Source organism: Nelumbo lutea, chromosome 1 (genome assembly GCF_056320005.1).
Source record: "Nelumbo lutea isolate HS-2025 chromosome 1, American lotus-T2T, whole genome shotgun sequence".
NCBI lineage: Eukaryota > Viridiplantae > Streptophyta > Magnoliopsida > Proteales > Nelumbonaceae > Nelumbo > Nelumbo lutea.
In genome coordinates, this window is record NC_142684.1 from 35,005,462 (window position 1) to 35,077,550 (window position 72,089).

Below are 72,089 nucleotides of genomic sequence, written 5' to 3' on the forward strand. Positions count from 1 at the left end.
CTCTTCTTAGAGGATTCTAACAAAGGGGGTTTAATTGCAATTGTGTAATAAAGTTTAGGGGAGGCGGTTGTAATTACCAAGCTTTAGGGGAGATTTTAGCAACGATCCAAAACTTCAATGGAGGTTTTAGTAATTTACCCAAAACCTTTTTTAAAACCCAATTAAGAATGGCAATGGGGCAGGGATTACATTCCCCATCTTTGACCCTAACCCCCAACTCACCCCTGTCCCTGATCCCTAGCGGGGAAAGGAGTCCCCCCTCCATCTCTGACCCTAATGGGGATGAATTCCCCGTTGGAGACCCGAATCCCCGACGAGATATGTATCCACACATCTTGGATCATATGTGAAAGATTGAGAGATTGAGACTAAGAGAGAGAAAGAGAGAGAGAGAAAAAAGAGAGAGAGAGAGAGGACCGTTGCGAGAGTTGAGGTCAGAGACGAGAGAGAGAGTCCAACGGGCGAAAGCGACGACGGTCGATGACACAGTGATGATAGACGAAGGTTGAAGCGATGACGGTCAACGAGTGGCAATAGCCACTCTTCTTTGAGTAGCTCTTCTCTATCGCTCGAGTATCTCTGTCCTTTGTTTGATGGGCGAGTGGCAACAACAATGACGGTCGATGAATCAGCGGCCGGCGATGAAGATGAAGGAAGAGTGGAAGACGAAGGCATGAAGCTAGGGACCTAGGGTTTAGAGATAGTTCTTCTCTTTGTCAAAGTGTTTTGTGTTTTACTGTCGAGGGTTTTAGTATTTTATTGTTTTTTAAGTTTTAATCTTTTAAAAAAATGAATAATAATTATTATAATTATATATATATATATATATATATATATATATATATATATATATATTAATCAAGGATGGGTTGGGGTGGGGATTGCATTCCCTGTCCCCATCCCCAACCCCATCGAGTCGGGGAGCCCGAGTACCCATTGGGGACAGGGAAAATTGCCATCCCTAAACCCAATAGTACCTTTTTGTGATTGATTTTTATATCCACTATTCTTCAAATTTTCAAAATACAATTCATATGTCAAGAAAACCACTTTCTTCTTCCTCCTCACAATGTGGTCCCTCTCTCTCTCTCTCTCTCTCCATTAAAATAGTGAGACTACAACAGATCTAATGGAGAGAACCCCATTTTTGTCTCTTAAAAATTACACAACTTAGACCTCTAAAAGCTTCTAGAGTGCCTAATGAGGACGTTGAATAGCAATCCTACCGCCTTGCACTTGAAATTCAACCAAATGGGATGAGCAAAGTGTCAGCCCACAAATCAATTATCATGTATTTTCAAGGCTTTATTGGATTTTGAACTCATTCCTGACCAATCACCCATTCAAAACTTGAATTTCAAATCTTCTCTTGGTGGATATTACTTGGCTCTCTAATTCTAGTAATCATATTAGGCTGTTGTAGGAACATAGATTAAGGGATTCAATAAATGAAAGGGTTAGAAACTTGCAGGAACTTATACCTAATTGACCAATTCTAACGATGTCAATAAACTAACTAGGAAATAATATTTTCATAATTAGTTGTTTATTATTATCTTATATTGTTTGATTTTAGTCAAGATAAATATGCCTAATGGCTACTATAATCACTTTGGATGCACAGACATTGAAATTTTAAAGCATAGGAAACACAAGAATAATGGGGAGAGTTTGGGAAGGTGCAATACATTTCACTTCTTTTTTTTAGGATAAATAAAGAAAAAAATTATTAAGAAAGGAGAAATAAAGAAATAGAAAGGGTGATAGCAAGGCATTTCACTTCTATAATGTGAGAATAGTGGGAAGCCTTTAAGAGAACCCTTTCCCCACTCCATCCTCTCCTACAATTCGTTAGGGGTGTCCACGTTTTGGTTAACCGAACTATGGACAATTTTTCAAACCGAACCAATCTTATCGATTTTTCGATTTCTCTAAACCAAATTCCAAACCAGTACCACCGGTAAACTTGTCCATTGGTTTCAGTTTTTGGCCAATTTGGTTCTTTGCTTTTTCGGTTTTTTATGTTTACTAGTAAAAGTGTACGTGTGTTGCACATGGCAATATCAAATGATGATGATAATAGTAAGCAAATAAATGACCTTACTGGTCGAACCATTAACCTATTTAACCAGGAAAATGGACTATGATTAAGACATTAATTCATTTTTTTTTGTATTTTAGCTATTTTTATTTTTACTAACAATAATTCTTATTTTTCAGTCATATTTCTGTTTAATATGAAGAATATATAATATTAATGAATGTTCAAATTTTTTATAAAATTTATAAAAAATTCTATATTTTTTATTTTTTATTATTTAATTTATGAGATAATAAAATTACTTATTTACCAAGAGAAAATACAATTCCAATATATTGTTTGAATATTGGTTTTTAATATTATGGTCAAATCAATTATTTATATGTGTCATTTATATACAATATATATGTTATTTATTATTTATTTATAATATGTTATTTATATTGCATTTTTGTAAACTTTGTACATGATGAAAATAGTTGAAAAAATACTTATACTTTTTGTTTTTCTTTATTTCAACTATTATATTTCATTTTCCTTTTAATAATTTATTATTTTTTAAAATTAAATCAGACCATATTAGATTCGGTTATCCAACATTTTGATTGGATTAAGATTCGAATTAATATTTATTGGATCCGATCAGATCTTTGCATCAAATCGAATTTGAATATACCTTGATTCAAATCTGATTCAATTTGTTTTCATCCCTACCAAACCACTTGTCTACAATTACCTAGCTAATTAAATCACTGAACCATTTGACATGGTTAGTGGAGTCATGTATTAGAAATTAATGCTCTTTATTTTTTATCCTAATTTTTATCCCATTTCTATCATTAATGAAAATAATTCTCATTAATCACACTTTTTTTATGTGATGAATATATAATATTATAGAATGTACCCAAAATTATCGACAAATTTCTACATTTTCTAGAATTTTATTTTTTAATAATAACATCCATTTGACATGGATAGTTTAACTAGTAATCCACCACTTGGATGGAAAAACCATTTTGCTTTTTCGATTGATTTTAAATCATGTATTCCATTTTCATCATCGATAAAACCAACTCTTATTTTCACATTTATTTTTGTTTAATGATGAATATATAAAAATAGAATTGTATCAAAATGCTTTATACAAAGCTTATATTTTTCATTGAGTTTATGTATGTATGTATTATGTATGCACATATGTATATATGTATTTAATGTTTGTTACTTAGTTATGACATCATAGATTGATCCATTTGACCCAAAATGTTAGATCATTGACCTACCTACCATATAGATATGGAAATGGTTTCATTTTCAAATTGATTTTAAATATTGCATTTCATTTATATCATTGATAAAATAATTATTATTTATCATACTTATTTTTGTTTATAATATTATAGATGTGCCTAAAATTGTTTCACATTTTTTATACTATTCTATTTTAAAAAATTTATTTTTAATTATACATCATTAGTTAACCTATTTGACCTGAAAGGTTGAACCACTAACCCACCCCCTAGATAGGAAGATGTTTAATTTCCAATTGATTTTAAGTTGTATATTTGATGTCCATCATTAATAAAATTATGTCTATTTTATCATAGTTATTTTTTAATATGAAAAATATATAATAATAGAAATGAATCCAATTTTTTTCAAAGTTTCTTTTTTTTTCTATATTTTTTGTATTTCTAAATTTTTATTATTTATTTATGACATCATGAAATTATGCATTTGACCCAAATGGTTGAAATACATACCCACAACCTAGATGGAAAATATGATTCATTTCTAGGTTTATTTTTAAAAATATAAAATTTCATTCTATTAATAATTATTGTGTATGAATTTATTAGTGGAACTTAATGATGATAAACAAAAGTATTTTTTACATTTCTAAATATGTATTATTTATTTATGACATCATGAATTATCCATTTAACCCAAATGGTTTAACTATTTATCCACCACCTAGATGAAAAATATGATTTCATTTCTATGTTTATTTTAAAAATATAAAATTTCATTCTATCAATAATTATTGTGTATGGGTTTATTAGTGTAATGATGATAAACAAAAGTATAAATGTTGGATTCAATGAGAGAGAATGTGATTTATTTAATGACTTAAATGTGAGATTTAATGAGAGGTAATTGAATGTACTTAATGGTATTCTTTTAATTACATTTTTTGCCCTTTCAAGGGAGATGAACTAAATTCAAGAGGAGGGTATTTTAGTAAAGAAAAATTTTAGAAGCCAATACCTCCTCATTTGCACTTTTATTGTCCTTCATTAATAAAATCATGTATATTTTATCATAGTTATTTTTTAATATGGCAAATATATAATAATAAAAATGTGTCCAATTTTTTTGTTCAAAATTTCTTTTCTTTTTCTATATTTTTTGTATTTTTTATATTTGTAAATTTGTATGTTTATTTATGGCATCATGAAATTATCCATTTGACCCAAATGGTTGAAATACTTACCTATGATCTAGATGGAAAATATGATTTCACTTCTAGGTTTAATTTTAAAAATATAAAATTTCATTCTATTAATAATTATTGTGTATGGATTTATTAGTGGAATTTAGTGATGATAAACAAAAGTATTTTTTATATTTCTAAATTAGTATTATTTATTTATGACATTATGAAATTATCCATTTGACCAAAATGGTTGAACTACTTACCCACCACCTAGATGAAAAATATGATTTCATTTCAATGTTTATTTTAAAAATATAAAATTTCGTTCAATTAATAATTATTACACATGGATTTATTAGTGTAATGATGATAAACAAAAGTATAAATGTTTGATTTAATGAGAGAGAATGCGATTTATTTAATGACTTAAATGTGAGAATTAACGAGAGGTAGTTGAATGTACTTAATGGTATTCTTTTAATTACATTTTCTACAATTTCAATGGAGATGAACTAAATTTAAGAGGAGGGGTATTTCAGTAAAAAAAATTCTATAAGGCATATAAATATATATACCGGTTGATTTGGTTAACCGTCGATTTTTTTCTAGGTTAACCGAAAATCAAATCGATCCTTTGGCTTTGCAAAAATACCAAATCGAAACCAAACTGATTAGTTCGATTAATCGCATTTTCTGGTTCGGTTCAATTTTTTGGTTTTTTATGGACACCCCTCTCATTCATGTCTCTTCAAAGTCTCGTAGCTCCCCCCCCCACACACACACACACAACACCATTTAAGTTTGCTAAATCTTTGCATAACAACAACAACAACAAAAGTCATCCAAGTAAAATCTTGATAGGAAATTGGAGTTTGAACTTGAAGAAGAAAACCCATAATGCTAAATAAAAAAGTTAGTGGACTATAAACATGGCCGGTTTAACCCAATGCGTGTGGGGTGCCTAACACCTTCCCACACCATACCTTGGCCCTCGGATCCATCCAATCTTTCTTCCCATTGGGCAACGAGACATCAAGAAAACAAATTATTTTTCTTGTAAAATTCTTTGGTTTTCCTAAATTCCCAATTCCAAAAATTTAGGTGGCGTCTCCATCCATATTCCATAATTGTCCTTCCTCCAAGTGAGGTAGCCACAATCCCTATTTAATTGTGAGGTTTAAATTATAAATTGAATGCTTTTCACCTCATTCAATTCCTTCTATTTAAATCTAACATTTTTTTTTATAAATGAACAATAAGAAAAAATATACACCAAAAAGATAAAATATTACAACAAGAAGAATCTAGCCAATTAGATAGGCTTGTTAATGATACTTGAAACTTCACAACTTGATTTGATTATCACATATTTGGATGATGTGTTTATGTAATCTGCATCTAATTAATAATTTAAAACAAAAAATAAAAAATACATAAAGTTTATAGAAATTTCTGGATACATTATTACTAGTTAGAGTATGAGAATTGATGTGATGAGAATAAGGAACTATAAGGGTATTTATAAGAATTGGGAAATATTTAATTGACCTAAATACCCTTATAAATTAGCTATTTTATAATTTTTGGAAGGGGTATTTTGGTGTTTCACTAAGTTAGTTATTACTTTACCAAGATACTCCAAACTAGTTGTTATATAAGTAGCTATTATGAGGGGTGGGGGTGGGGAGTGAGGGGGCATTTAAGTCATTTTTTGCCCCAGGCAATAGTACACAAATACCCACAAACTAGGTGTGTTAAGGGGTATTTCTATAACCCCCTACCAAAATGGTGAAAATAGTGATAGGGGACTCACCAAGATTATATTAATTGGGCAGGTTAGTGCATGCCATGTTGGGCCGTGGGCTGAGCCAGCATAGACCAATTTTCTATGCCAACCCATGGGCCTTAAAACCCCTAGCTCAACATGGCCCACCTCCTACAATAACTAGGCCATGTTAGACATGGTCTGAGTCATGTTAGGTCATGCCAGCTTGTGGGCATTCCAACCCATATCACAACTTTATTAGTAATATATAATAAATATCTATCTATCTATCTATCCTTGCTCTAAATCCCCTTCCTAATTTCTTGTTTTTTTGAATTTTTTTAATTCCAGATAATTATCCATTAAACCAATAAGGAAATAACATAGGTTTAACTATTAGTAATATATACGTTCCGGTATCTAGTCTAGATAGTAAAATAGATAGGACTGGACTTATGCAATGACTTATGCCTAAAAAGGCAAATCAAAAGAGAGAAGACTAACTCCAAAAAGAGTTAGGAGATTTCTGCTACCATTCTGGGGTAGATCTTGAACCCACCAATGCTAAACCAACACATAAAAGGAGAAAATCCAAACTTCACAAAAGAAAACCTGAGAGAAAAGAAAGAAAATTGAAATCCTCTAACAATAAAAAAGATTATAAGACTGCCACTTGCTTTAAGTGTGGAAAAAGGAGTCGCTTTGCTAACAAATGCTTTAAAAACCTAAAAAAGGTTAATGAATTAGGTGAATCTGTAAAAGAGGTCGCCTCTGAAGAAGAAAGAGAAAGAGAAACCTCTACCTCTACCTTGTCAGAAGAGTGTTGTGACAACCAAGGTCTCAGTACATGCAAATATGAAACTAGTACAGAAGATGATTCAAATAGTATTAATATGGCCTCTCTAGAAGAAGAACATTTATTAGAAATACTAGAGGATATTCCTGATGAGGAAACCAAGAAGAAGCATCTACTTATGGCAATACAAAGTAGTAGAGAAAAGAATAAAAGACAAAAATCTAAAAAAGATTTGTTTAAAAAAGAAAATATAATATCATACAATGAAATTATCAAAAAGGCTTAAGGAACCTCCTCTCGGCCCCCCTACCTTGATAGACCTAAAGCAAGAGGTTAGCAATCTCAAAACCGAAATTAAATCCCTGAGAGGAAGAATTAAGATATTAGAATCTTATAAATATTCCATACACCAAGAATGATATAGTAGATCTTTAGAAATAGGAAGTGTAGAACCAGCTAAATTTGTGGGAGAGGATGAAGAATTTGTATATTCAATTGAAGATGTAAAATACCAAAAATGGTACTCAAAAATAACCATTAAGATTAAAGATTTTAGTTTCTCAGTTATATCCTTAATTGATTCAGGTGCAGATATAAACTGTATTAGGGAAGGAATTGTGCCTTCCAAATACTTTGAAAAAACTTTCCAACAAGTAAATGCCGTTGATGGAAGGAAGTTGGGAATTAAATACAAAATCCCTATTGCCCATATCTGTAACCAAGGAACTTGATTAAAAACCACATTTCTTATGGTCAAAAACCTTAGGAATTACTACCACTATAGGTGAAATAGCCATCACCTATAAAATTTTTCAAAAGCCAAAAGCAACAACTATAAATACTTTAAGGGAAGATTTGAAAAATAAAGTCAAATTTATTTCTAAATTGCAGATACAAATAAAATAAAAACAACTGGTTAAATCTTTGGAAGATCCAAAAACCCAATTGGAAATAGCAAAGTTCTAAACAAAATTGGAAAAAGAAATATGTGCTGAAATTCCTAGTGCATTCTAGCATAGGAAAAGGCATGTGGTAAGCCTTCCTTATGAGGAAGAGTTTAGTGAAACAAAAATTCCCACTAAAACTAGACCAATTCAGATGAATAGTAGATTATTAGACATTTGCAAAAAAAAAAAAAAAAAATCAAGAATTATAAGTGAAAGGTCTAATTAGACCAAGTAAGTCTCCTTGGAGCTGCCCAACGTTCTATGTGGAAAACACAATAGAGATAGAAAGAGGGGTACCAAGGCTAGTGATTAATTATAAACCACTCAACAAATCCCTGAGATGGATTAGATATCTCATCCCTAATAAGTAAGACCTAATAAACAGGTTATACGATGCAAAGATATTTTCTAAATTCGACCTAAAATTAGGTTATTGGCAAATACAAATAAATGAAAAAGATAGATATAAAATAGCTTTTATAGTTCTTTTTGGGAACTATGAATGGAATGTTATGCCCTTCGGATTAAAAAATGTTCCCTTTGGATTGCAAAGAATTATGAATGAGATTTTTATTCCCCATACTCAATTCATTATAGTCTATATAACAATGTATTGGTATACTCTCCATCTTTGAAATCCCATTGGAAACACTTGAATATATTTAGAGAAAATGGCTTAGCTAGGGATGGCAATTTTCCCCTTGACAGGACTCAACTTCCTCAACTCGATGGGGCCAGGGATGGGGATTGTTTTGGCGGGGTAGGGGCGGGGATGGGGATTAATAGGAATCCCTAGTTGGGGTTGGGATCGAGGATGGGGATTGAGGTCCCCGCCCCACCCCAACCCTGATTATATATATATTAAATATTATTTATATTAAATATACTATTATATTATATTATATATCAAAACATATTTAAAATATTATTTATAATTAAGTTTTTTATCTATTTTAAGTAAATTTAGTTTAAAAAATATTGTTATTTGAAAACATTTTGGGGATTTGGGTCCCCACAGGGAACCCATCCCCATTGGGGATGAGGAATATGATCCTCACCCTAAACCCGCCCCGCTGCCATTCCTAGGCTTAGCTGCATCAGCTAAGAAGATGAAATTGTTTTAAACAGAAGTAAGATTTTTGGGATATCAAATATCCAAAGGGAAAATAAACCCTACTCAAAGAGTGGTCGAATTTGCAAACAAATTTCCTGATGAAATTAAGAATAAAACCCAACTCCAAAGATTTCTAGATAGTCTTAACTATGTAGCAGACTACTACAAAGACCTGGCTAGGGACTGACAACTACTTCAAAAGAGAATAAAGAAAAGTCCTCCGGAGTGGAGTGATAAGTTCATTCAAATAGTAAGAAGAATAAAGCAAAGGGTAAAAACCCTTCCATATCTCAATATTCCTCATTTAGAGAACCCCAAGATCGTAGAAACTGATGCTAGTGAAAATGGATATGGAGGAACCCTAAAGCAACATAGGAATGGAAGAGATGAAATCATCTAGTTTACCTTTGGTACGTAGAACGAAACCTAGAAAAAAAATTCTATTGTCAAAAAGGAAACGCCAAGCATTGTTTTATGCATCTCAAAATTTTAAGGAGATTTGATGAATCAACATTTTACTTTGCAAATTGATTGTAAATTTGCAAAAGAGATTTTGGAAAAAGATGTCAAAAATTTGGTTTCAAAACAAATAAGCTATTCTATCTATATTTGATTTCAAAATTAAATATATTAAAGGATCTGATAATGCTTTACCACATTTTTTGACCAGAGAATTCCTTCAAAGTCATCTAATTAAAGATGGCCAATAGGAGACAAGATCTTCCTCCAAGTCCTAATCACAAGCATCGAAGAAGGGCTAATTAGTTCGGCATTTGAACTTATTAGTTCAGGTCAATCTCTACTAGGACTAATCAGTCCTCCAAGGCTTATCCCTTGATTAGGGAACCCTCTCTAGCAATTGATGAAGCTAATTCCAACTAGTACATAACCAACTCTTCAAACTTTATGGTAACAATATCTCGTGAAGAAACAGTTGCGTATCCTCTCATGTAAATCCAAAGGGTGTTCTTCAACATCTCGCCTTAGAATTCCTTGATAGTAATCATTTCATAGTATGTGGTCTAAATAAAGACCAAAAATACTATGAAGAATTTCTCCTTCATACAGGTTCTGCTAGAATTCAACACTACTATAGGGACCCTAATAAATCAGAACTAACTTATTCAAGCTGGTAAAAGTTAAATTCATGACGAAGGCATCATGGGGTGACTTCAAAAAACTGAGATTCATCACCAAGTCAATAGATAGGACACCCAGAATGTTCAATTACTAGGATTATTAGGATGCTTGGTATAAGGCATTTTTGGTTCAGAGTCCTATCTTCAAGCATTCGTGGTTCATCCGGTTCTCTAAAGAGTTTCAAGGTCCATATACAGATTGGGTCTATGTTTGGTGGACTACATGGGGAATGGGGGAAGGCTTGAAATAAATTGTTCTTTCCAATAGGGCTCTCTTGAATTAGTTAGCCTATGTACTTTGGATAGAAATACATTCTTATACCATCTAAAATCAGATACTGTTTTATACTTAAGATTTATAAGTTGTTCACATATTCTTTTTGACATATCATCAACATTCCCTATAAAATGATTTAGTATATTTAATACTAAAGTGGTGACTGTATCTTGATTTGGTTGGCCTTGATTTAAGATCATTTCTCCATCTTCATCTCTTTTTATCGAATTTATGATATAATCTCTTTCTGCTTGGGAAATGTAATTGTTCCACCATCCTCTAAGTTAGCCTGTAAAGCATTTGGTCATTACTGTGGCGATTATCTTTTTTTTGATTCCCAACCAGTTTACTGGCGCTAGCATATAACGTCATATGATGTATCATTTCATGAATTTGGTACTCAGTTTTCCCATCTAAACTCCATTCATAAAATGTATTTCCATCGTAACTTATCCGAGGTCTTGCAGGTTCCTCAAAAAGTAAGTCTACTGGGGTATGCTTGGGGTAATAAGGTTTTAGTGGTGCTCATAAAAAACTAAAAAACCAAACCAAACTGAAAACTGAATCGACAAGTGTGTATATATATATTATCCATATATTAAATATAAATATATGCATTATGCATATATATTTATAATCATCTATTTACAATATATAATATATTATATTTTATTTATATAAAACCAAAAATCAAAGAATCAAAGGTCAAAAACCAAAACTGGTAAACCGGTTAACCGATTGTACCGGTTTAGTTTTCATAATCGAATTGTGAGCGCCCTTAGAGGCTAGCAGTCCCAAGATGGAGGAAATCTCTTGAAGAATGGTAATGACCTTAGTCTGTACACATGTGGAAGGTGCCTAAGGGTTTGGTCACTATGACTTGTAACCAGTCCAACAAAAGGGGAAGATGGGAACAAAGTAAACTTCAATCAGAAATATTCTTCTTCAAGATCAACCGTTTATTACAAACTCGACCTGCCCTTAGATATAGGTATAGCCAAGAGAGAAAAGAAATTACAATTTTGGTGCATAAACGAGAAGCATTGAAATAAATAAACAAAGGAGTGGTTGAAACAATTAAACACCCAAATGCTCAAAAGGGAAATTGGTGGTTGATAGAGTCAGACATGCGATTTCCTGGCCAGGATTCGGTGGTTGCTTAGTGTGATCTCCACTAGTGGGTCGGTTCCGCAGTGTCTAGGGGCTAGGAGTCAAACTTCAGTACTTCGACAAATACTAGAACCACGCTCATGGGGAAGGGATTGATCTGTGAGCAAGGTGACATCGTGAGGTTTAGAGTGATCTCATGGTGGCTATTCTAGTGAGGCAACCTCGCAAGGCTGTGTATTGCGAATAGGGCTGCAAGTCAGGCCGAGTTAGGTTGGGTTGAGGCCAACTCTGGCCCAACCTTAAGTTTTAAACTCCCAACCCTAACTCTAACTTGACCTTTCCAACCCTAACCCTAACTAAATTCCTTCAACCCTAATCCAACCCAAAGTCAACATCTTAGATATTAATTCAACTTTCATTAATATATTAATCCTATTTTTTATTAGTATTTGTTTGTTGATGTTTTTATTGGTTCTTTAAGTACAAAATTCAGAAAAAAAATTGAAATGACTATAGTTTGTTATGATGACCTATAATAGATCTTCTATGGGCAGCAAACTATGGGTGGCAAACAACACAGAGGAGATAAAGAATGAAATATTCAAAAAACATAAAATATGTTATCAAGGTTTTAGTAATTTCAATCAAATAAATGATACATGCATCTAAACAAATCAATGTATGATCATATATATAACATATATTTATATATGGTATGTACTATAGAGTCAGGTTCGGGTTGGGTCAGGTTGCCTAAGGTGTCAACCCTAACCCAACCCAAGATTTCAACCCTAACCCTAACCCAAGCATCAACCCGAGACCCAATCCAACCCAACTTTATCTGGTTGGGTTAGGGTTGGGTTTAGGCCATCCCGACCCAAGTTGCAGCCTTAATTGCGAAGCAGGTGCAGCCCAGGGCATTGTTGCGTTTGTGACCTTTCTCCCATCTCGGCCTTAGCCTGAACCTCACAATCAGCGATCTCGTGGGCTGCATCAATTACTTATGGGATCTATGTGTTAGATTGCATCAATTACTTGTGGGATCTATGTGTAAGATTGTAAAAAGAGTTTTATTATGGCAACAGGTGGTATGGGAAGTATGTTGAAGGGTTTGGTGGGGGCTGAATTGAGAGCAATTAAGAAGGTTATTTTTGCAAGGATAACCAAGAAAAATCCGTTCCAATTAATCTTATCTGATGCAAAGAATGTTTTGGATTCTCTTAGTTTTTAGACTTATGCGTGGCCTGGAAGTATAACTTTTGGTGGGGCAGTCCTTCAGTTTGTATTGAACAGTTTGCTAATTCCTTTTGCTATTGAAGTGTTATTTTGTCTATCAAAAAAGTAAATAATAATAAACTCTTGGATGTGCTCTGGGGCGCCCTAACTCCAGATAAAATCCTAACCAAGTAGCAAAGGTCTCATCACCCTTCAACATCCTTAGGACCTTAGTTGGATAGCATTCTATAATCTGGGCTAAATTTTAGAAATGAAAATGGAAATCAGAAATCTGGATTCCAGAATCTCAACTCCAAATCGCTTAAAGTTTGGAATGCAAATTCCCAAACCATTTTGCAGTGACTTCAAAAATTCTAACAAGCGTTATGTTTTAAGTTTTTAACCAACAAGAAGGCAATCATCATTTATTACACTCTCTAGTTCGCCCATTGCTATATTGAAGATTATATATATACCCTTGTTGGTCATTAAATTTTATGGAAAGGTATCGATTATCAATCTGTACTTGAAAAGGTTTGGAAATTCTGCAAAGGTGAAGTAAAAATGCTAATGAAATGACAAATTGCTATACAGCTGATTGCCGATTCCTTTGTCCAGTGGGAAATGAATTTGTTAATATAAATGCAACAGTTCTATTATTGATGAGACTGTACTTCACAAAGAAGAAATTGTGCAATTTTGGTCCCAGCTTTCCATTTCACTGGGGCTTTTCACTTGTAACTATATATAATGTACAGAGATACAGGCCATATAGTGATGGAAAGCTCTTGGACAAAATAATAACTTAGCTTCGTTTCCTACTGATATAGGACTTTATGCATCCCTGAAGAGATTGGTTTGGCGGCCAACCCGTAATGGCAGCCCAAAATTTTGATAAATTCTAATTTCGCCTCCTACGCCTGCTGTCACCAGAACTAGACCCCATGCTGTTGCTTGAATGGTAGTATTCTCATTGTTGCTACCTCCATCAAACCATGGCCAAGAAAAAGAGGGAGAAGTTCCTTGAGCAGAAATAGATGAAGGGTCAGCATTCTTAACAGAATTAGCAGATGAAGAGAATGAGTCAGAGACACTAATCCCTGAGTCTGAACGAGCAACTTCCTCTTCTGGGCAGGTTGTCCTCTCCGAGAAGCTACCCTTCTTGGAAAGGGGTGGAACATTTCTCTTACTCATTGACTCTGAACGAAGTGATGCTGATTTTCCAACTTCCTCTTCTGGGCAGGTTGCCCTCTCTGAGAAGCTACTCTTCTTTGCAAGTGGTGGGGCATTTCTCTTGCTACCGCCGCTCACAGAGCTATCTTCAATGTTTGAAGGACCTGGAGAAGAGGGAAGTGGTGGCAGATTGGAGCGTTTTGATTGTTTTTTTGGGGGGTTTAAATTTACAGTTGGTGGTTCAAACTTGATACTTCCAGGCCATGGTATTGCAACTGATACATCTCTACACGGGAAATGTTCATGAGATCGATTAGTAATCAAACCTCTGCTTTTTCCACCACCTACATTACGGGTTTCACCATGCCTCCATACATAAACATGAGAATCTTCACTTGCACATACTACATAGTTCCCATCTGCAGTGAAAGATGCTGCTATTTGGCTGCTTATATTTCGAAAACCTGCTAACCATCAGTTTACTGAATGAGAAAACATGATATATGTGTGCATACATAATGTATGTATGGATGTGTATTATCACCATAGGATGTATGTATATGCATCTATATAGGTACACATTCCGAAGATTTAATCAATGTAACAACTATATAATTTTTATAACAATCAAAAGTTTCTGGTAAATTCATTGATCAATTTAGACCCAGAATAGATCCAATCCTATTATATATCTTTAGGATCTGAAATTCTTATAATTGTAGACTTGCTAGTGCAGATACAATTCCGTTAGATTATTTATAAGATTTGGAAATGATCAATACCAATCTATGTCAGATCCAAATCTGATGGCTGGGATCAAATGCTTCCATATATCCTTTGTGAAAACGTCACATACATGATAAACTTCAGTCTTTGTAGCATCTCAACTGAAGGGCCTAACGTGTTTTCTCCCACTATTAATATGTTTTTGACAATAAGTTTTAGCTCTATCAAATTGAGACCTACAATCATTTTGATTTGGATCATAACCAATAGAATGATTGATCAGTAATAGAATGTATGCTTTTGTAGAAAAAAAATATACCCGCTGCCACTTATATTACAATATTTGTTGCTCATATTTTTCATTCAATGGTAGTAACTGTTTTGAATACTGTTGCTTTCACTTCCTTTTCTTGGTTATAAAATAAGCAAAAATATAGCTGAAATATTTACAACTGAAAACTTTTCTCATGGTTTTCAAAACCAGACCGGGCTGGACGGTCAGCCCGGAAAAACTGGGAACCAGTCACCTGGCCGGTTCCGTTTTTCCTCAAAACCGTTGATTTTAGTTAGCAAACTGCTGAACCGGCTTGTTAACCGTCCGAACCATTCGAACGGTTTTGACCGTTTTTCAAATTTTTTAAATTTTTAATTTTTTTGTCAGAACAGGCCGGCCATTTGGGTCGAACAGTCGGACCATTTGGACCAGTAACCAGACCCCTGACCGGTTCGGTTTTAAAAACCATGACTTTTCTATCCATTTTACATTAAAACAAATGGATCCTAAATCATTTTTTCCACCAGATGGAAGGTCATGTATATTGCATTTGTACGTACATATTTTTTTTCATATTCAGTGGTATGCACCACTAATAATCTCCCCTTACCCCTTTTCTCCCCAACGCGGTGGTTGTGGGATTTGATTCCGCATCAGTATTGGAACAAACCAGCTAATACACCAACGAGCCACCTCTCGGTTGGTTGCATTTGTATTGCATTTGATAAATATACCATTTTCCAGCCAGCAGTATTAACCATCTACTAACAAGTATAATAGCTTTGTAGTTTAAAATACATATTTTTGATAGTACCTCTGTATTTATGAGTAATAACTAAACCATCACAAATCCAGATCTTTGAATCAGCAGCAGTAATCAACACCTCAGAAGGATTCCCTGGACAAAACTGTTCCAAGGACAAATTAGTCAGCCTGCATATATAATTCCATTATATAGAAAAAAACACCAAATGAAAAACTTGGCAAACGAATAACAAATTAAAATGATTAATTGTAAAATTGGTAGAACTAAATGTATCTAAGGCTCAGTTTGGAAGGAGTATAAATGCAAATATGTAGAGTGCAAAACTTTGTATTTTGTATGTATTTGTATATTTGTACTCTTTTGAAACTGAGACTAAATAATTTAATTGAGACCTTCGGTCTTGGAAATGAATTGTGGATTACCTGGAAGCCAGTAATTTTTTTCCCCTGAGACTTCTTTTTGTTCTGGAGGTCTATCTCACCTTTTGGAAGCAGTTTACATTCTGAATCACCAACAAAGGGGCATAAGCATAGGTCTTTCAAATGAACTAAAAGGAAAGGAATATCCATAATGAGAAAGTAAGTCCAGCCATCATTTAGACTCTATGTTAACAAATTTTCTTGTACATTTGTTATGTCTTCCTAGCATTTGAACCAAAGTTGATGGGTTACATTGAAAGATATCATTGGAAAACAACAAACCCAATTGATGGGCTTGACATATCAAAGATACAATTGATTTCCCATGATAAATTATATACGTTTCCCAACTATTCAAAAGAATGTGACAGGTTAAGGTTATGGTTATGGAACTGAACATGTCACCAGTGCTACAAAGACATGTCAACCCAGTTGGTCAGATTTGTTGATATACTTATTATAATATGTACAGAGACATTGCTGTCCCTAGATAAGTGTTGGGATAGTAACTTAAACCGGAACAGATCTATAAACTAGTAGCTAATATAAAACAAAGTGAATACAACATATTGCCCTTGATAAATTGACTACTCCTAATATTCCCACTTAAGATAGAGAGTATATATCATATAATCCCAGCTTATTACATATGTAATATACTCTTCCCTAACTCAAACTTTTTGTAAATAAATCTACCCATTAGTTTTACTGAATTCACATGAAAGGTGTTGATCACTCCACTGACAACATTCTCTCTTACAAAATGGCAATCAACCTCTATAGGTTTGGTTTTCTCATAGAAGAAAAGATCAAAAGAGATATGGATTTCTGATTGATTGTCATAGTATAGTTTCATAGGACTGGCCACTACGAATCCAACTTCTCTAAATAGATGCTTTAGTCACACCAATTCACACATGGTATGTGCCATGGCTCTATATTTATCTATGGCAATACTCCTTGCTTGGATCATCAAGAAATTCACTTACATCAACATAAAGCAGCTTCACATTCGACTCCATAGGTGATTTAAACAATTTATCTCTTAGTAGACATGTTTCCTTTAATAAATCAAGTACATGCTTCCTTTGCCATAAGTTGATGTCATGTCTTGACCTTGCAACTTAAACACCCCAAAATAACTTCAGTTTACTAAGATCCTTTGTTTGAAAATTTTCTTCTAAGAACCCTTTTAACTCTTCAATGCCCTAAACATCACTTCTAGTGGTTACAATATTGCCAACATATACCACCAAAAGGATTTTACCTACTATAGGATCATAGTAAAACATAGAACTATTGTGATGCATGTGTAAGTGTATGTGTCTCACATTGGAAAGGGATAAAAGACAAGAAACTTATATACAAGGATTGACCCATAACCTAATAGCTTAAGCTTTTGGGTTAAAGGTGGTGTCCAACACTTGATAACTCCCATGGGTCCTCCAAGAAGAGGTATTAGAGCTAATGGTTCGATTAGGTGCAAGTTTGATGGATGCATGCAGTGACTCCCATGGCTTTGCACGTTTTCCATGGTCAAGTAGTTTGCAAGAGTAATTGGTGACTACCATGACTCCACCTATGTGAGCAACTGATGATTCCCATGGCCTAACACACCCAAGGTTGAATGTTGATGACTCTTTATTGGTAGTTGGCATTTGAATGTGGGTTCCCTACGGTCGTGAGGAAAGGGCTCTTGGTTGGTGCATGTTAAACTTAGTGATGTGATAACAACTTTTGTTTGAGGGGGCGAGGGGGGGGGGTGCTCAATTGATGTGGATGATGAGAGAATGACACATGGAGAAGGGGGAGGGGGAGATTGTTGGGATGTACGTATGAGTGGGTATGTCTTATATTGGAAAGGGATAAGAGAAGTAAGGGACTTATATACAAGGATTGACCCACAATCTAATAGCATAAGCTTTTGAGTGTCCAACTCTTGTGTGTAAGTGTTGCCTATGTGTACAAAAGGATCTCCTTGATTTTGGCGGTGTGTATGGAGGGTTAAGTGGCTGATCGCTTTCTATTATTTTTGTTCAATTAGGAGAAAGTCTAGGAGTTTATATATTGCTATCTTACTCCTAGGGGTGCTCACAGTTCGGTTAACCGAACCATGGGTCTTTTTTTGTAACCGAACCAGTACTACCGGTTTTTGGAAAACTAGTAATTGAAATTGAACCGAAACCAATTGGTAAATCGTTAGTTCGGTTTGTCGGGTTTTCAGTTTTTTTTTAATTTTACAATATATATTATATAAATATATAATAAAAAATTATAAATATATAAAATATTATATTTTAAATAATAAATAATATATCATATACTATAAATATATATTTATATAATGCATATTTATTAATTTATAATATATAAAAATTATTAAATATATATAATATATATAATATACATAAATATATATAAAATATATAGAAACATATGTATACCGGTCGGTTTGGTTAACCACTGGTTTTTTATTTTGGTTAACCGAAACCGAACTGACACCTTTGGTTTTTTTAAAACACCGTACCGACTAGTTCAGTTAACTGATTTTTTGGTTCAGTTTCAATTGATTTTTTCGGTCGGTTCAGTTTTTCGATTTTTTTGCTCACCCCTACTTATAAGAGGTGTTTGAGGTTGGATCTTGGGGATCTATTGAAGTATTTTTGACCCCTTTTGATGTTGACCATGGAAGGAGTTTGAGTTGGGATCACTAGTAAGAGCAACTACAACTTCTCTAGTTTCTGCAAAAGAAATCCTAGAGAGTTTTGCCCTACATCTAAACTAATCCAAGAAAAGAAGGCCCATTTTTCTTTTGTTTACAACATATAGGAGATGTTTGAGGTTGGTGCTTGGGGATCTATTGAAGTACTTTTAACCCCTTTTAAGATTGATCATGGAAGGAGTTAGTGTTGGGATTATTAGTTGGAGAAGCTACAGCTTCTCCAGTTTCTCTAAGGATCTAGGGTTTGTATAATCCTAGTTGTTAAAGGAAAACTAATTGCATATAAGTTATTTTGAGGTTATTATGCCTCTTTCATAGTGATATTTTTAGTGGGTTTTTGAATTAATGAAGCAGTCTAGACTTGATTTAAAGTAGTATATGGAATCCAAAGTTGGTCCAATTGGGTCTATAGACCATTTTTTTTTAGTACTGTGACTACAATAAATTAGATGAGACCGATTACATAGAGTCTATGCCTATTCATATCTATGTTTGTAGCAAGGGAAACTTAAGCTATCTTACAGGCAACATAAGAGGCTAGAGAAGACAAACCCTACTTATAAGAAGTGAATGCAAGAAAATTATATGGTCATTTGGTGGCTTGTGAGTTTGATGCAATGAAATATTAGAATGCATTATGTATAGATGGGTTCAACCATGAAAGTATGGAATAACGTGGCTAAAACATATTCTTAGAAGATGAGTGTGACTAGAGCTTACAGATTGAAGAATCATGTGAATAATCTAAGATAGGGGAGAAGTCACTAGCACTATATTATTCTATGCTGAACTCTGTGGTAGGAGAGAGATTTTCTTAAGACTTTTGTGTGGTAAAGTAGTAAGGATGTAGAAACATACAAGAAATTGGTGGAAAAGAACACCATATTTAAGTTTCTGACTAGATTCAACCTTGAAAAAAAGGATGAGATTACACTATCTTGGGTTTAGTTGGTGGAGGTGTTTTTGAAAGGTAAATGTAAATTGAAGTATTTTAAGGATGATAAACCTTCTGCTAGACTAGTTGGGTATAATGAGTGGGAGTAGGATAATACCTAAATCATGACATGGTTGTAGAACAATATGGATCCTAAGATAAGCATTAATCTTATGTTCTTACACTCTACAAAAGAGATTTGGGAAGATGTCAAGAAGCTACATTTGGGTCAAGATAAAACACAAGAATTTACTAGCTTTTTGAAGACTATTTTAACATACAACAAGGGAATCAAAATCAAGAAGAATACTATGCTAGCATGAGAAACCTTTGGAATAAGATTAATATGTATCTACCCTTGATCTCTAACATCAAGATTCAAAAAAAAAAAAATAGTGGGAGCTTATTGACATGATTTCTATTGGTTTTGAGACAAGAGTATAAACCCATTTGTACACAACTTGGGAAGTTCTATCCTCCCCTCTCTCGAAGAGGTATTTACTGTATTGTTCTAAGACATGGACTGGACTGGATATCGAACCATTCAATTCTTGTTTTTATTTCTTCTTGTTGTTATCTTGGACTACTGTAGTTGTGAGGCTGTCTGTCTCTAGAAAACTAGAAAAAGAGCCTTCCATTTTTTTTTTGGGTTTGGACTTGCCATCTATTGTGTTTTAACCATGTTCTCAAAGAGTTATGCTACTTTAAACTCTTTTGGAGGACTGGTAAGCTTTGGTAGTGGGATGGATGGTGCTGGATTTCCTATATCTAATATTCTTCTTAATGGCCTGATTTACTTGGAATGGTCCAAAAGTGTGAAGATGTTTGTGTTAGATAGTGTATGCCCTTAGCTCCAATAAGTTTGATGTTCATAAACATTTATATGTAAATGAATAAAGTACATTGTTGTTTCATGCTGATATTGGTATGTTTCTGTGTCTTACCCCTTAAACTGGAACTTAAGAGACTTGTGTTAGCTTAAAATGTTCTAGGGCATTGGATAGACTTGGGGAGCTTGTCTTGACAAGGCTGACACTAGTGTGTTGATAAGGAGTTGGAAAATCTTGTCTCAGTTGCTAGGTTAGACCCTAAGCATAGCCAATGTTTACTAGAAGCACTGAACCCTAACCAACTTCCAATTATGACATGGACCTTGGAGATAAATGGGCAAAACTGGAAAGTTATGCATAACCATAGACTTAATTATGGTACTGCACTAGGTGTTGGATTGGACTATCTTTGGTATACCAACTAGTGAGATCCATCAATGGTAAAATACTTGGGTATGTTGGGACATTCCAAGAATTCACTTGAGTGGGTGATCATAGTGATAAGATCGACTCCTTTCTCAAACCAAGAGGATATTAGGGTTTACACTCTCTTTGATGGAAACCTAAACTGTCGATAGTGGATTTCACTTGTTTTTGAAATCTGGTTTTGCAACTAATAGATCAACCCCTTAATCTTAGGATCAATTCGAGCAGAGAATGTGACATTGTACTTTGCAACTAAGGGAGAGATCTTTCCCTATCGGTTAGTGTTTTGATCATTATGGGCCAAGAGGTTAAGTTACCAGATGAAATTTTTCTTACACGAGTCCATTATCCTTGGGTCTTCATAGGGTGGCTGAATCCAATGATCATTTAGGTGTAAATGTTGGGCCCAAACAGGACCAATGCTGATTGGGTCAGGGGTTCATTATCCTAAGCAGTGAATTTGGCCTAGCCTCTTTTAGAGGTTGGATCGAACCTATATGGGTTTATGTGAGATCATTTTGGGGTCCCATGCCATATAATATCAGACCTAAAGTGGCCATGCAACACTTTGGGTTGTGAGTCTTTGAAATAGATGGGCCTAAGGCCCATAATTAATAAGATTAAGTTAGTTGGCACATGACAACTTAAATTTGAGTTTGGTAGTGGGTATGGAGCACCTATCCTCTTAAGAGGATAAGACTTATCTCTCAATAGAGTTTAGATCCAAATCAAATTTGGATAATCTCCTAATTTGATTAGGAGAGTACTCTATAACGAAATAAAAGAAGGAGAGGGTGAACCAGACTAGAACACCTTGCTTTCTTGTCCTCTGCTCTTCTCTTTGTCTTCCAAGAAACCCTATCACGACCTAGGCTTTCAAGAACTGCTTTTGGTCAGTTTTTCTTCTAGTTTTTACAAGAAAAACATTGAAGAAAATTAGGCTCACTTAGCTCATTCGATTCAAGCAAGTTGGATCATAGTTTTGCTGAAAACAGTGTTGCTAAACCAGCTTCACCTACAGACTATGCAATCTTTAGTGGAGGTTGGTTTTAGGACTGATTTGGGCATGAACTTTCACCTTGGGATCTGCACTTGGGGTATCCATATTGGGTATAATTTCCCCTTTTGTTTTGGTTTCAAATCTGGTCCGATTTAGTGTAAGATCGGTATAAAAAATTCAATTTTTAAATTCACAAGAAAATTGGTTCCCGCAACAGTTAGAAAATTTTTGAAGAATTTCCCAACCATCTAGCATGGTTCGGCCATCTAGATGATGGATTCTAAACCCTTCCAATAATTTGTTAGAGCTAAGGGAAATTAGGGTATCTCACTGGAAAGACTAAGTAGCCTACTAGTGTAGGGGTTAAGTATGAGAAGTGGGAGAAAGAAAACTATCTTTTGGGATTTGATTGGTAAACTTAAGAACTCTCAGGGGAATAATTACAAAGGACATAATGTTTCCAATATTACTTCTTCCACTATTAGACAATATTAGTCATTGATTTTCAATAATTCTATTCCAACTTAGCCTCTAGTTTCTGCTCCTAAGGATGGTCTCCTAGGTACAATGCATGATTAGTTTGAATAGTTTGAGTGTCCTCGGATAGTTGGAGGAGACTTTGATGACACCCCCACCTCATATGTAACATGTACAAGTAATCAAGTTATTGCCTTCTATGTTTCTTTAGCTCCCTCTTAGTCTTCCTACATCATGAAACCATATTATTGGTAAGTCTTCCCTTTTCTCTTTTATCATATTTTGTTTGGAAAGGATAAAGCTAAACTTGCTAATGGCTCTTGTTCTTCCATTGTTGGATAGGGAGTTATCTCTCTTCTAGTTGACCTAAGCTTGTTTGTTGTTTACCATCTTCCAAATATACCAACTAATCTCCTATCTATTCGTTGCATTACTAAGGGTATGTTTGGTTTGAGAGAATAGAACCCTAGAATCAGAATCAGAATGAGTCATTTCGTTTCCGGATATTTGGTAGATCAGAATGGGAATGAGTAGGCAGAATGCCATTTCACCATATGGGGGAATGGCCATTCCCGATCCCCTCCCCCGGAATGGGATTCACATTCTGCAATTGACGAACACTCAACCCTATTTTTGGGATAATCAATTAATCATAGATTACATAGTAGAGACTATTGCTTATGTCATCAATGCCATCGTCGCCAAAACTATTGCCTATGTCAACGTAGTTTTTTTTTTGTTTTTTGTTTTTTTTTTCGGGGGGTCCCAAAAAAGTCACTAAGTCAAAATATATTTGAAAAAACATTTAATGTGTTTGTTCACCACCTAGAGGTGTAAATCGTGTCGGGCTGCAACCCGGCATGCCAGTTTACAGGCCGTGCTAGGCCTAGGGTTTTAGGTCCACAGACTGGAACGGCACGGCATGACCAAGCGGGCCATGTTGCTCACAGCCCAACACGGCCTGGGCACGGTCCGACACGTCCCATATATATTATTTATATTATATATATTTACATAATATTATATAAATTATAATCATATAATATATAGTATATAGTATATTAATAAAATAAATAATTATTTTAATTTTATTATGCTAATTTATTTAATTATTGTATATATAAGAAATTGTATACACAAAATTCATATAAAATTAAAATTTTAAGTTTTTTGTCTATTTTTTTAGATGAATAGATTTGGTCCGATGCACAACCCGACTTGGCCCAATGCTTGCCAACCCCCAAATTTTTCATCGTAGAGGGTGGCAGCACGACCTACTTTACACCTCTATCATCACCTAATGTAAACACATTGTATTTGACACATAAATCAATTCTAGTCTCTTAATGAACCAAACAACATCAATCGGAATTTGTTTCCAATTCTTGTCTGAACCAAATAGGTAGGGGGAATAGACCATTCCGGTTCCAATTCCAAGGGATTCCCATTCCGATTCCGATTCTGATTCTGATCACAAACCAAATAGACCCTAAGTCTTTAAACTATTTTATGACCTTTTTTTGACTCTTGTGTGTTTCAGGATTTGACATTGGGGAGAATTATTGGTAGGGATTGCATGATAAATTGACTCTACATTTTGGATTTAGTGGCTTTTGATTCTTCTTAGTGCTCCAGTTTGTTGAGTCAATATAGTTTGCATAAGAACCAATGTAATAAAGACCATATTTACCTCTGACATTGTCATTTGGGTCATTTGTCCTTTGCATCTTTGAAGTTGTTATTTCCAAACTTGTCTTTTGTATAATGCCCTATGTGTCAATTAAGTAAACATTGTGGAAACTCATACCCTCCTATTATTAAAAGTGCTGAATTTCCTGTCCATATTATGCATTCTGATGTATGGGGCCCTTGCTCGATTGTGGCTAACAGTGGCTATTGGTATTTTATTAGTTTTGTTGATGATTTCTCATGCTACACATGGATATATCTACTATGATCTCGTGATGAAGTTCTTAAAAATGCAAAAACTTTCATCGTGTGGTGTACACTCAATTCCAAGTTGATATGCAAATTATCCACTCAGATAATGCCAAAGAGTATTTTACAAGAGACCTTATTGCCTATCTTCAAGGTAATGGTGCATTACATTGGAGCTCTTGCCCTAAAACTCTACAACAAAATGGTGTTGATGAGAGAAATAACTAACATTTATTAGAAGTGGCTCTTGGTTTGCTTCTCTTAATGAATGTTCCAAAGCATTTTTGGGGTGACGCAGTTCTCACGGTAACCTATTTGGCTAATTGCATATCCTCGAGATTGTTACACTTTCAAGCCTCGCATCAATTGCTTTTCCTTTCATCTCCTTTTTTTTTTTTCCATTCTTCTTTGGGTGATTGGTTGTCAATGTTTTGCCCAAAACCTATCATTTGTTAGGTAAGTTGGACTCTTGTGCCACTCCTTGTGTGTTTCGTGGTTACCTTTCTATCCACAAGGGATATCATGTGTTTCACAAAGTTTACATCTCCATGGATGTTTCTTTTTTTGAGTCGCGTCCTTTCTTTACTATCTCATCTTAGCGGGATAGTAGTGGTGATGTGAGACACATTATTTCATTTTCTTCTCCTATCACTACTTCTTCTTAGCCCTAATCTCAACCATCTTGATAGTAGTCTTCTCTGCCTTCGCCTCCACCTTGTTCGCCTCTTTGTTGTACTTTTTCCCATTATACTTGGAAACACTATAGAGTTCATCGTTAGATTATCCACTGAATATAAATGCGGATCTAGTTGAAGTGCAATAATTGCCATCAGACTCTCATGAGGCAAATCCTCATGCCCTTCACCTTTTAGGCACCTTTGAACCATCCTCTTGTGATATTGATCTTTCCATTGCTCTTCGTAAGGGTGTACAAGCATGTACCAAGAACCCTATTGCTCATTTTTCTTCCATTGCTCACTTGCCTCCAAATTATCATGCCTTTAATCCTGTTATTTGTAGTGTGTCTATTGCTAAATGTGTTATAGAGGCTTTGGAATTACCTAAATGTTAAAATGTTATGTGCGAAGAAATTTTTGCCCATCATAAAAGTTACATAAGGGAGCTTGTTGATCTTTCAAAAGGAAAGATGCTTGTTGGTTGTAAATGGTTGTTTATAAGTAAAGGATCATGTTGATGGATCTATTGAGAGGTATAAGGTGAGGCTAGTTGCTAAGGGATTCTCTTAGATGCATGATGTGGTTTATAATGGAATTTTTGCCTCTGTTGAGAAGATGAACTTCATTTGGATAGTCTTATCTCTTGTTGTAAATTTCTCTTGGCCTCTTCATCAACTAGATGTGAAAAATGATTTTTTGAATGGTGGCCTCAAGGAGAAAGTATATATGATTCAACCTCTTGAGTTTCAATTACAAGGCAATGAGGACAAGGTCTTCGATTAAAAAAATCCTTATATGGTTTGAAACAATCTCTTTGGACTTGGTTTGAGAGATTTAATAGTGTTGTCCATTGGGTTAGCTTTGTGTAGTGCCATGCTGATTATACGTTTTATTTATTTTTTTGTGAAAAGAAAAGGTCAATAGGTTGTTATTCTGATTATGTATGTGGATGATATTGTAATCACAGGAAACTAAGAGGAAGAAATTCAAGAACTGAAGAAATTCCTAACTTCATAGTTTGAAGTTAAAGATCTCAATCCTTTGAAATATTTTCTTGGCATTGAAGTTGCTCGATCTAATAAACATATCTTCATCTCCCAACGGAAGTATATCCTTGATCTATTGAAGGATAGACTAGTTGACTCTCCCATGGATCCAAGTCATAAACTTGGAATTTGTGAGGAAATAGTTTTAGATGTTCATCAATATGAAAGACACATTGGATGGCTATTATATCTTAACATGAGAAGACCAGATATTACCTTTGCTGCAAGTGTTCTAAGTTTTATATGCAGATGACATTCTAGTCATTGGGAATGATGCAAGAATATTAACCATAGTGAATGTATGATTTTCAAAATAATTCTCCTTAAAATATCTTGGATAAGTTTCTTACATCTTGAGACTTTGACTCTATAGAGATAGATTGAAGAGGTTAATTGGATTGTCTTAAGCTACTTACATTGAGAAGATCGTCAAGAGATTCAACATGCAGGATTCCGAGAAGGGATTTGTTTCTTTCAGACATGGAATCACTCTCTTTAACGGAATGTCACATAAGACCTCCAAGGAGATAAAGGACACGGGGAAGGTTCCCTATGCCTCAGCCATAGGGAGCATCGTGTATGCTATGTTGTGCACTTCTCTAGACATTGCTCAGGCTATAGGTGTTGTGTGTAGATGTCAAACCAACTTAGGACAAGAGCACTGGACTACCATAAAGAACATACTAAAACACCTATGAAGAACCAAAGACTATTGTCTTGTCTCCGGTGGTAGTTCACTATAAATGGTCGGGTATACAGATACTAATTTATAGTTTGATCTAGATGATAGAAAGTCTACATCTAGATACATTTGAGATCCTATGTAGTGAGCTAAAAGTAGTCTACAATCGAGGTCAAGTACATTGCTGCAAGTGAGGCTGCCAAATAAGTATTATAGATGAAGAAATTTGTCTAGGAATTTGGAGTTGTACCACATCACCCATTCCACTGTTGTGTGACAAAATTAGTTCTATGGGAAATTGTTGGTAGATGAGACATCTAGATTTAGAAAGTAGCATCAATGGAAAATGTGGCAAACCCATTAACATAAAAAGTGTTTTGAGAAACACATAGATAGTATGAGACTAAGGCTTGTACCCAATTAGACTTAAGTGCAAGTGGGAGTTGTTAGGCAGTATATGCCCTTAGCCCCAATCAGAATGATGTACATAAACATTTATTTGTAAATGAATAAAGTACATTGTTGTTTCATGTTAATATTGGTATGTTTCTATGCATTACCCCTTAAACTAGACACTTAAGAGACTCGTGGTAGTTTAGAATGTTCTCAGCAATTTGATAGATTTAAGGAGTTTATCCTGACAAGGCTAACACTAGTGTGCTGCCAAGGAATCGGAGCAGCTTGTCTTGACTACTAGGGTTAGACCTAGACACAGCTAGTGGATGTTTATTATAAGCACTGAACCTAATTGTGCTCTAGACCTTGGAGATATATGGACAAAACTGGAAAGTTACACATAATCCCTAACTTGCTTATGGTGCTACACTAAGTGTTGGATTAGGTTGTCTTTGATATGCCATCAGTCAGATCTATTAAGGGTTAAATACTTGAGTATGTTGGGACAATTTAAGGATTCACCTGAGTGGGTGATCATAGTGATAGGATTGGCCCCTTTGTCAGACAAAGTGAATGTTAGGGTTTACACTCTCTCTGATGGAAACTTAAACTGTTGGTAATGGATTTTTACTTGTGTTTGAAATATGGTTTTGCAAAATGTATTTATATGTTATATATTTTTATTTAATGAAAAATATTTGTAAAAGGTTTTAATCCCATGATCCATCTTAGGAGAGAGTGTAGCACTACACCTTGCAACTAGGGGAGAAGTTTTTCCTTATCGGGCAGTGTTTTGATCATTATTGGCCAAGAGGTTGAGTGTAAGAGATCATTACAGGGCTGATTACATGATGGGCTTTGTCTTACATGTGTCCATTATCTTCGGGTCTTCATAGGGTGACTGAATCCAATGATCATTTAGGTGTAAATATTGGGCCCAAACTGGACCAAAGCAACCTACTTAATCTTATTAATTATGGGCCTTAGGTCTATCTACTTCAAAGGCTCACGACCCAAGGTGTTTTAGGCTTGATATTGTACGGTATGGGACTCCACAATTATCTCATATAAGTGTACATAGGTTAGGTGTAATATTCACTGCTCAGGGTAGTAGCCCCTTACACTCTTAAGAGGGTAAAACTTATATGTTAATAGAGTCCAGATCCAAATCATATTTGGATAATCTCTTAATTTGATTAGGAGAGTGATCCATAGGAGATAAAAGAAGAGGATGAACCAGACTAGAACACCTCTCTCTCTTGTTCTCTCATCTTCTGTTTGTTTCCCAAGAAACCCTATCATGACCTAGGCTTTTAAGAACTGATTTTTGATAAGTTTTTCTTCTAGTTTTTACAAAAAAATGTTAAAGAAAATCAGGTTCACTTAGCTCATTCGATTCAAGCAAGTTGGATCACAATTTTGCTAAAAACAATGTTGCTAAACCGGATTCACCTACAGGCTGTGCCATGTTCAATGGAGGCTGGTTTTAGGACTGATTTGGTCTTGAACTTTTACCTTAAGATTTGTTCTTGTGGTATTCTTTTCATGTATAATTTTCCCTTTTGATTTGGTTTCAAATGTGGTTTAGTTCAATGCAAGATTGATATGAAAAATTTAGTTTTCAAATTCACTAGGAAATCGGTTCCCACAAGGGTTAGAACAATTTTTGAAATTTCCCTAGCCATCTAGAATGGTTCGTCCATCCATATGATGGATTCTAAACCCTTCCAACACATTGTTTATGGGCTGAATTGTAAATTAAAAGAATTAAAGTTTTCTATTGATGAATGTTTCTATGTTACGTAAGGGGGGTAGTTGAGGCTATCTAAATGGTGTAACTTTTTCACTTAATAATTTTTTTGTTGTTGATAAAAAAAGAGTAGTGCATCCTTGCTAAACTAGGTAATGCCCCCCTTGGTGAACCTAATTGTGATCTTGATCTCCCTTTTGCTATTCAAAACTGTATCTATTACATGCACTACTAAGCACCTAATTAGTCATTTCACCACTAGTATCAAATTTTCTCCTTTTTGTTCTTTCCTTTCTGTTATTTTTAATGTTTCTGTTTCTAAGTCTGTTACACAGGCCCAAAATTATCCTAAGTGAAAAAATGCTATGCTTGACAAAATCGGTGCTCTTTATAAGAATTGCACATGGGATTTGGTTAACCATTTTAAGGGAAAGAAGACCTATATGATGCAAGTGGGTGTTTATTGTCAAGCATTGTGCTGATGGTTTAGTGGAAAGGTATAAGGTGAGGTTGGTGGCCAAGGGCTTCTCTCAAACATGTGGAGTTGATTGAATGTAGACATTTGCTCCAGTTGCCAAAATGAATTCTATTCATGTCCTCTCCCTTGTTACAATATTTGATTGGTTTTACATTAGTTAGATGTCTTTGAAGAGGAAGTGTATATGGTTTAGCCTCTAGGCTATTCTTCAGAGGAAATAGAAGGCAAGATTTTTCACCTCAATTAATAGTAACCATAAGTTTATGGAAGAAGGTGGTGAGCCCCTCTTTGATGTGAGATAGTTTCAGAGACTTGTTGGGAGATTGTTGTACTTATCTATGACTAGGCCTAACATTGCCTATGTTATTGGGGTGTTAAGCCCGTATATGCATACCCCTAGGACCACTCATCTTGCCGCAGTAGAGCATGTTCTAAAGTACTTAAAGAAATATCCATTAGAAGTATTTTGTTTCAAAGCATGATCACTTGGGGTGTTAAGGCATTCATAGATGCTGATTTGGCAGGCTTAATTGATGATAGGAAACCCACTTACCTTTTTTTGGGGGGAATTTGGTAACCTGGAGAAGTACAAAAAAAAAAAAAAAAAAAAAAAGAACAAACAGTGATTGCTAGGTCAAGCATAAAAGCTAAGTATAGGGCCATGGCTCCTAGAGCTGTAGAAATGTTGTAGTTGAAGAATATGTTAAAGGAGTTGGGAGTTGAAGTTCACAACCCAATGTGACAATAAGGCAACAATTAATATGGCCCACAATAGTATGATGCATGAGAGAAGAAAACATATTTAAGTTGACAAACATTTCCTTCATGGAAAACTTAAAGCCGACGAAGTTTGTATTCCTCATGTAAATTCTATGGATCAATTAGATGAAATTTTCACCAAGGGTGTTTCAAGTACCTAACATGTTGACATATGTGCCAACTTGATGGGTAGTGTTGGTAGCATTGTTAGTGGAATGGTTTTGCTATCTTTTCTCTATTGTAATTAGGGATAACCTTGTAATTTTCCTCTTATCTTAAACACCCTAATGTATGGACCTATTCATGGGCTAGGTAGCCCAATGGCCCGGCCCAGCCCGGCTCGCACCCTGGTTGGGCTTGGTCATGTTGACCTCAGGCCTAACACAGTAAGCCCGACTGTGTTTTAGGCCGGGCTCGGGATTTGTCAAAAAAGCCCAGCACAAGCCCGACCCGGCCCGATTTAACATTATATATTTTATAATATACATAATATGTATTTTATATATTATATAAAATATATAAATAATATAATATTTATTGAAATATATATATTTATAATTTAATATATATATTTTTTATTTTTTTCGTTATAATTTCTCTCTCTCTCTCTCTATATATATATTCAGCTGCTTCAGTAGTAGTAACAGCATGGGCTAAATTTTGGGCTTGGGCCCAAGTTGTAGGCTCAATGGTCGGGCTGGGCTCGGGTTCGGGCTCATGAACATGCCTACTAATATATACGTTACTAATGGTGTCGTCCCTAACATCTTTTGGCAAATATTCTTCTCTTTTCTTCTATTGTATCTCTCTTCTCTTCTTTCTCTTCCATTCTAAAGGCTTGATTCAAAATAGTATATTATTAGACAATGTATGCCCTCAACTTCAATAGGAGTGATGTAAACTAACATTCGTTATTAAATAAATTTAATTCATTATTATTTCATGTGTTATGGTACGTTTCTATGATTTATCCCCTAGTTATGCATTTATGAGACTTATGTTAGCTTAAATGTTCTTAGCCAATTGATAAACTTTGGGAGTTTATAGTGCCAAGGTTGATACTTATGTACTGTTGAATTGGTGGACAATCTGTCTCAACTGCTCGGGTTAGACCTAATGTACGATAAGTGGGTGTTTGAGAAATGTTGAATGGGCCCATTTCCAGTTAGACCCTAGGCCTTAGAGTTAGAAGGGTAAATATGAAAAGTTGCATTCTATCCCTTGACTTGATAATGATGCCACACTAGGTATTGGATTGACCTACTTTTGATATTCTAACTAGTGAGATCCATTTAGGGTTAAATAATTGGGTATGTTAGAGTAGACTAGAAGAATAATTAAGTAGGTGATCATTGTGAAATCGGTTTTGAACTTGTTCTGAAATCGGTTTTGCAAAATACATTTATATTTATAAATAGTTTATTTTAGTGAAAAAGGTTTGTAAATTGGTTTTAATCCCGTGATCCATCTAAGTGGAGGGTGTGACATTGTATTTTGTACTTAGGGAAGAGGTCCTTCCCTATCAATAGTGTTTTTGATATTATTGGCTAAGAGGTTACTGCAAATGTCTAGTTGGGCTAAAACTTGAGAGGCATTTTCCCAATTTAAACCATTGGACTTGAGCTTCATAGAATGGCTGAAACCCAAGTCTTATTTGTAACAAAATGTTGGACCTAATTTAGGCCCAATATGCATTGGACTATTCACTAGGCCCATATACTTTGTTATATGTAGGGGTGTCAATGGACCGGTTTTGGGTTGGACTCCGTCCAAATAAAAATACATTTGGACGGATTGGACGGACCAATAAGACATTGAATTTGGACAGACTGGACAGATCAATATGACATATTGGATTGGACCTAGTCCATCCATAATGAATTTATATTGGATTGAGCCAATAGCTGGTCCATTGATAGAAGATAAGAACATAGGTGTCAATGGACCAGATTTGAGTTGAAACCAATCTAAATTAATTGGAATTTGAACAGATTGGACAGTCTTTGAACTGGTCCAAAATGGTCCAAAATATTCATTGGACTGGATTGGACCAGGTAATGGGCTCACATTGGACTGGACCGGATTGGACCAAATCCAGTCCAATTGACACCCCTAGTTACATGGGATGGACCTATTTAGTTGTAAGTTGGGAGCTATGTGGATCCCATGCCATAAAAGAATGAGGTTCATTATTAGTGGTCAAAGTGTAAGAGAGTTAGGACAGTCAAGAGCTTAGTTAAATTCTTACTCCTAGTTTGACTAGATAGTTAGTTTGTTGGAAACTTGTACTTGAATTGGGAAACTACCTAGGTCTCCCTTATCCTAAGTCAGGATTATTTCATAATTAGTAGCTTTCCTAATCCGTTAGGCGAGTGGTTAGGAAGGTACTAATTGAATTAGAACATCTAAATCTATAAAAGATAGATAAAGAGAGATTCTAGGAAGTCTCTTGCTAGACAGGATTGCCTACATACTTTAGACCAATAGGCAAAAAACCTCCATTGTTTCTTCTCCTAACCTGTCTTTTTTAGAAATGGCTCAAGCTTTTTGAGGACATTAGAGTGCACACCATTGTTGAGATTACTATGCTCTCCATGAAGCTTGCACCATCTTCATCTTGGGGATTCTTGAATTTGCATTCTTGGGTGTGTTAACCACTAGGAAGCTGCAATTGTGAATTCCGTTATCAGGTGACATTCTTTCCTTCTCCAGATTTACTTTGGCATGCTAATTGTAGTTTGGTCCTATGAGAATATTGATTATCATAAGAGATTTGATCTCTCCTATTGGGATGAATTGATTTTTTCTTTTTGAAATTCTACTCTTTTTTCTATCAAAAGTTTGACCTTTTTTGCACTGTTGAAAGTTAAAGACCTTGTGCAACAATAACTTGGTGAGGAAGATTGCAAGGTTATCATAATGTTTTTGAAATAGAAACAAATAGGGGTGAGCAATAAAAACCGAAAAGCTGAATCGAATCCAAAAATCAATCAAAACCAAACTGAAAATCCGATTAACCTAACCAATCGGTTCGGTTTCGTTAATAAATATGAAAAACTGACAATTAACTGAATTGACCAATATACATATGTTTCTATATATTTTACGTATGCTTACGTATATTATATATATATATTATAAATTAATAAATCTGTATTATATATAAATATATATTATTTATTATTGAAAATATAATCATATATATATATATTTCTGTTTTTTATAATATATATTATAAATAAAATCTAAAAACCAACAAACCGAACCAATGGTTAACCAAACCGGTTAATCGATTAATTGATTGGCTTCGATTTGATTTTGGCTACTGATTTTCTATTTAAAAAACTGTGAGCACTCCTATAAGCAAAAATGAAAAAGTGAGAATATGTTTGACTGATGGTGTACACACGATCGTATCGGATTTCTCAAAAAGTGCTTAATTAGACGGTTTGTGAACTTAGATCCAGACGTTGAAGAGGTGAGACTTTCACATGGAAGAACCTGGCAGCTGCACGTATCCTAGTTGAGGTGGAAGAGGTTCACTTGGTGTCTACATCCTTGGTGCTTAATTTTGGTAGAAAACTGCATGACTTGAGAATTAGTAGTCAAAGGAACTTATCCGGTTAGGTGGCTGGAAAAGTTTGGTTTCATGGGAGGAAAGCAGCAGTTGTTGTCGTTCGCCTGGTTTGAACCACTGGAAGTTGAATGGTCTCTTTGTCAAGAGAGGGGGAGAGGTTGAAGATATGGGCTTTTTTGGAAATAAAAAGTTTAATCTTGATAGTCGTGCAATTCGAAGGCTTTGGCCATCTTTGATTCAGTGGGCATTTATTGGAAAAATGTTGTCACATCAGCGTCACAGCGGCATTGACAGTTATTGTGCATAAAACCACTGTTTGATTTTACCGTTTATCAAATAAAATCTGAAAAATGGAAATGCTTCGATTTATAAGCACAAGGAATTGGAGAATAATCCAACCAAATCTTGAAAATCTTTGGCTATGAAAATCTTGAGAAGATTTGATTAGACTTGAATACTTTGTCTATCATATTGGGTCATAGTGAGTTGGCAACCAACACATTGGGGTTACTAGAATGGCCTTTAATATTATTGGGCCTTTGGACAAACTCACAAGTTAATGGATGTGGGCTTGCTGAATACATGATCTTTATAATAAACAGTTTATCGACTCACAAATTATAATAGCACTTGGATTTCCTACTCACTTTTCCTATCCACTACCCGCCGTGAATTGAGAGATGTGTGACTCCAATTCACTGCGGGTAGGAAATCTGGGCTCTTATAATAGCCACTAAAAAGCCAATATAGATTTTGAGGGAAAGAGTATGACTTCCCTTTCATTAACCTCTGATTCTGCATCACCTCAGGATTTAAAACTAACATTAATATACATAGGATGACCATCTAAAACACATAACAAGAATACAGTTGAGCTGCAATAGAATTAAACCATAACCACTAAAACTTGAGAACATAAAAATGATTATAAGAGAATAGATCATACCAGAAGTGTCATATAAACGGCAGCTTCCTGTATGTGAACCAACTAATGCACCCTTCAATAACAAAAATAATCCACCAATAAGTGAATAAACTCATTTTAGTATGTTCCTTTCAAGTTTAATAAAGTGCTCATAAAGCTGATCAATCAAGAAGTTAGTCATATAAGGAATAACAAAATTCTTCTCAACCATGAGAATATTCAATTAAGTAGTTGAAAGCATGGACATCTAATCTAAAATTCAATCATGTCTTTGAAATGTTGAGAAGTCAAAACTGCATGAGCAAATATACCATTCAAAGAAAATAAGGGAAACTAACAATACTTAGAATAGAAAATATTACTGAATTTAATCAAATACTTCAACAAGCCTTGTCTCCAAATCCAGCAAGATTGAAGCCCAGTTTGCAGTATTGGCTGACCTTTTAAAGAACTTTAGCCGAAGTTTGAACCTTTGATGATTTAATAGAGGTAACAAAATAGCATAAAGCAATTTATCTTCACCTGTCCATCAGGAGTGTAGCAAGCAGCAGTAACCATTTCATGAAGATCAGTCCAGTCAACAACTTGACGAGCCGGTATATTCCATATCCGAACCTTTGCATCAAGTGAACCACTGATGAAATATTTATCATCTACTGGGTTGAACTGTATACAAGTTACTGTCCAACCATACCGGAGAAAGGCCCCATAAGGAAGAAAGATAAATAGTCGTGTTTAATGGAAACTCAAGTACAATAAACACTAAATTGGACTATAAAGCATCTCACCATAATCATTATGTGCAAACAACTTCAAACACGTCTTGCTTTCAATGTCCCAAAGCCTTACAGTTTTGTCCATTGAAGAGGAAAGTAGTTGCTGAAAATACATAGGAATTTATAACATGAATATGCCTGAAAATTTTCTTGATTTTATGTCAAAGCTATAAGTAATGAGGTAGATATGTTCACACAGGATTTCACAGAAAATAAGATTCTACTTTCTTCTGCTTTGGCAATATTAGTCTATTAGAAGCTATTGTTAGTGTTTCAACATATTAGTAAACATCCAAGTTGGAAGAGAAGATGCACATATGCCAATTAATGCATTGAGTTTGCTAAAAACCTACAACCAGTCAATTTCATTCACACTACAGCTATGTTTGGTTTGATAGGAAATGAGAGAGTAAGAGAGAAAGTTGAGGAAATCTCAAGAACTTTCACAAAGATTTATTGAAGACAATAAGGATCAGAGGAGATGAGATCACGAAGGTTTCATTTAACCATAAAAAAATGAAGTAGTTAAACGGGAATCATCATTTATGTTGTTTGGAAGGAAGCTGACCTGTGATTTAGACCAGGAGAGATCCAAGACATCGTCCAGGTGACCTTGGAATGAACATACTGGTTTCTCTGAGAGTAAGAAACTGGTCTCTGGCATGAGCACATAATCAGGTTCTGCGGATCCTCCCTTTTTATTAGCTGGCGTCTTTCCCTTCTTCTTCTTCTCCGATGGTGTTGGCTGATTCTCTGCAACAGGAGGTCGATCAGGGGAACTGTTTGCCATGGGACGAAGTGGAGTGGAGCTTCCTTCTTCCTGGGGTTTTAATGATAAGACATCACATTCCATCACTTCCCAGACATGAATTACTCGGTCTTCTCCTGCACTGGCCAAGTAACGAGTATCAAAGCTAAATCTCAAAGTCCAAATTGAACCTTGATGAGCCTGAATTTCTTGGCACATGTATAAACCAGTTAGCTCCTTGAATGATTTCCCATTCTGACGCACTTTGGTCCATCCAGAGGAACTCTTTGGGGATCGCGGCTCCATTAATGAATCCTTGTCCTTTTCGCCAATCAATCCAGTCATCGAATTTGCAACACCCTTTATGTTCTTCAACAGAGCTGCTCCCTTTTTCTTGCTTGATCTGAAGCTCTTACTCAGAATTGCATTGGGGCTCATCTTTTTCTCAATGGCACTAATACTGCTACCGATAATCTTTGACACGTTTTCTCGCCGCATCAGCTCCTTAACAATTGGGGAAAACCCAACACTCTTCTCAAATTCATCCCTGGTTAGCTGCTTCCCGGTCTCACGTTCACTGACCGTGTTCACCACCCCCTCAGGGTCGACCTCATTGACAACAAATTCCTTTCCTGTGTCTAGATTCTTTATCACAACGTCAGAATCATCGCTTCTTTTTATCGACAACGATGACGTTAGACCATTACAGTTTTCTGATACACCAATCCCTTCTTTCTCCGTAGACAACGTCGTGGATCCCGCATCCAACTGCGAATTTTCGTTGCACAACGAAGATAACTCTGAAGGAGATCGAAGCAGTTGCTTCATCAATGCACCACTGACAAATTCTTCCCTTCTACTGTTCGCGATTGATAAAGCTGATGTTATGCTTCCATATGATCTAGATCGAGCAACCACAGGTGGACGCGATGCTGAAGCAGGAGCTTCTTGCTTTACTTCTTCTTTCTCAGGGGCCGAGGCAGATTCCGCCGATTGCGCCGGTTGAGTCTGTCCACCTTCAATTGAAGGATCATTCTTGACTTCGATAGTGGTGACTCTGAGTAGCTCCTTGTCTCCCGACAAGCCCATTCCTTCAAGAAGACGCTTGCGCCGGTCCTTAATGGAGCCCGGCTCTGCCATCCAGAAATCATAGTCTTGTGTCATGGGGGCGGGAGGCGGCCGTGCAGCCGCTGCGACGAAGCAGCGAAACTCCTCCGGAGGAGTTGGAGCGGCAGAAGCGAAGGACATTCGGCTGTCGTCGTAGTTTTCATCATCATCGGATCCGGAAGAAGCCAGGTCATGGGGGGCGAAAGAGGAGATCCGGTCACAGGACTCAAAGAAGCAGTCATCGTCGTCCTCCCCCAACCGATCCCATCTCAGGGTCATCGTCCTCCTTTCTGTCATCTTTGCACATTGAGTGCGGAAAAGTCAGACAGGGAAACAGAGAGTGAAATGGAGAGAGCATTTTTTCTGAGTCTTGTATAAATCAGAGGAAGAAACGGCGGGAAAAGGATCCATGGAGAGAAAAAGGAAAAAACGGTTGTTGTTCGTTGGTCGCTATTTTTGTGGTGATAAAAACAAAGGCAGAATCAGCCTTGATTTCAGGAGTCAAATTGTCAAATTGCTCAGACTCTCTTTGAAACGGTCCAAGGGTATGAACTATGAAGTTCCTCTTCTTTCTCAAAATTTTCTTTTGCCTTCTACGATTTGCCACTTGGCAATGGGACCCAAAGAAAAGACCAAGAACCCCCGGATGCCGTCTCTTTCTGTCTCCATGATGTCCAACCAAATCAAATGCTGTCTTTTAGTTGGTTGGACCGTTGGATTGGATGTACGTACAGTTGATAGGATTGAATCGTGACCTTCAATTTCTATCTTGAATCGACCAATGAAGTAACGCTTAGGCTCGGTTTGGCATGCGGGAAGATTCAACTGGGATGGGATTGAATGAGGTGTTAGGAGAAAGTGAAATTTTCTTTCTTTCTTTCTGTTTTTTTGGTAGATTTTTTAAACTATTCTTATGGTTTAAATGGACTGTGTATCCTTGTTGAAAATTGATTAATACGATTAAAAAGACTATTTTATCCTTTATTATTTTTCAAAATTTCAAAATAAAACTGAAAAAAGGAAAAGAAACACTAAACGCAATGTCTCTTAGGCGATCTTAGCACTTGTATCCATATCATTTTTGCACCTAAAAACCCCTTTGATAACATCCGGAACAATGAGCACGATCAAGTTGATGGCGGAGAAAGCAAAGGGATGAAACGACAACAATGAAAAGCCCTTGGTCTGTATGGATTTTATGACGGATAAAGCAAAGGAGAGGCCTTGCGAGAACTGAACACTGTGAACCACAGGTGTGGATCTGATGAACGCCAAGCTACTAACGAGACTAAACTTACCTTATGTAGCCCGAGACGGAGAATTAATGCCAACACGGGAACAGAAGATGATAGAGGAGCAGGGGAGAGATTTCGGTCTACAGTTTGCCACCGCTGTGACGTCTAGCTCGAGTTCGGGAGTTTGAAACGACCGGAAAGATGAGGGAGAGAGGGGAAGAAAGAGAGAGAGAGAGCGAGAAGGCAATATGCCATGTTCAGATGAACCCTCTTCAAACAAAAACAGAGGAGCGCTGTTGTAATGAGTTACAGTACCTTTCATCGTTGACCTCTGCTCGAACTAGAAACGACGATGGCAATTTTCTCTCTGATCTCTCTTCTTCTCTCATACTTTCTCTTCTTTTTTTTCTTCTCCTTCTTCTCTGGTTGGTTGAACCAGCACAGTCAAAACAAATTGGTAGGCAATCATTGGCAAAGGTAAAGAGGTGGAATGAGATGAAGCAGAGACGGTGCTACTACAACTTTCGGCTGAAACCGGTTTCATGCCCTTGTTGTATAACTGACCTACAACTTCCTCCGCCACCATATACCTAATCGGGAATTTTGTCGTTCAACTTGCAACTTCCGGTTTCTTGATCTGTGGATTTGAGAGAGAGAAGAGATCGGAGACTCTTTGTTATCCAATGCTCGGAAATGTACTGCAGCTGCTCAAATCTTTGTTAAAGAAGAAAAAGAAGTGGAAGGAGAGAGAGAGGAAGAGAGAAGAGATCAGAGAGAGAACTTGCAATCCCTGCCCTGAATAATGCGGAATTGTACTGTAGCTGCTCAACAGTCACCACCCTATCTTTGGTCTTCGTGTCGGACTAAAAACCGCCCTTCTCATTTTCATGCACATGCTAGTCAACTCGGTCGCTTGTCTCCAAGAAGAGGAGAGAGACCGGAGGGAGATGTTTGAGAATGGAGAGACTAGGGGCTCAAGGGATGAGGGTAATATTGGGTTTTGAAAAAATTTTATAGGTCACGTGGGGTCACATGTGCATAGATCGTAACAGAGAATAGGGGTGTTCACGGGTCGGGTTGGGTCGGTTTATTGGGGTTTTCCCAACCGACCCAACCTAGTCGGGTTACCTGAGGTGGAAACCAAAACCGACCCACTGGTAGGCCAAACCGACCTGGTTGGTTTGAGTCGGGTTGGGTCGGTTTCGGTTTTTCTCCTATACAAAAGGACACCTAGTTGAATTCTAATTGTAATTGCCTAATGGGTTACTTATTTGGTGTAAAAGATTATAAAAAGTTAGAAACTAGGATAAATTGCCTATTCTAATTGTAATTGCCTAATGGGCCTTCTAGTTCTAGTAGAAGACTAGTTATAGTTAAGTAGGAAACTACTCAAACTAGGAACTACCGAACTAGTAGAAGACTAGTTCGGTTCGGGTCGGGTTGGTTTCGGTTTTCACACAAGAAAACTGAATTCGACCTGATATATCGGTTTATATATTTTCTCAACCCAAAACCGATCGGTACTGATGAAAACCCGACCGACTCAGGTTGGGTCGGTCCGGGTTGGTTGGTTTGGTCGGGTTGGGCATTCTTATGAACAACCCTAACAGATGCTAATTGTCAAAAACAATGGGGGTAGTATTAGTCAATTTTCAAACAGTAAGAGTACATTTAGTCAATTAGCTAAACCATAAGGGTCATTTAAGAAATTTACCTTTTTTTTTACATTTGATTAAAAAAATAGTGAGAATATTCTTTTAGTTTGTGAGAAAATAGTGGGAATGACAATGGGTGGGTTTTGTAAATTCTAGACCGTACTTGCCTCTCTAGACCTCTCCTAACCCTTACCCCCCCAAAACCTATAGTAGGTTGGATTTTCAAAACCCAAATCCTCCCAACCATACCCTCCTGCAGTTGAGGGTGGGCAGGTCAAAGTTGATGGATTGAATCTAGAACCTATATCTAATTTCTTATTATTTCTTGTTATTTATAAGCAATAAACAAGTAAAATGACAAGAACAAGCATAAAATTTCTAATTATTTGCTTAGAACATGTAGAAAGCACATAAATTATCAATTATCCTTCACATAAGTTAAAATATTATTAAATTCAACACCTAGTTAATACATAAGTTCACATATCTTCTAACAATATGTGGGTGAAGAAGGGTTGAGTTTAGCCTAATAGCATACCTTATCCATACCAATATGGGTTGTAAAAGTCCCAAAACCTATACTTATTCCAAAATCTGTTTTCCAAGCAAAAAAAAATCCCATTGAGATGTAACTAACTAGGGTAGAAATTTCCATTCCAGCTATGTTTGTTTTAGGTGTAAATTCAATTTTACACCAATAGAAAATATGAACCAGTTCAGTGATGGATGGAAATTGGAATTGGTTATTTTTGAAATTTGGTTGTGAAGGTATAAATTTTGATGATTTTTTTTGTCGGAATTTGGAATAGATGTTGAAGTAAATTTCCAACCATACACGAATATGCACTTCGCAACAGTCTTATATGATGAAAAAATCCTGATCCAACGGTTCCCAAGTTATTTGAATTTGGACTACGGCCTTGAGCGTCTTGAGCTACTTGATAATGCGTTTGTCCAAATATAAGTCGAATAGGCTTTAGCCTATAACCTCTAGTTTGTAGTTTTAGCCTACTACAACCTGTAGCTTGTAGTATACGCATCATTGCTCACAAAATGAGATGGGAGGACGTGAAGGCTGCTGGGGCGTAGGCATCTAAGAGGTTGTTTGGGCAGCAAGCAGGAGGCGTGGCTCATGGTGCACTTTGCCCTTCTCTCCGACGACCATGGCTTCCAGGGGATTTATTTTAGTGGCTAACATCACTTCACCTTGTATGCTAAAAGGAAGCTTGAAGCTTTCGCTGTTGATGTGACCAAGGTAAACTCTAGAAAGGCCGACCTTGCCACCATCAAGTGAGAGAGATCTGAGAGCGGTGCCGACGAGAGAGAAACCATGAGCAAGGTGGAGGTTGAGATGGAGCAAGGGAGAAATGGAGAAAAGAGATGTTAGAGTGAGAGGAATTTTATTTAGATGGTAGAAATAGGTAAATATTACATCGATAATATCGATGTATTTTTTACATCAATTATCAGTGTAAAAAATTTCAAAATGGAGTTTTACACCGATTTAAAGTTTACCCCAGTTCGATTTTATACCTCAAACAAATGCGGCCTCCTAGAAAATAATTTAGAGAAATATGCTAAAATAGGGTACATAAAACAAAGTTTAAAATGAACCTATATATATTTAGCTCAAAAATTCAATCATACTCAACTAGCTATTTTTTTAGCATTTAAAGTAAAAGATTGCATTTTTCTTTTTATTCTTTAAAATGTGCACCAGAAATCAATTATGTATAATCACTTCTGCATTACATTCATTTCATAGTTCCATTTGCAATATAACATCTTCCTATAATTGCCAAAACCTATGGACCACAAAAAAATCTCAAAAAAGTGTATAAGAAATATAATTTGTTAAACTATGTTATTAAACCAAAACTTGAGCACCACAAAAAATGAGGTGCACACAGCCCATTTCTTGATAAATATTAATAATCAAGACCTAAATCTCAAAAAAAAAGTAACTATCCATGTACCATCAAAAGTCTCCAAAGCTATTATACAGATAGACTCTCTTCAATGTCCAAAGTAATATAAATCCACTCCATCCTAATCCTTTTGGTATTCTATAAAACGTCATGGCTTGTTTTTCATCTTTGGAGAGGATATAATATGCCTTTAGTATTATATTATTTGGCATTCCATTAAGGCATGAGATAACATCCTTAAATAAATTTTCTCTACCAAAGGCACCAAATCCATTCTCAATAACCTTTGCCAATTTCCCAAGATTCATAACTTTATCAATTTTATCTACAACCATTTCTAAAGCCTTCTCTTCCTAGCTAGTGCTCTTTGGTACATTGCATGCTTTTGCTTGCAAAGTAGGGTGCCCTGTATTGCTGATATCATCTGTGTCATGCAAGGTGTTGTCCATTATCTCAATTGGGGTATGAGGAGTTAGATTTGATTCTTGTCCGAGAAAATTTCTTGTTGTTGTTGCATTATTTCCTATCACTTGGTCATTTCCTTAAACTAATGCCAATTAATCATAATTTGCTATCACCTTCCTTTGGTGTTTCCTAGACGTTGGGTGAGCCTAATATATAAATCACATTAAAGTTCAAGCCCTACATTCTAAATTATATACAACAAAAAATATATTTTACCTCTACACAAGCAGTCCATACTTATGGCTCTACATCTATTGTCTTTCTCATGTCATCCCTTGCAAAATCACTTTGGTTTAAAAATCTTTAAACACCACAAAGTTTTTGTTCATAGATTTTAAGGTCCCATTTGATTCACAGGAATAGGGTTCTGGGATTGGAATCCGAAAAGACTATTCCAATTCTAACTGTTTTGTTGAGCGGAATCAGAATCCCATTCCCATTCCTATTCCTTCTTGAATGGTATTGTCCCATTTGAGGGAATGGTCATTCCCTGTCTCTCCCTTGGAAATGAAACTTTGATTCCAATTTTTATTCCCATTCCTGTCTGAACCAAACAGACTATAGGAATATATCATTCCAATTCTGATTCCAAAGGATTTCAATGCCAACTGCAAATCAAACAGGCCCTAAGTTATTTTTAAAGTTGTCCTTATACACTCTATACCGAACTTGGTGGTGATAGCTTTGCATGTAGTTGTATATGTCGGGGCTTTATAGCTTTTAATGACTTTATTCCCCAAGTTAACTTTCTCCACTAGAAAGAGATGCAAAAACTCATAATGCATCTCTTTTTCTAATTCCCCTTGAGTTCCAACCAACTCAAATGATCTCGTTTGGTTTGTTAGGTTTTTGGAGAATTGATCAATCTAAACAGGTTCTCTACTTGACAAAAGAACAAACAGTTGAAAGGATTGAATCGAATCCTTCAGTTTCCGTGCTGAATTGATGGGTTCTAGGCAGAGAGCTGAAGATTTTAGGGAGGGCTTTCTCTTCCCATAACCATGGATTATGGATCTTACACAAAAGAAGATTTAATTAGCATCACATATCCTATCGGGGACATAGCTCAAATGGTAGAATGCTCACTTTCCATGCTAGAGGTACAGAGTTTGATGATCCCTTGCATCCATTAATTTTTAAGATTTTTACTACTAAAGTAGGTGGGTACTTTATACTCAAAGCATCATACTTTTAAGACAAACATCAGAATTTTCTCTATCATCTAAATCAAGTTTATAAATGATTTTTTTCCATTAATAATTTGTTTGCATTTCAAGTTACTGAAATTCCAATCTGAAAATTTTGTTCATTGATTTTCATTGGAAAAGATCATATCTCTAAAGTCGAAAGTCATTACTACATATGGCCAATCCTTTTCTATGTCTTTTGCCCTAGTCCTTTAGTTTTTTACGTTTAGGCTATGTTTGCTTGGTAGAGAATAAAAGAGAAATAGAATCCGCAGACTGCAGATTCTAAATAAGGTTTTTAAAACTGAACCAGATAACGAATCGATCAGGGGTCCGGTTCCTAGGTCGAACAGTCTGACTGTTCGAATCGAACGGACGACCTGTTTTGATAAAAAAATAAAAACCGGCCAAATCATTAAATAATTTGAACAGTTCGATCGTCCGGATCAGCAGTTTGCTAACCAAATCAAATATTTTGGAGGAAATAATAATTTTGGGGTGAAACGAAACTAATTACCTGACAGGTTCCCGGTTTTTCCAGTCCAACTGTCCGGTCTAATCCGGTTTTGAAAACCATGATTCTAAAGGAGAATGTTAAAATTCCTGTGGGCCTCTATACATCCATTTGAGTGATGTGTAGATGTTACTGTAAGCTTGTCAACAAAGGGCCTAATCAGGTAATTAATGTTCAAGGGCTTAGTGAACATGTCAGTCAGTTGGCGCTTAGAGTAAATGAAGTGGATTTCAACAGGTTGGTTGAAAGAGACCTTAAAACTAGGATCTCCTTTGGATATTTGGTCTTGAAAGAGAGGAGTTCGACTTCTGTCAGGGCAAGTCGATGCTCACACCCTTTGAGCAGCTCCTTGCAACCTTGCATCAGGAATATCTCCCATAAAATAAATCACATAACTATGAAATATTCCCAATACAAGGTTATAAAGGCTGTTGGAATGAGCTTTGCCCTGACTGAAGCTAGACTCTTGAGAGAGAGGGATGAATCAGATCCATCTTCATTGCATTTTCTTTGTTGGGTTCGACCACACTAATATTGTGACTAAGCTGGCACCTGCTGCCCGAGGTTGAGGTTATTCTTGGTCCTCTTGGGTCATTGAAGAGGCTCCATCTTCTATGTCTTAAGGGCAATGGTTGGTTGTAGACATTGATGCCAAAGTTGAGGAAGGTGTCCAGTAATGTGGTTGTCTTTAGGGTATCTACCATTCTTGGCCTGGCTAAATGGTTAGGTATAATCAGATCGGGGTTAGCTATGGTTGTTTCAAACCAATTCAGACATGAACTGACACAAAGATACTCCTAGTCTAATACTTATTTTTCTCATAATATACATATATTATCATAGTATGATGTCCAAATGTATCAGTTTAACAAATAAATAGATTTATTGTCTTTTTGAAAAAAAAAGATTTATCGTCAATTATAATCGGGTCTCATTGGGTGAAACCATACTCCTGAATATAGACCATGTATTAGGGGTGAGCAAAAAAAATGAAAAACCAAATTGATCGAAACCGAACTGAAAAATCGGTTAACCGAATTGGTTGGTTCAGTATTTTTAAAAAACTGAAGATACCGATTCAGTTTCAATTAACCAATATAGAAACCAACGGTTAACCAAACCGATCGGTATACATATATTTTATATATATTTATGTATATTATACATTATATATTTTTTATATATTATAAATTAATAATTATGCATTATATATAAATATATACTTATAATATAATATTTATTATTTATTATTTAAAATATAATATTATATATATTTATATATATTGTAAAAAAACCCGACAAACTAAACCGATGGTTAATCAAACCGGTCAACCAGTTAATTGAGTGCTTTGACTCGATTCCAGTTACCGATTTTCCAAAAACCGGTAGTACCGGTTATGTTCTAAAATATACCCCACAGTTCCAAACTGTAAGCACCCCTACCATGTATAATCTGGTTTAGAATTGGTTTGACACATTTACTTATTGGGTTAGGTCTGAGTCTATCCTGACTTGGGCCGAACCCGACCTATTGACAGCACCTATTGCAGGTTGGGCATTGGGTATGGGGAGGACTCTATGACAAGGTTCAAAGTATCGCACAAGCATGTGTATCGGGTGTTTTGGTAATATAAAAAACCATTTTTTTTTCTTTCAAACTTTGACAAGAGATCGATTTAAATGTTAGGGTAAAATACAAAACCTCCACTCAACTTTTTGACAATCTTATAAATCTCACCTGTGTTTTGATATGAACGGAATCAACCCTTATAGTTTTGAAAAATGATGCATATACCTCCCTCTTATTAGTTTTTCTGGCCGAAAATCCTAACGTAATACATTAATTTTCTTAAAATACCACATTTACCCTTAAAGTGGTAACCAAAGCAAACCAATCTCCAACCCCTGTTTTTTCCACTTCTCTGTCTCAATTGAGCTAACCAATCGTCACTCGTAATTTATCCTTTTGTTCTATTTCATTTATTTTTCACATTTTTCTTAATTTTCCATCTCTTTTCTTCTTCTTCTCTCTCTTTCTTCTTCATTCTATTTCTTTCCTATTTTTTTCTTTTCATTTTCTGTTTTTTTTTTTTTTTTTTTTTTTTTTTTCAGGTGATAGGCAAATAGGAACCACAGTCTAGAGACTTCGTGGAGGTGCCCGTTAAATGGTTCTAAGCGATTCCTTTTACTATTTAAGTAATTTAACAACCATTTTTCATAACTATTTAAACTACCCAAAAGGCTTCAACTGTACTGAACTCATCTTTGTAATGCGTTCATATGATGTGTGTGACAGTACTCCAAGTGTTCAAAGAAATTCCTAACATGACTTCAAATCATAAAACAGAAAAAAAAAAAAATTCAAAGTTCTATTAAATATTAAGCACCAACCTATTTCTCTCAATCTTACCCTTGTTGAACTTGATGTAGAAGTATACATCTCATAAAGAGGAGGATGATAATTGGTAGTATTTAAGGGTATTTAATAAATTCTTCTTCTAAGTTAACGAAACTTTAATGGAAGGGAGGTATTTATAGCTTTTTCCAAAACTGTAGGGGAAGATTCTGTTAAAATCAAAAGATAGTGTAAGATTGTCAAAAAAACTCAAGGGAGGTTTTTATATTTTATCCAATATAAAAAATTCGCCTGAGTTTTCTGACAATCATAGGAACCTCCCCTGTGTTTTGTATTTAACAAAAACCTCCCTTCATGTTTTGAAAATAGCTGCACCTACATACCTCCCTCCATTGGTTTTCTAGTAAAGAGATTAAAATTACCAAAATAACCCCCTCTTTCTTCTTCTTTCCTTTTGTCGTTCTTCGTTTTTTTCTTCGCTCTTCATTCTGCACTTCCTTTCAAGTGACAGAACCAGGGAGCTTAATTACTGTTTCTTTTTATTCTTCTTGGTAACCATGATACCCCCACAAATTGTTCCCACAAAGCACTCTAAATCTGCTACCCACTAATTGTTTCCACATTGTTACCCATATAACATCAAATTGTTCCCACAAAGCACTCTAGATCTGCTACCTACTAATTGTTTCCACATTGTTACTCATATAACATGTGTATTAGGAACTTCTCTTCATGAATGACAAGGGAAATATTTCCAATGCACAGTTATAATGTCCCATGGTAGATAGCATATTCGGGCTCAAAAATAAAATAAAAATAAGAGAAATTGTCCAAAACCCTCCATCACTTTTTATGAATTCTCTTAAACTCACTATAACTTTTCAAAACATCCAAAACTCACCATGTAACGTTAAATTGGTTAACGGGCATTGTTAATTTACTAGTTTACCCTTCTTTTGCTGCTGAAATCTTTCTTTTCTATATTCCTAGTTTAACCCCAGCGTTATTTCCCTTTCTTTCTCTCACTCCGCCCTCTCTCTCTCTCTCTCTCTCTCTTTCCATGTGCAGCCTTACAAGTTTTGAAACCATGGTGATATCTTCAAACAGGTCTCCTTCTCCCATTTCAAATTGAACCAACCCTAACCCTAACAGGTGTCCTTCTCCCATTTCAGGAGGAGTTTCGGTGGAAATTCTTTCACAAGACCCTCAATCGTTCCTCATCAAAGAAGCTTCAATCCAGTCACTCCGGTTAACACCACTACCACCACCACCACCATTCATATCTCCAAACAAGGGAATTCTCTTTTTCCCTTTTCTAGTGATGTGGGGACTCTACTAAAAGTCATCTACTCTCATTATCAGTCTTCGACACACAGATAGAGTTCATCTTCTTTTCCCAAGGGAGAGGAAAGAGGAAAGAACCTTGGAGGAAACACCCGAAGCTGGAAAGAGGATGGTTAAAGATAAGATTGAGAGAGAAAGAGAGAGAGAGCATAGCTTCGTCTAGCAACTGCACAGAAACTCTTCTGACGACTAAAAACTAACAGTCCATGGCAGCTAGCCAAGGCATACACAAATAAAATGTTTAAACAAAGTGTAGGTTTTCAACCATGTGGTTTCAACCACTCAAACCCCGGCCAAGACGGAGATGGGAATTTCATGGAGTAGGCACAGCAAGTGCACAGCGAGTTCTTCGTTTGAACCTTGAGCCCTGCCACCACAGTAACGATGGGCGAGGACGATCTTCATTTGAAGTTTGTAAAATGAAAAGAAACTTACAGGAAAATAGGCGGAAATCTTCCTTACGCGGTAGATGATGATGAGCTATAAAAATCCGATACCAGTAGACCCATAAACACCGATCATTTCATTCCCATCTTTTCTTCTAAATTCTTTTCTCCATCAATTTCCGTTATGGGGTTTCTTTCTTCTTAATTCCTCCGGTTACCCATTTCATTTTATTACTGTGTTCTCTGGGAAAAGAAAAAAAAACGTTTCCAGAGCTCACTCAGTTGTGCTCTCTACTTCCACCCATCCATCCGATCATATTTCAGAGAGAGATAGAGATGAACGACAACCAACCAGAAGCAACAACAAATAAGTTAAGAGATAGATCCAGTACCGTTACAGTGGACCGAGAAATCGATTCTTCATCCAAGGTTGTTCCTTATTTTCTTGAAATTAAGCGAATTCTTATCATTATTGTTGATAGTAAGTGCCCTGAAGTGATGATCTATTCTACATGATAGGATTAGTTAGTTCGGGGGGGGGGGGGGGGTATGTTTATGACATTTTAATTTTAACGGATGATCTTGGGATGAAGCTCACTCATGCAGCGATCATCGCTAATGTGCATGACCGACTGACCGCATTCTCGACCGGAGCATTTTCACTTGCCAACCTTGTTGATGGTGTTGATGTTAACAGGATGACTCACCATTCAGGGGCAGTTTAGTCATGAAATATGCATTTAGGTTGACATAGACAATTTGGGTCATTGAATTTTAATGGTGTTCTAAGGGATGGTGAGCTTTAAAAACTAAAATTTCAGTGACATGGTGAGTTTTGGACATTTTGAAAAGTTATGGTGAATTTAAGAGAATTCATAAAAAGTGAGGTGGATTTTGGACAATTTCCCTAAAAATAAATATATAAATAACACAAAGCAACAAGTAGGGATAGGTGCCCCAATTAGTGCTCACTTATTCTCTTTTCCACCCTTCAAATCCATATCTATATATTAAAATGGAATGTACCAAGCTTGCTTTTTGGTATCTTTTCAAAGACACTTGTCATTTTTTGGTATTTTTGAATTTTTCTAATTTTAAAATTGAACAAAATAACTCAAGTGGCCAATCACTTTAAGACTTTTAACTCTCCTCATTACCTCACTATTAACTCTTTTAATTATCTATCATCAATAATTATTTTATTAACTCTCTCCTTCAATAACTCATGCCACTAATTCTCTCTTCTCTCTACCACTTCATTAAATTGTTTGAAATTCATTAACTTTATCTATGTCTATATCCATTTCAATTTAACTATAATTTTATATACATTAGAATTTAGATGTATTTACATTAAATTGTAGTTATTAATAAAGATTAACTTTATTGAAATGGAAATATTCAATGATATATTGTTGTGCTAAACATCTACTTCCATTTAAAAAAAGGTTAATTTTTAAGTTAATTAATCAAGTAACTTGCATTTCGAAATAAATTTTGTTTACTTCACCCAACAAATAAAACCAATGTTTAAAAATTGACTTGGAGCTTGAATAGTTTTTACCTCAGGTCTTAAGGTCAATGGTTCAACTATTCAAGTTGGACGAGTCAAATCATGACACATCATCTATTTATATATGTAGAATATATGCTTTTTTTTATAAATATAAGAGCTGAAAATTGAAATTTAAGGCCAACAATTCAGGTTTTTTTGTATAGTGGGGTTGCAAAGGTTGTGCAGAGTTATCCAAGATAAAAAAAGATCATTGCCAATCAGACAACTGAAAGTTAAATCCTCTAGAATTTTTCAATACATTGTTTACTATAACCTGTAATCCAAAGACCTGGTCAAAAGGGTCAATGGTTCAACCACACATGTCGAATAGGGTAGTTTTTAGGAAACCCGTAATTACAATAGGGTTGAGTGATGATTTGAATGGTTTAACTATCTAAGTCGACTAGTTGAAAACATTAAATAAAACATCATAAAAGTTATAATCCATTTATGTTCCATTTAAAAACAATAAAAGTTAATGAACCATAGTAAAAATAATTTAGTAAGTTACTTAAATAAAATAAAAATAATTATTAATTATTTTTATTGATAAAAATATTTTTATTAATATAATAAAAAATAATTTAATTAATAAAAAGGAATGAGATGGATTGAAAAATAATAACAATTTAAAATTAACATAGTTAATTAAATTTTATAAGGATAAATAAAAACAAAAATTCATAAAAATAGTTAACTTTAAATATAATTTAATTAATTTAAAATAAATTTAAAGTCTATTTAAAAATAGGGAAAATTATAAAAACCTCATTGACTTTTGATACTGAAAAAGCCAATGAAAGGAGGTATTTGCACTTTTTTTCTAAAATCTATAGGGGAGGCCTTTGTTAGGATCAAAACATAAAGGTGGTTTATAGATATAAGAGAAGTTTTTTATAATTTTAATTAAAAATAATATGAAAAAACATAGCAAACCAATAAAAATTAATAAAAAATCAACATTAAGATACAAAAACAATGCAAACTTATCTAAAGCATAGGAAAGTGGCCACTCTTACTAAAACATAACTTAGATTGTAACCGGATAAACTAGACATAATCCAAAAGATAATACTTGAGTTGGACTCAGATGGGCACCGCTTATTTAAAAATGTAATAGAGAACACCCTCCTCAATTTTACTTATAATTAAAGTCCGTGCACTGCACGGGTCTGACTAGTATATACTAAATATAATTACCCATACTTGTGATCATGCTTTAAAGCTGTCTTTTTGTTTTATTTTATTTTTCCTTTTTCATATTTTATGCCTACTTTATGCCCCGGCCAACATTGTTTATTTGAGTGAATCTAATAGTTGAACCAGGCAGTATAACCGTTCAACCTATAACCCAGTCACCAAAACGGTTCTATATACCAGGTTCGACTCTGACAACATTGGGTTGAAGTTAGGAATGTCAAAGGTACCCTACCTGGCCCAAAGTCACACCGTGGACCAAACTCAATTAAATGAAATGGGAGACCAAACCCAATCTGACACCTGTACTCAACCAAGGTCGTCTATCGTTATATATAAACATGATCAAAATGTTACAACGTTAATACTTAATAGGTCGGGTTTGCCACAGGTTGCCTCAACGGAGCCTGACCCAAAACCCGATTCAGACAGACCCAACACTAACCCAATAGAGTCGGGTCAATGCAGATTCACCGGTTAACCGGACCCACTGTCACAAGGACAGTACAAACCTCTTATTGCCCCTCACCACTCCGATGGCAGAACTCTGGAAAAACAGAAACCAAATAATTCCATGTTCTCATTACATCGGACCTAAGGGTGTCAATGGACCCTTCAGTACAAAATCAATTTAGATGGATTGGACAGACCAATAAGACATATTGGATTGGATCAATTTAGTTCAAAATATTTATTAGATTGGACTGAAGCTGATTCACTCATAATAAATTTATATTAAATTCCACTGGATTATGTTAATATCCGAGATCCATTGATATAAGATAAGAATATAGGTGTCAATGGAGGGTTTGGATTGAAACCAATCTAAATTAAAATAAATTTGAACAAATTAAACGGTATAGACATTGAACTGGATAGGCTCGAAATGATCCAAATTATTCGTAGGATTGGATTGGATCTGATCGATTTGTAACGGACTCACATTAGATAGGATCGGATTGTACCAAATCCATTCCAATTGGCACCCATAACCGGACCCACTTAGGTGAGTGGGTCTTGTTATAACAACTCCAACCATTGATGTCATGGCCTTTCTTCACCTTCAAACAAGAGTTTCTACCTTCTTATCTCTCTCCCGCACTCCAAATCCTGTGGCTGTGAAGTGCAAGCAAAGAAAACCAGAGACAACCATCAGCAAATTAATATTCCCTGCTCTTCTCCTTCTGTTCTCATTTGCACTCTCCTTGTACCCACATTCAAGCCAGTGATGGAAACCCATCTCCCTCTCTGTGATGAGCAGAAATTCACCAACAATCACTACAGCGTCGATACTTCTCGCCCTTTCCGTTCAGTCAAGGAGGCCATCTCAATCTTCGGCGAGAGGCTTTTAGGCAGTGACATCTACTCTCAAAAGCCTTGCACCAGTCCCAAACGACAAGCAATAATACAAACCTCATTTCAGCAGATGTCCCCAACTACTCCACAGCCATTCTCCAACCACAAGCTTATTGCTAAAACTGATGAGCTTTCTTTGGGAGACTTATTGAAGAAACTAGAAGCCGAGCTAGAGGACACAAAGCGGGAACTGAAGCTACTAAAGGAGAAGGAATCAGAGACAGAGATAGCGCTGGCTTCCCTAAATGCACAACTTCACAAGAACATGTCTAAGATGGCTGAGGCCGAGGCAGCAGCAGCAGCTGCAGCGAAAGCTGTACCAAGAAGAGTTGTAGTTGTTGAGGGAAGTTATCCACAGGATGGAAAAGCAAAGGAGGAGATAACAAAGGACTCAAAGGTGAGGAAGGAGAACTCGCAGTCTCTAGCTCAGATACTGAGTCTTGGAGACAAAGAAGGTTACTTTGTAAACAGCAAGGAGCAAAGAAAGCTGATGAAGAAGCAGCCCATAATTCCTCTTGTGGGAGATTTGTTTTCATCAAGGAAGAAACGCTCCTCCACCACCCTTCACAACTTCCTCTGTATCTCTCCCAAAGCATATAGTTAGAAAAAGAGATTAATGTGTCAACATTGATCCATAAATGCTTTAAGCTTTTTGAATATCCAGTGGTGATGTTTTATGATGATGGTATGTGTGAAATTGTTCTATTGTGTACTCAGAAAGGTGGTCTCTTGTACTCTTTACATCAGATCTCTGTGTAACTGCACCATGCATTCTGAGTATATCATATGGCAAATTAACAATGATCTTCTTCATATTAGAAACAGGATGAATTTCCATATTGAACAAGTTGGTAACTTTCTATTTCACGCACCACAATCCGCATTTGTTTATCCAAAGGATGCACTATGGCCCGTTCGCTTTTCGATAAGTTACTTACCTGGGTAAATACAATTACTTACCCGGTTAAGTGCATTTACAATGTTCTTTTATTTTCCAGGTAAATAAGACAATGACCATTTTAACCATAAAAATCCATTATTAAAAGGGGCATTTTTGTCCCATTCAAGCGTTGACAACTTTTCCCTCAAATGGGAAAGTTATTTACCCACCTAGGAGATGGGTAAATGCACTTACAGGGATAAGTGCATTTACCCATGTTCTCTTATTTCCCAAGTAAGTAAGGCAATGGCCATTTTAGCCATAAAAATTCATTATTAAAAGGGGCATTTTTGTCCCATTCAAGTGTTGACAACTTTTCCCTCAAATGGGAAAGTTATTTACTCACCTAGGAGATGGGTAAATGCACTTACACGGATAAGTGCATTTACCAATGTTCTTTTATTTCCCAAGTAAATAAGGCAATGACCATTTTAACCATAAAAATTCATTATTAAAAGGGGCATTTTTTTCCCATTCAAGTGTTGACAACTTTTCCCTCAAATGGAAAAGTTATTTACTCACCTAGGAGATGGGTCAATGTACTTACCATGTTCTTTAATCCTCTTCCTCCAATAGCCAATTAATCCCATTCCAAATAATTTGCTCCATCAAATTTCACTATGATAATCTAAAAAGCATTGCTGTCAACAACACTTCCAATCCCCACAAGTCCTTCCCAATGTGTTTTGGATTCATTCATAGTTGTGTCCATGTTAAAAAACCCTATTTGATTCACAAATCAAGAGAAACTTAGCAATTCTCCTCCTTTCTACATAGGACAACCCCTCCAAGAAATGTCAAATCCCAAAACAAAAAAGATCCACCAAATAGTTCAAGAAAAGAATTCCCAGAGAAAACCCTAGAATCATCCCTAGAGGAAGTCTAAAACTAATAGATGCTATCTCCAAGGGATTCTAAAACACCTCAAATGACTATCAATCTCAAGATCAATATAAAATCTACCTAGAAAAAATTAAGCACTACCCTCAATCAACTGTTTGAACCTTAAACCTGAAACTAGCATATTTTCTCTAACTTTTCTTGGTCATTGATGCGACACAATCTGGACACTTCTAGCTGGCTGTTGACTGGCTCCTTGTTGGCAACAGACGGCACTTGAGAAGATGAAGAAGAAGGATTCCCAGGGATTTGCCTGGCGGGAATACTCCGAAGCTTAAGTTAGAACGCTGGGGAGGAAGGAAAAAGTATAAAAAGCTAAGAGTGTAGGTCACCCTAGATCAGTGTGCTCGCGAGGTTAACTCGTGAGTAAGTAAGATAATCCAAGTTCAGAGTGAGTGAATGTATCTCTCCCCTTTGCGAAAAAGGATTTTATAGGGGCATTCTTATCAAATCAGGCATAACTGCCACTGGGCTCCTGTCACAGTCGTTACCTTCCAGGTCTGCGCAAGTGATCATTATAGTGTATTATCCGCTTGGTTGAGTGACACGTCCCAAAGGGGCAGGCACGCCTCTATCTGTCAAGAGACGTGGGTACAGACTGTAGAAAGGACAAGGATTGTGTCGCCAATCGAGAGACGTAGCACAGTCTGACTAGTACGGTCTTGTCAGATGGAAGCTTCCTGAGAGCGTCGCATCACTCATTTGTAAGTTACTTCATAGCGAGCTATCCTTGCCGTGAGCTACTTTGTAGCAAGCTCTTAGGGGTACTTTGAGGTGACCCTCATCAAGGTTGGTCTTTGGGGCAGTTCTCCTGCTCAGGTGTGGAGTGAGCTGGTTTCCCTAGCTCGTGAGCTGAAATAGTCTTGGAGTATTCCCTTCTCAATAGCTCGGGGGACCTGGAGCTCGTGTTGTAGCAAACTCCCCCTATAGAGAGTTATGACGTAGCGAGCTGTTCTACAGGCTCGTACTTGGTCGCAGTTAAGCCATGGTGCTGAGTTGTTGCTCGTGCTGAATCAGGTCCATGTGTCATCATCTCAGCAGGTCGGGTCAAATCATCTTCCATCAATTGCCCCCCACTCCTTGAGCTAAGAGTGTTGCCTTATTGCGAGGAGTTCATGAAGTGTGACGGATTGATTTGACCTAAATTCAAACATGATTGACTACTCATATTAAATGTGTGCGCGAGAATCAGGGGATTTTCTGACTTTTCAAATACCGAAAAACGCATTGAAGCAGCTCTTAACTGTTGATGTCGTGCAACCGTCATTACCTCAATCATGGGATATGTGCAGCTAGTCACATTTCGGTTTCAGAAGGCGTACGGTCAGCTCGACTGTGAACAGTCAGATCTGCCTTGATCTGAGCCATTGATTCGGAAGCATAGAGACTATAAATAGGAGGACCCCCTGGGCCTCATTTCCTTTCTTGCCATCTTGCTGCCTTCGGATTCTGAGGTCATGCACCCATCTAGTCTACCAGGGTTCCTCAGTTTACTTCGTTTTGTCTCTTCCGGTGAGTCCCAATCACTATCAATCATGTTTGGGTACCCATACCATACCTACTACAGGGGTGGTAACCAAGACGACGAGGCTCCCTCAAGCTCAGAGGGAGCTTGGGAGCAGGTCCCGGAGGCTCGGGAGACCTCCGATGATGTGGCATCTACTTCCCGAGGGAGGGAGCCCGACACTTTCGGCCCTTCCTCCATGACGGCGGAGAGACTCAGGTCTCTGATCCGCTATTTTCACCTTCTTGGGGACCTTGTCTACAACCTCCCCACTGGTAACTTCCCTTGGGAGCACGGTCCCAATGATATAGTTATCTTCCAAGAACAGCTCAAGACTAGCCTGCGTCTCCCCCCTGCACCTCTTAATAGTGGAGGTGCTAAACCATTTCTTTGTGTTATGAGTACTGTCTCCTGAGACGGTGGACTAGGCGGAGGAGGAAGAGCCTGACTCCCCGGAGGACGAGGACGAGGTGGAGGAGGTGGGCCCTTGAGGCTGGTGGCGTTGGTTTCCTGCTCTGATTTCTGGTGGCTCCCAGGTGCCATAAACCCAGTCTTAAAAAGATCTTGTTGGGCGGTTGTGCCCTTTTTACCTTCTGTTAAACTTTCTCAAGCTATTTAGCTCGGGTTTTTTTTTGAAATGGTAATAAAATTCCTTCCTTTTTTCTTCTAAGTATGGTGTGCTCCCTTTAATTTTGCTAAAGGGATCTCATCACCTGAGCTTTTAGAGCTACATGCCTGAGCTATCCTTTAACGTTTAAGGCATCTCTATGGTGTACCACAAAGTGATTACCATGTGTGCCTGAACTATGCGTTTGTTGGTTATTCCTTAGTTCAACCAACGTACTGAAACGAGCTATGCTTCGTGGGTTTAAACCTGAGCTGCTTACGCCTCTGATATTTCATACTTTACCTTCACCGCTGAAGTGGCTAAGTCTTTCTTGATTCCGAGGCCTCAGTTAGAGTTTGCCCATGCCATGGAGGTGACTGGGTCTTGTTGCGCCGAGGTCGTGTTAGCTCGGCATTTCGGCCCTTAGGCTCTAGGAGTGACACATGGTCTACTCAGTAGTTCACCCGTGCCATAGAGGCGACTGAGTCTTATTATGCCGAGGTCGTGTTAGCTCGACATTTCGGCCCTTAGGCTCTAGGAGTGACTCATGGTCTACTCAGTAGTTATAGGTAATATTGCCTTAATTTGACAATATTCCATGCCCGAGGTACTTGTTTCCCTTCAAGGGTTTTGAGCTCATATGTTCCTCCCTCGAGAACTCGTTCCACCTGGTAAGGTCCTTCCCAATTCGACCCGAGCTTACCAATGTTGGGCTTAGGTACCATAACTTTTCGAAGGACCAGGTTGCCAACACAGAGGTTCCGCTTCTTGACCCTGGCATTATAGTACCGAGCTACTCTTTATTGATAAGCTGCGGTTCTGATATATGCAAGGTCCCTTACTTCGTCGAGTAGGTCGAGGTTGGTACGTAGATCGTCTTCATTTGCCTTGTCGTCATATGCTTCCAGTCGTAGCGAGGGAACCTCAATCTCAGCTGGGATGACTGCTTTGGTGCTGTAGGTGAGGTTGAAGTGGGTTTCTCCTCTGGCAGTCTTCTCTGTGGTTCGGTAAGCCCATAGAACACTGGGTAGCTCATTTGCCCACAGTCCTTTAGCTCGGTCTAGGCGCGCTTTGAGTCCACGAACAATAGCCCTGTTCATAACCTCTGCTTGACCGTTTGCTTGAGGATGTGTGACCGAAGTGAAGTTCTATCGGTTCCCCATGTCTTGGCACCAGTTCTGGAATTTGATGTCCTCGAACTGCTTACCGTTATCAGAAATCAATACCCGAGGTAACCCGAAGTGGCACACTATGTTCTTCCAAAAGAAGTTCTGAACGTTTCGGGCTGTGATTGTTACAAGGGTTTCAACTTCTACCCACTCGTCAGAAAATGTGACAAGTGCCAGAAGCACGACAACATCCACCATCAGCCCGCTGTCGATCTCAAATATCTCACTAGCCCGTGGCCTTTTGCGCAATGGGCCATCGATATACTTGGACCGTTTCCACTGGCAACAGGCCATAAGAAGTTCCTAGTGGTTGCAGTGGATTATTATGAAGGCAGTTTTCTCTTCATCGGCTGGGTCCATCTTGATCTGATTGTAGCCCGAGTAGGCATCTAGAAAGCTCAACAACTCATGCCCCGAGGTCGGGTAATGGACTTCCCTGATAAAATCGGCTGCAAGGAGCTTCCCGACCTCCTCATCGACTGCACTCCACTGATCTGGGGCTAGGTTGTGTTTCTTCTATCTAATGAGCCTAACTACTGGATCGATATTAAGCTTATGAGTTATGATGTTGGGGGTCTATGCCGGGCATTTCTGCCGTAGACTAAGCAAAAACATCTAAATTCTTAAGTAGAAGGCATACCAATTTGGATCGTAGGGGCTCCTCGATGGAAGCACTAATCTGAAGCGTTCGAGCAGGATCCTCTACCGAGGCTGGGATAGAGACAGTCTCCTCCGTAGGCACAGCTCGCTCCTCGCTCTACTCCGTAGGTCGCTCCAGCTCGAGGTCATCAACCACCTTGGCTTTTCCCTTGAGGGCGGTAACTTAGCATTTGTGAGACTCAAGCTGGTCACCTCGCGCTACCCCGATGCCGAAGTCCATGGGGAACTTCATGGCCAAGTAGTAGGTGGACACCACAACCCGTAAAGCATGGGTAATCAGCCGACCCACTATGGCATTGTACGGGGAGGGGGTTGCGACACCAAGAAGTCATAGTTGAGCCTCACAATGCTAGGCTAGGTGTCAACTTCCACAGGTATTGTCACCCTTTCTAGGGGCCGAACTTCCTCTCCGCTGAAGCCCACCAAGGGAGTGTTCGTAGGCTTTTGGTCGCTCTCCTGAAGCTGGAGTTTGTTGAAGGCCACTTTGAAGAGGATGTCTGTCGAGTTGCCTGAATCGACGAGGACTCGCTTGACTTCGAAGTCATTGATCTTCACCTTTATGACGAGCGCGTCGTCATGGGGGTAGTGGACCCCGTGTGCGTCATCGTCCTCTATGAAGAAGACGGGGTCTTCTATCCTTGGCCATTTCGGAGGGTTCTACCCTTCCCTGCTGGTCTAGTGAGATGACGCACGAGCTGTTGTTGAGGTGCAATTCGCTATGATCGAACCTTTGACTATAACATGGATGTTCCCTCGAACTGATCTCTCCTCGGGGGGCTGCTTCTGTAGTTGCTCTTCTTTCCTATTGGACTCGGGGGCATCTCTACCTTGCTCCCCTTGTCGACCTGCTTTATTATTATTACTATTACTTTGTACAAAATTTCGTAAATATCCGCGGCGGATGAGTTCTTCTATCTCATCGCGGAAGTGTTTACAACTTTTGGTACTATGATCGTGATCTTTATGAAAGCTACAATACAAATTTTTATTCCGGGTGCTAGGGTCGGCCTTCAGCCGAGGTGGCCACTTCACGTACGGAGCATCCTTGATCGCCATCTCAGCCCATTTTGTGTTGAGGGGCATGTAGTCCCTTTCTGCTGCTGGAGCTCGGGAGGGCTGGACTGGCCTTACCCCCCGAGCTATGTTCTTCTTCTTCCTACTGCCGCCTTGAGATGGGGGCTCCAGCTCCCTCTTTCTTTTTTCTAGGGCCTGCTCGCCCTTCTGGTTGATTTCCTCCTTGGTCCCAATGAACCGATTCGCGAGTTTAAGGAACTCGGTCACGATTTTGGGTTGGTTGACAACTACGTGCCACTTGAACTCCTTATGGGTGATACCTCGCTTGGCTGCTGTGAGGCGGACTGCGGGATCCAGGTCGGGTATCTGCAAACAAGCATCATTGAACCGCTTGATGTAGCTCCGGATGGACTCCCCTTCCTTTTGCACTATGCCGAGGAGGTTCTCTTGAGTTCGCGGGCACCTCTTGCTGGTGATGAAGTGGGAGGTGAAAACTTGCACGAACTGTGCCCAACGTCTTATCGAGTCGGGTGCGAGGTTTCGATATCAGGTGTGGGCCACTCCTTTGAAGGTAGTGGAAAAGGCCACACACATGCAGGACTCGCTGGTTCGTGCCATGTGCATTTGGGACTGGAAGGCATTTTGGAGACCCATCATACTTGTCAGGAGGGAGCTTGAAATCCATTGGCATAGGGACAACAAGGAGTTCTGGAGATAGCGCGGAAGAAACCGAGAGGAGGGGGGTAGCTTTCACTTCACCTGAGCATACCTCCTCTTTTCCTTTGAGCTTGGGAGAGGCTTTGGAAGTAGTTCGGCGAGCTCGCTGGTGTCTTCACTGCTGCTTTGCTGGCTTGGCATTGGTGCTTGTCGCTTCGGCGTCGTCGAGCTCGATAGGCTGGGACCGCTGGTGACAACTCTGGACCGAAGGGCCCTGTCTATAGTCTGCGTCCAGGACCTCGAACGGATTCTCCGCAAGCGGGAGCTCGAACTGCGAAGGCTGTGGTGACATGGGCTTTGTTGGCTGAGAGGCCCCTGACCCACCCATAGGCTGCGAGGCAGGGGTAGCTAGCCTCTCCTTCTTGCTACGGGAAGAGGCTTGGCTCTTGGTTGGATCCTGGACCTAGGAGGCTTCTCACTGACAAGGCTGCTCACTCTGACGGGAGGGCTTGGTCTGCTTCGTGGTCGGGTGCCGAGTGGGAAGCGACGGCTGGGCCTGAGCCAGATAGGGAAATTGCTGTTGGTACTAGTATTGGGAAACCTGGTGCAACACTTGTTGGTAGAGTTGGAGTTGTTGAAACTGTTGCACTTGAGCCTGCATGGCCCGCATGCATTGCACCAAGTCCTCCAGTTGGTTCAGGTTGGCCGTTGGGGGCACAACCGAGGGTTTAGCAAAGGTTGCTCCTACTGTAGAAGGGAGCGGAGTAACGGCGGTTGCCACTATAAAAGGTACACTCAGACTGGGAACTCTATCTGCGAAGAGGGTGACGGTAAACTGTCCAATGTAGATAGTAGGAAGCTGGGGTTGCTCCCCAAAAGTGTTCTGGCTGTTGCCACGTCCGACATTGCTGGAAGAAGCCATGAAGAATGCTATGTTTTTGGAAGAAGGAGCTGTAAAAGCTTGGAGGAAGGCTTTTAGAAGTGTTCCCACAGACAATGCCAAATGATGCAGCACGATCCGGGCACTCCTAGCTGGCTACTGACTGGCTTCCTGTTAGCAACGGATGACACCTGAGAAGATGAAGAAGCATTCCTGGGGATTTGCCTAGTGGGAATACTCAGAAGCTTAAGTTAGAACACTGGGGAGGAAGGAAATAGTATAAAAAGCTAAGAGTGTAGGTCGCGCTAGATCACTATGCTTACGAGGTTAATTTGTGAGTAAGTAAGATAATCCAAAGTTCAGAATGAGTGAATGTATCTTTCCCCTTCGCCAAAAAGGCTTTTATAGGGGCGCTCTTGTCAAATTAGGCATAACCGCCATGGGCTTTTGTCGCAGCCATTACCTGCCAGGTCTGCGCAGGTGATCGTTATAGTGTACTATCAGCTTGGCTAAGTGACACGTCCCAAAGAGGCAGAGACGCCTCTATCTATCAAGAGACGTGGGTGCAGACTGTAAAACGGACAAGGACTACACCGCCAGTCGAGAGATGTAGCGCAGTCTAACCGGTACGGTCTTGTCAAATGGAAGCTTCCTAAGAGTGTCGCATCACTCATTCATAAGTTACTTCGTAGCAAGCTATCCTTGCCGCAAGCTACTTTGTAGCAAGCTCTTAGGGGTACTTCGAGGTGACCCTCATCAAGTTTGGTCTTTGGGGCAGTTCTCCTACTCAGGTGCTGGAGCGAGCTGGTAGCTCGCGAGCTGAAATAGTTTTGGAGTATTCCCTTCTCAATAGCTCGGGGGACCTGGAGCTCGCGTTGTAGCGAGCTCCCCCTATATAGAGTTATGACGTATCGAGCAGTACTACAGGCTCGTACTTGGCCGCGGTCAAGCCATGGTGCTGAGCTATTGCTCGTGCTGAATTAGGTCCACATGTCATCATCTCAGCAGGTCGGGTCAAATCATCTTCCATCAATCACCAAGCAATCTCCAAGATCTCACACCTTGGGTACCTCCTGTAAATTCCAATGACCTCCAAGAATCAGGCAATGAAAGTTGTAAATTCCATACCTTGATAATTCTCATGTAGCTAGTTGGATATATCAAGATTACATAACAACCCAACTCGATTTGAGATTGGCTCTCATACCAAGTTGATAGTAGCCAATGATATTAGATCTATATTCTATAGTAAAGACAATAGAAAAGAAGAGAATGGAGAATGCAAGGAAGAAGAAGAAAGAGAGGAAAAGGCCAAATAAAAGAGAAGGATGCAAGTTCTAATGGTCTTGTCTCTCTAGTAAATTGCTATTTATATTAATAAAAAAAAAGGATACAAAGATAGGAATACCCCTATCGCCTATAAGAATGATAAAGAACCACTACAAGAAAATTGGTCTAAGCTGGCGGTCTTCAATTTGCCCCCTAAACCACTGTTGGCTTAGGTCAAGACCGTCAGCTTAGATGCAAGAGACCGTCGCCTTAGGTTTCTGTGAAAATCCCTTGTGTTCTTAGGTGGCGGACCGAACCGCCGACTTATATGCTAAATGACCGCCAACCGCCGGCTTAGATTTTTTTTCATTTAATTCTAACCTTTTTTTGGTCATTTGATAGCTAAGCCGGCGAACATGACCGCCGACATATACCTATTTTTTTGCAAAAAAAATGCATACCTGCTTAATTGCAGTATTTCTATGGTACATGAATTTTTTATTGATTTAGTATTTCCATATTTAATACAGCAAAACCATTTGACAAAAATCAATTTAAAATTAAATCTATTAATTCAAAGATTATATATTAAAATATCCAAAAAACATTGTTCAAATACAATATCCAATTGACATATAAATAGCATAGGAACTTTAAAAAATAATCAAATTCTCTAATAATGCATCACATCTTCCAATGCAAATCCACTTAACATATTGATTGAACCTGCAAATCAAAACATATAAATATTAGAATTATTCAATATATTCAATATATTACTAAAAAATTAAAATTCAAATTAAACTAATGGCAACAATATTTATGTAATCTTAATTTAATGGGAGATGACTTATTTTGAACACTTCCTACAATTTTATAAAAAAGGCCCAGACCTTGCTTGGTTGGTAAATTATTAGTTGCTAAATGCGAGAATGGTCATTTCATGCTAAAATACTAGATATTAGGTTCATGTCCAATCCATTCCTTCCAATATATTACTAAAGAAATCTATGGTCAGATTAGCTTCTACTTCTTGACATGATTTCTGCCAGTTAGAGAATCTTACAAAACCAGATCTGCAGTTTGTAAGATTCTCTAACTAGCAAAGGTACTTGTCAGTTAGGAACCTGATCTTCAAAATCTTATGGACTGATCTTCAGGTTGTAAGCTCAGGTTTTGTAAGATCAGGAGTTAGAAACCTGATCTGTTGTCAACTCTCAGTAAGAGGTTGTACTTTTGTAATATCAGGTTTTGTAGGATAGTATCCAAAATCCTATTCATGTTCGTCCCAACATGTGCCTATCTAATCATTTCTGTTGTCCCCAAACTCCCCACTTCTCAAGCATAAAGGTGTTGTCCCCACCTCTCATGAACTTGATCGAAAAACTCCTTGTTTTTGTCTTTTAACTGTTCAAATAATTAAATAATCAAAATTTCAAAGATACAGTGAGTGGTCTATCCAACTTCATTCATGCTCATCATAAAAGTCTACTCAGGAATAAGTTCCAAACTGAGAATGTAAATAACAACTCAAAGATGAACAAACAATTTTGTGTCTCACCAGCCCGATTCCGCGATGTAGAGAAGAGTGATGTAGAAATGGTCAGGTCCCTTCCCCAAAGTAAGGTTCATAAATGCACAATTAATTACTATCACTTATTCACCACATGGTTTAATAATAATAAAGGGTGAGAGAAAACAAAGATCAGGGGATCAGAGAATTCAAAGTAAATTGGGTATGCTGAGTTTCAAGAGATTATTGGCGGAGGAGGTACTAATGAATAATTTGATTTTGGAAGCTTTGAAGGTAGAGAGGATGAAGGGGGTTTTGGTTTTAATGCTAACCAGACAAGTGGGTTCTGCCCTGCACCCTTGTAAATTTTGAAATGTGTTGTTGCTTGTGATGATTGAGAGAGAGAAAGAGAAAAAAGAGGTACGGATGATAGAAAGAAAATCAAAAACTCACTACTAGCAGCCGCAAATCTTCTATTTATATTGATCTTTATAAAAAGGAAAATTACAAGTATGCCCTTGGTGGCATATCCTAGGATAAGAACAATAAGAAAAGAAAGAAAAAAAGGACTAGTAGCTGAAACTGTCACACGAACATCAGTTACAAGGAACACTCAAGCCTTACAACACTCCCCCTGGGTTGAAGATGTCTATCATGCCCAGCTTGTCACATAGCTCATTGTGCCGTGAACACGGAAGTCTTTTTGTGAGGACATCAGCAAGTTGTTCCTTGGACTTGACATAAGGGATACAAATTTCCCTTTTTTCCAGTTTCTCTCTTATGAAGTGCTTATCCACCTCAATATACTTAGTCCTCTCATGTAGGACAGGGTTGCTGGCGATGTTTATTGCAGCCTTGTTGTCACAGTAAAGAGACATAGGATTATGAACAACAACTCCAAACTCACCTAGGAGGTTCTTTAGCCAAACGACTTCAGCCACCCCATGTGCCATAGCTCTATCTCAGCTTCTGCACTTGATCTTCTACCACACTTTGCTTCTTGTTCTTCCAGGTCATCAGATTTTCTCCCACAAATGTGCAATATCCACTAGTGAACTTTCTATCATCCACGGCTCCTGCCCAGTCAGCATCTGTAAAGACTTCCTCCTTTAGGTGATTGTGTTTACTGAATAGTAATCCTGTTCCTGGATGTTTCTTCAGGTATCTAAGGACTCTCTCTACTGCCTCCATGTGTGGCTTCTTAGGAGAGTGCATAAACTGGCTCAGAACTCCAACTGAATAGGCAATATCTGGACAGGTCATGGATAGATAAATCAGCTTTCCCACTAACCTTTGGAACTGCTTTACATCTTTCAAAGTTTCACCAATACAGTCACCTAGCTTGTGGTCCGCATCCATATGAGTGTCTGCCGGCCTTGCACCTAACTTACCTGTATCCCGTAATAGATCAAGGGTGTATTTCCTTTGAGAGACAAAGATACCCCTTTTTGAACGAACAACTTTGATCCCAAGGAAATACTTTAGGAGTCCTAGATCTTTCACTTCAAATTTGGATGCAAGGAATTGTTTCAATTTCTATATCTCTGAAATCCAACTCCCTGTAATGATGATATCATCTACATACACTATCAATACGGCAACCTACTCCTGACATCTCTTCACAAAAAGTGTATGGTCAGACTGGCACTATTGGAACCCCATCTCTTGAACTGCCATGTGAAACTTACTGAACCAAGCTCTGGGAGACTGTTTTAAGCCGTAGAGAGACTTCCATAGCTTGCACACCTTGTTTTCACCTCCCTTGGAAGAGAATCCAAGAGGTTGAACCATGTATACCTCTTCTTCCAAGTCACCATTCAGGAAAGCATTCTTTATGTCCAATTGATACAATTCCCAGTCAAAGTTAGCAGCTAAGGATAGGAGAACCCTAATCGAGTTCATCTTAGCCACTGGGGCAAAAGTCTCATCATAGTCAACTCCATATACCTGTGTAGACCCTTTGGCTACTAGTTTTGCTTTGTACCTTTCGACTGTTCCATCTGCCTTGTGCTTAACTCTGAACACCCATTTGCACCCCACGGGTTCTTTCCCCTCTGGAGGATACACCAATTCCCAAGTCTGATTTTTGTGGATGGTATCAATCTCCTCCTTCATGGCATCTATCCACTCAGGGTATTTTAAAGTTTCTGCAACATTCTTGGGAACAGGGATGCAGTCAACTACCGATAGGAAGGCTCGGTGTGAGGGAGAGATGTGGTCATGGGAAACAAAGTGGGTAATGGGGTGTTTGGTAGTGCACGACTTGACTCCCTTTCGTTGAGCAATAGGGATGTCTAGGTCATCCACAATGGAAGAAGGTTTAGGGGTTGGACTTACTTCCTGGGATTCTGATGATGTCAGTTGCTTAGTGTTTGGCTACTCCACATTTCTATAACACTGCTGATCTCTCCGATGAGTGCGCTGGAAGACACAGAAGGGAGTGAGGTTCGGAATAGAAGGAAGAGACACTTGAACCTGCTCCTCTTCCACACTACGGTTCTCCCCCTGAGGAGAAGGGGGGAAGAACGACTCGGACTCAAAGAAGGACACATCCATAGACACAAAATATTTACGACTGACAGAATCAAAACACCGATACCCCTTTTGAGAGGATGGGTACCCCAGGAAGACACAAGGAATGGACCGAGGGTCTAACTTACCTCTGGGTGGAGACAAATCATGGAAAAGGCCCGACAACCAAAGACTCTCATGGGGATGGAAAATAAAGGTGACTGATGGTACAATAACTGATGAGGGGCCATGTAATTCAATACTCTGGAGGGTATGCAATTGATGACATACGCAGTTGTAAGTATAGCATCCACCCAAAACCTTTTTGGGACATTCATGTGGAACATCATCCCGTGGGCTATCTCAATGAGGTGTCTGTTTTTTCTTTCTGCAACCCCATTCTGCTGTGGTGTTCTAGCGCATGAGCTTCTATGAATAGACCCATGGGAGGCGAAGAACTCATTTAGCTCCCCATGGAAATATTCCTTTGCATTATCGAATTGGAAGATTTGTATTTCAACATGGAACTGTGTAAACACCATTCTCTGGAAGTCTTGCACTATCTTTGGAATCTCGTCTTTGCTATGCATAGGGATTACCCATGTATAGCGAGAGTAATCATCAACCAATGTAATAAAATACCGATATCCACCCATAGAGGTTACATTTGTAGGCCCCCATACATCAGAATACACAATATGAAAAGGAACATTTGATCTTTTATTGCTTGAATGAAAGGTTATTCTACATTGTTTACTCAACTGAGACGTTTGACACATGAACTCTGACACTGAACATGACTTAAATAAAAGTGGAAACAAACATTTTATTACTTCGAAAGAAACATGACCTAAACGACTGTGCCACAACAAATTTTGACTCTTATTTGACTGACTATGTGACTCTGAGGATGACATGGAAAGACCAGCTTTGTTGTCGAGAATGTAGAGATCGTCCACCAGGAATCGTCCTCCCAGAAGTTAGGTCCTAAAAAAGACATGAATCAGCAAAAAAGGTTACACTACAGTTTAAAGAACTTGTAATGCTATTAATTGAAAGCAAATTTATGGGAAGTTGAGGGACATGCAATACACAATTCAGGTTAAAGCCATGGGGAAGGGATATCGATCATTGACCTACAATGGAAGAAAAGGAACCATCTGCAAGCCTCACAGTATCCCTTCCTAACAAAAGGCTATAAGAATGGAATAGGTTAGGCTTACCAGTCATGTGATTTGAGGCCCTTGAGTCAATAATCCAAGGGGAATCTGTGGGATGGAATGCAGAAGCCACATTACCTGAAGTAGATGCGAAAGAGGTAGATGGAGTACCAGTGACTGAGCTGTCCAATTGCCGCAATGCCCTACCATAAAATTCCAGATGCTCTCTGAAAGAATTCATTATATCCTCCTTGGGGTCAGGTTTATTAGGAGGGTCCTGGGTACTACCGACAACCTGAGTGTCTTGGGTTGCCACATGTGCTGCACTCGATCTTTTCACGTGACCTTTACCCTATTCTTGATTCTTTGCTGCCCACTTGGGTTTCCCGTAGATGTCCCAACAATTGTCACGTGTATGTCGTGACCTTCTACAGTGGGTACAAAAGAGTTTATCTTTATCGTCTTCCTTCTTAGGATCACCTTTCTTCCCTGTTGGGTTATTATTCACCGCAACCAAGTCAACTTGTTGCTTCCCCTCGGCTGTAACCATCACACTTCACCTGCTTTCTTCAGATTGGACAAGGGAGTATACTTTGTGTACTGTAGGCAATTCTTTGCTTCCTAGAATCTGCACCCTTAATGGTTCATATACAGGGTTCAGCCCTAACAAGAAAGCAAACACTCGTTGCTGAGAGATCAACTTCCTATAGGCCTTAGCATCATCATCGTGCTTCCACTCTATGGCCTGATAATGGTCCAACTCCTTCCATATGGAGGTAAGAGCTGAATAATATGAGGACAAGCTACGGTTTCCCTGTTTACAGGTAGAGGACTCAGCTTGTAGTTGGTAAATCTTGGCATAATGCCTTTGCTCAGAATAGGTACTTCTGGCCTGTTCCCAGATCTCACTAGCGTTGTTTGCCCACATAAAATTCTTCTTCACATCAGGTTCCATAACTGCGAGGAGCCAAGACATCACCATATTGTTTTCTTGGTCCCACCTATCATGTTCAGTTGTATAACCCTTGGATTCTTTCACCCTTCCATTGATGTAATCGGCCTTACTCCTTGCTGTTACATAGAGTTTTACACTCTTGGCCAACTCCAAGTAGTTTAGACCATTCAAGGGGGTAATTGGCATGGAAAAAACCATGGTTTCACCTCCCATACCTACTGTGTTGCAGGTTGAGGTGTTCCCCGATGAGGTCAGTTCATGACTTGCCATTGAAAATTACAACCAACCAGTTCAAGGCATAAAGCCCTACAACCATTGGATAAAGAATACTGAGATAAACTAAAACAAAACCACACCTATTCAGCACTAGATCATAACCTGTTAGGGTTTCATTGCACCATCAACACCCTCCTTCGATTAGAACCACACTTGTTCAGCACTAGATCAGAACCTGCTAGGGTTTCATTGCACCATCAACACCCTCCTTCAATTAGGGTTTCAGCAGACCAGCACCATCCCACGGCCAAACACAGCTAGGGTTTTCAGTAACTGTCACATGGAGCCACTAGGGTTTCAGCAAAAGTACAGCCACAGGACTTACTAGGGTTTCTGCAAGCACAACCGCCAAAGAAAATTGAAAGCACAAGCCACTACTAGGGTTTTTTTTTTTCTTCTGAAACAAAAGTAGCCACGTCCAATCCCCTTTGGAAAGACTAATGCTAGGATCGTAGGTCTTCTCTAGCCCAGAAATTCCGCTTTGATACCATGTTGTTGCTTGTCATGATTGAGAGAGAGAGAGAGAAAGAGACAAAAGAAGTACGGATGATAGAAAGAAAAGCAAAAACTCACTACTGGCAGCCACCAATCTTCTATTTATATTATTCTTTATAAAAAGGCAAAATTACAAGTATGCCCCTGGCGGCATATCCTAGGATAAGAACGATAAGAAAAGAAATAAAGAAAGGACTAGTAGCTGAAACTGTCCCACTAACATCAGTTACAAGGAACACTCAAGCCTTACAACAAAATGAAAATTGAAGAGATTATGCATGGCATGGAATTATAAAAGAGATGCCACTAAGTTTAATGGAAGAAGAGAGCATTCCTGCTCTAACAATGTCTGCTAGGTACATTTTCATATTACAAAGGGTAATTATTGGATAGTCCAGGTCAATGAGTTGGTGGGCCTTATGCATGGCATGGAATGCAAGGTTCAATATTATATTATTGATCCAACTACAATATTGTACCATATATTTATGGGAGATTGATGGTTTTTTTTGGCAACATGAATGGTTTTTTTTTTCAAAACAAAAAGAAATGCCACATAAATGAAATGACATGTTTAGTATCATACCTTAAGAACTGGTTCACCCCTGTTGGAGGTGGCAAATTTCTTTGCATTTTCTTCGTCTAATAGCTGTGCACGTGTTCCTGCAGCAGATTTCTCAAATTGCTCTTGCCTGGTTTTGCAGCATATAAATGTTTGAGAAATAGTACAATATCATTCTTACATCCTCTAATGTCTCTCTCTTTGTGCTATTATGGACAGAGCGTTAAAGCTCTAAACAAGAGAAGCATAACTTAAATAAGTATTGTTACATGGTTAAGATGGTGGTAGCAAGCACACAATTGTGTCCACATGGTTATGGATTCAGGATTTATCAATCCAGAAACTATATCTATGTAACATAGAATGGGTGTAATATATTTAGACCTCCAACCAAGGATGGGATAACATTTAAAAGCAATTCCCTGTCCTCATCATTTTAGAAGTAATATATAAGATATTCTGAGAAGAAAACACAATAGAATTAGTAGGTTTACTGTCAAATTACAAGGACAAAGGCTTGTTAGTTATAAATAATCAGGTCTAATCAGGCCAAATCTGAAAAACCCAATTAATAATATGGTCAGTTCTGGGTCTAGTACTTGCAGGACACTAGGATCTGTGTTGGGACTGGATCTGTGTGTTTCTTATTGCTTTGGGACCTGGCCTACCCTGACCTAGCCCAAAATCAGCAACAAACTTGTCTTTATCTTGAACCTTTCCTTCAAAGATATGTTTGTTCCTTTCTCTTTGAATACATAGGTTTGCTGGGAACAAATACCTTTTTTTATGAGCTTTTGGATAAAGTTTATAAAATTCAAAGAAAATAAGTAACAACAGCTTTCTAAAAAATAACTAATAAGAGAAATTAACAGCAAAGAAATAACTATCTTTCTGTGGTTAAACCAAAACAAAAATGTCAGCACAGATAAGGCTAAAAGCAAAAATGACATTTAAGACCTGCGCCACAACCTGTGCACAATAGCCCCACAATGACTGGCACAGGCAGGCTCTCTCTTAAGGAGATTGGTGGCAGAACCAAACCTGCAAAAATGTTTCTCCAACAAGAGTTTGGGGCATCAGTGGAGATTCATTCAAACCAGACTATGTTGCAAAAAAAGGCTAAAAACAGAAACGGGAAAATGTGATTGAATGGAGAGAGGAGTTTTGGGAAAGAATATAAATGGAACCTTCTCACCTTCAAAGTAAGGAGGTTCAAAAGTAGGATCATCTTACAAACAGGATAGAGCCAGTGGAGCATGCTCAAATTGAGTTGGAGAAATGCCTTAAGTCTACAGATTTAATCCCCAGATTGAGAGAAAAAGCAGTATATTTGTTGATTTAGAGAGAGATCAACTATATTTGTTGATTTAGAGAGTCCTAACATCTCTAACGAGGTAAAATCTATTGTATCAAGACTGAGGGCACACTTTGGCATTTCGTTTAGAGGCAATTTTGAGTGATGGTTATGGGCTGGTCTGGGCCTACAAACTTACATATAAATTATATGTTATATATAATATAATACATGCATACATGAATTCACACACACACACACACATGGACTGGGCTGGGATAAGAATGATCACCCTAGTCAATTGACCCAATTTCCTGTATCATTCACTCTAAACTTGGTGCACATGCTTAGTGATTTGGGTCATTGACTATGTGATAAACATATTTTATTGAAGTGAACATATCAATTTTAATTTGGCCATTCCTTCATATGATGAATTTAACTTTTACATTTACCATTAAGACACTGACTGCCGAAAAGCACAAGACTCTATTGGGCAGTTAAGTTTAATCAAAAGATCTTTTATCTGTCATGAAACTTGAGAGTTCTAATGTTTTATAGCTCAGCAAATCCTTATCCTAAATGTATGTGTTTGATTAATGAAATTAAACAATTTCTGATCTATTTCATGGGTCATGATAGGCTATTGCATTCTTATTTGTTATAGAATTTTAGAGAGACAAGTTTATTTCTCCTGATATGTCCTTGGTTCACCGCAGATGTTCAAAGCATCTCTGTAATTACCAGGAAATAGGATTGACAACAAATCTGGTCTTACATTTGAATATACCATTTTTCTCCCTTCCTTTGCAGAGATATAAAGTTCAACAACTAATGAAGGAACCAGATGGAAGTTACCTAATCTTTTGCCATAACTTAAAGAATGTTTACATCGGACAAGATGGAACTGTAGGAGGCATGCAGTCCAAAGTCTATCTCTTGCTGTACCCCAAGGAGAATGCTTTGATATGCTTGTTTATCAGAGTTCAATAAGAGAAGAGATAATTTCCCACTGTTACCTGCGGATAGAAGGCTTCCATCTCGGAACATGTCCCATGGAGGATATCCATAATCTCTGCTTGAGTCTTGTTTGCA

General features: G+C 37.6%; 2 protein-coding genes across 2 annotated transcripts; one reads left to right on the top strand and one right to left on the bottom strand.

The window, feature by feature from the left end:
• Nucleotides 1-13,473: 13,473 nt before the first annotated feature.
• Nucleotides 13,474-37,826, bottom strand: LOC148874247 (uncharacterized). The gene is made up of 7 exons (XM_088982703.1): nucleotides 36,164-37,826; nucleotides 35,608-35,698; nucleotides 35,342-35,499; nucleotides 34,841-34,892; nucleotides 16,206-16,285; nucleotides 15,832-15,925; nucleotides 13,474-14,481 (listed from the first exon to the last, which is right to left on the bottom strand). Exons 1-7 carry the CDS (start codon nucleotides 37,745-37,747, stop codon nucleotides 13,679-13,681), a joined length of 2,862 nt encoding a protein of 953 aa, XP_088838829.1. The 5' UTR covers nucleotides 37,748-37,826; the 3' UTR covers nucleotides 13,474-13,678.
• Nucleotides 37,827-52,390: 14,564 nt separating this feature from the next.
• Nucleotides 52,391-53,475, top strand: LOC148874248 (uncharacterized). Its single transcript, XM_088965363.1, has one exon. It carries the CDS (start codon nucleotides 52,501-52,503, stop codon nucleotides 53,230-53,232), a length of 732 nt encoding a protein of 243 aa, XP_088821489.1. The 5' UTR covers nucleotides 52,391-52,500; the 3' UTR covers nucleotides 53,233-53,475.
• The last annotated feature ends 18,614 nt before the right edge of the window (nucleotides 53,476-72,089 follow it).

Bases quoted from the DNA above. Each gene is read 5' to 3' on its own strand.
- LOC148874247 (XM_088982703.1), bottom strand. From the start codon at position 37,747: ATGACAGAAAGGAGGACGATGACCCTGAGATGGGATCGGTTGGGGGAG. The intron at 34,893-35,341 runs GTGAAGATAAAT...TTGTTATTGAAG, and splicing joins GCTACACTCCTGATGGACAG to GGTGCATTAGTTGGTTCACA. The intron at 15,926-16,205 runs GTAATCCACAAT...TCCTTGGAACAG, and splicing joins AAAAAATTACTGGCTTCCAG to TTTTGTCCAGGGAATCCTTC.
- LOC148874248 (XM_088965363.1), top strand. From the start codon at position 52,501: ATGGAAACCCATCTCCCTCTCTGTGATGAGCAGAAATTCACCAACAAT.